Source organism: Lycium barbarum, chromosome 11, assembly GCF_019175385.1.
Source record: "Lycium barbarum isolate Lr01 chromosome 11, ASM1917538v2, whole genome shotgun sequence".
NCBI classification, from domain to species: domain Eukaryota; kingdom Viridiplantae; phylum Streptophyta; class Magnoliopsida; order Solanales; family Solanaceae; genus Lycium; species Lycium barbarum.
Genome location: NC_083347.1, coordinates 60,121,103 through 60,193,191, shown reverse-complemented (window position 1 = coordinate 60,193,191; position 72,089 = coordinate 60,121,103). Strand labels below are relative to the sequence as shown.

The 72,089-nt window shown below is 38.5% G+C and overlaps 2 protein-coding genes across 3 annotated transcripts; one reads left to right on the top strand and one right to left on the bottom strand.

The window, feature by feature from the left end:
* The first annotated feature begins 29,997 nt into the window (after positions 1–29,997).
* LOC132617175 (uncharacterized) lies at positions 29,998–35,495 on the top strand. 2 transcript variants are annotated; one of them, XR_009573652.1, is made up of 2 exons: positions 29,998–31,842; positions 34,272–35,495. XR_009573652.1 is itself a non-coding variant. In XM_060332120.1 (1 exon), the coding sequence occupies exon 1, from the start codon at positions 30,395–30,397 to the stop codon at positions 31,721–31,723; it is 1,329 nt and encodes a 442-aa protein (XP_060188103.1). In that variant the 5' UTR covers positions 29,998–30,394; the 3' UTR covers positions 31,724–31,902. The 2 variants fall into 2 exon arrangements, 1 of the variants encoding a protein (XP_060188103.1); XM_060332120.1 differs by lacking the exon at positions 34,272–35,495 and having other exon boundaries at positions 29,998–31,902.
* A 21,839-nt stretch (positions 35,496–57,334) lies between these two features.
* On the bottom strand, positions 57,335–58,322 carry LOC132619852 (uncharacterized). Its single transcript, XM_060334622.1, has 2 exons — positions 57,606–58,322; positions 57,335–57,517 (listed from the first exon to the last, which is right to left on the bottom strand). Exons 1-2 carry the CDS (start codon positions 58,320–58,322, stop codon positions 57,335–57,337), a joined length of 900 nt encoding a protein of 299 aa, XP_060190605.1.
* Between the last annotated feature and the right edge of the window lie 13,767 nt (positions 58,323–72,089).

Genomic DNA, 72,089 nt, shown 5'->3' with positions numbered 1-72,089 from the left:
TTTATATAGATATACTTTTGTCCTTGGCCATAAATTATTTAGTCAGTCCATAATTTTAAAAAATTAGAATTGTTTTGCAAAATCATCATGTAAACATTTTATTTGAAATAATAGGTTTATTTTAATTTCCAAAAATAGTTAAAAAGGCCATAATTGAAATAATTATGCTAGGCTAATTACTTAAGGCCATTTTAGGCCCATTAGCAAATTTGACGTACTTTTTAAAATTATTTTAATAAAATAATTACGGCCTAATTTCCCGTAATAAAAATTTCCTCCAATTTTAATTTTCTTTCCAATTATTTGATTTTACCCAATGTATACACAAAGTATACACATATAAATGAAATATATGTATACACTTGGTGTATACATGAAGTTAAGGCTCCATTTAAATTAAATTCGGATTTGGACCGAGTCCAGCCCAAGCCAGGCTGAGACCCGGCCCAATCCCTTTTAATTAACAACAGGTATACCCCCACGCCCCATTTTTATTTTTTCATTTTTTCTTCCCACCCACCCACTTCTCTCTCTCTCTCTCTCTCTCTCTCTCTCTCTCTCTCTCTCTCTCTCTCTCTCTCTCTCTCTCTCTCTCTCTCTCTCTCTCTCTCTCTCTCTCTTTCCTTTCTTATGAAACCCTAGTAGCCGCCTAGGTTTTCCCCACCTCTCTCATGCCAAAAATGGAATTTTTACAGTCGTGTGCTGACATGCAAAGCATTTGTACGCTCTTTGTTGTGAAATATCAAAGATTTACTTGGTTCCACAATTTCTTTTGCCTAAATGTGGTAACAAATCCTTACTTTACTCTGTTTTTTCAGATTTTTAGTCAAATCATCAGTATCTTTGCTTTAAAGTTTATTTTTACTTGCATTATTACAATTGGTCTACGCTCGTTGGGTCAGATCGACCCAAGAAGGGTCAAATCTGACCGTGTGTTGGCTTGCCTTAAGATCTGGGTCGTCGATTTGTTGTCTATAGGATTTGATTGTAAAAAAGAATGTTTTGTCCCACATCGTTGTTGTTTGGTTTCAGTTGAACTTTGGGGTTCTATTATAGAACCCCAACCCTCATACAAGAACACATTTGGAAGGTGAGAAAAATAGCAAAAAATATAGAGAAACTTGACAGTAAAAAGAAGTTGAAAACTCAGATTTTTCGAAAAAACTTCTTTGTAAAAAAGAATTTTAAAACCTAGACTGAATAGTTGGGGTTTGTTAGTTAAAATATTTGATCCTTACTTCATTTATTTTTGTGTGTGTGTGTGTGTGGCTGGGTTGCTGAGGTTTGGAAGCACAGAGGCTCCCAAATCTGTTCTTTTCTTGGTTGCGCACATAAAAGGTAAACCTTAACTCATTTCATTTTGTTATTTAGTATCCTGCCTAGTTTAAGTGTGTTTGTAAGTTAGCTATGTTTATATGTCTGATGGTGCTTATTTGCTAAGTATGCCTTATTGGGTTCTATGCTTCACATGTGCTTTATTTAATGCAAACACAATAAGAATTAGTGTAAAGGTTTATGGTGAAATTCATTTAGGAAGTAGGCTGCTTGAATCACTTATTGGTTTTGTTTGTTCATGTGGGCTTAAGGGTCTATGTTCACCATAAAGAGGTGTGTGTGAAGTATTTTTAAAAATCCTTTTCCTTTCTCTTTCTTTCTTGAATGCTTTGTTTGTTTATTGATTATGATCCTAAGTAGATTCAACATAGGAAGTTCAACTTATTTTTAAAAAAGAGATGAGATAGTCTATGTGTTGATATAGATGAATGTGGGTGATTTGCTTGTAGTGTGTGCTTGTGATTACAGTTAAGTCCATACTTTGTTAATTAGTCATGAACTGCCCCTATTGTGAAATGAAGTCTTTTGGCAAAGTCTTAACTGGGCTATTTGAACTTGACAAGTTGGTTTAAACTTAACTGCTAATGTGTTTCTTTTTTTTTTTTAAGTAAATAAGTAAATAAGCACTTAGGTAGAATTTAAACCTGTTTGCTAAACCTCTGAACATATATAGTAGGTTACCTTATTTCTTTTTTCCTTTTTTCTTAAATGATCTTGCTCACTTAGAATAGAGTAAGACAAGATAAGCCAATGGCTGGTTTGTTTGTCAATTAATACTAAAACAAAGGAGTGTCAGGTTCATGTTTTAAGCTTGTAGATTGGTAGGTAGGTCATGGCAGCATATGTGGTTGTGTTATCATCTAATGTAGGCTAGACTATGTGTAATCACCTGTGATTTGTGGCAAATGTGTGCTAATTGTCCATGACTGATAGCAAATCCTAGAGCCATTATGATTAATGTATTTGAGTGTGAAGTCTGTTTCCCTTTTTGGTTTGCTCAAGGCTGGTTTTCTTGACTGAATTTGTTGCCTATACAAATGGTGTTCATAACTTGCCATGTTGGTTTACGTCACAAGTTCTTCACCTGGGAATAATCTACTCCTAAATGTGCTGAGTTTGATAAAAAGGGGAAAAGTGAAAATGGAAAGAAGTAATTAATTGTAGGAACTATAGGATTAAGTCCTCATTTAAAGACTAATTAGAGTTAATCTAGTTTACAACTAGCTAATAGGACTGACTGTCAACCTGTAGCTTAGTCATGATCATGTTGAAACTGAAAAAGTTATTGGAGGTCTGTTCTCTTATTTGTGATTTCTTCCTGTCGGTCTTGCCCTATTAGTTATTTTATTTAAAAGGTGAAGTAAATTTATTTTGGAAATGGACTGATAGGTTATACTCTTGCATCTTTGTTTCTTTTCATCCATGTATGGGTCTTAATTTGGTAAGTGATTATAAGTGTTCCAATTTTATGATTTTAAGTGTTAAAAGAAGAGTGAAAGGAAATAGTTTGGTTCTTATTTGTCCAAGTCCTAAACAGTTTGGGAACTAAGGCTTTTGCCTTGAAACATGAATTTTTCTTTGCTTTCCTGTGTGTCACGCCCCAAAACCCACCCTAGACGTGACCGGCATCCGACGTCATGAACAATATCGGAAGAACCTAAAAGATGCAATAATAACATTTGAACCCGCCAGGTTCAAGAATCACCTCTAACAGTTTATAAGATAATTTCAAATGAATCATGAGATGTGAATTAAATTAGCGGAAGTCTTTATTATAAAACTAAATCAAACGTATCACATTCCCAAGAGTTAAACAACTCGACAACTACCCACAATAATGTATACTATGGAGCTTCTAAGATAAGGGAATAATAGTTTGACTCATCGGGACGCAGCTCGGAAAACTAATAATGAATAAACAAATAAATAGGGTGACCCACGAATGAACGTGTGGGCTCACCAAATCAGCAGCAACAGCAAGTCCTTCCTAAGCGCCTGAAGTATCAAGAACCTGCTCTTCTCTGTTACCTAACATACCATCAAAAACAACAATGGTATGCCTGAGTACTTCGTACTCAGTGAGTGCCTCAAGGACAACAAGTAATACGAAAATAGAGTACAATAATACGTAAAGAAGTCAATTCTGAAAACCGTATGAAATTAGTGTAAAACAGTTATTCAACTGGTGTATCTCAATAAGCATTATCAAAACCGATTAGGAAGCCTCTTATCAAGTTACAACTTTCAAATATGCCTTTCAAATTGATCATGATTATCAACAACAGTTTCATGAAAGAATAAGAATATCACACATGCTAATATAGGCCCAAGAATCAATCACATCAAAGGGATGACCGTAGAGGTTCCCTAAACACAGCGCACCACACTGGAATATGTAATTCTCGGTGGCTATCCTTCCTCCTGAATAGCTAGCCATAAACCGCACTCTGGGTAGCGAACCCGGCAGTGGCCACTCTTCCTCCCGAATAGCTAGGAAATTACCACACTAGGATCCATAGTGACTAGCCTTCCTCCCGAGTAGCTAGGCATAAATACATCGGAATATGAAATCCTCGGTGACCACTTATCCTCCCGAATGGCTAGGCATAAACACATCAACAGAGTTCATAGCATAAAAGCCGAATAATAATTCATCTCAAGGTAGTCACATCACCATTTACCATTAAGGTTCATTATGCCATATCGTAAAGATAAATCATTTCAAAGAATGTCTTGAAAACGTTTCACTTCTTTAAACAAGTTTCAATTTCCACAATTCGTGATAACATACTTTTATGAATCAACAACTTTTCAAGTAACCAGTTAAATCATCCATCAAGAGAATTCCAATATCATTACCAATCATTATCCTTTGTTATTTATCATCTCTTATAGAGGAAAACGTTTATAATCTCATAAACATATATAGTGTATAATACAATCTAGGTTTAATGTGGATTTGTCCCCTCATGCACATCAACCACAATCAAAGCATGAAATAGAGTTCAAAAGCCTGCAAAGTTCACCTTTTTATTCAATAAATAACTTTAAAAGAGACATACAAATCACAACCAAAGAGTTCATAAAAACCGATCGAAAAAGTATGTTCATGTTATATCCCGTATTTTATACGTTCGGATATTTCAAGGTAGTTGTGGAAAGTTAAGGGAATGACCATCTTCCAAAATTATTTTAATGTACAAGTTGGTTATGAATATTATTTATGAATATTATTGTATGGAAATATTGAGAAAGGTTAAGGGTAAAAAGGGAAATTCGCAAAATGGTTCATGGTAATATTGTAGAAAGGCTAAGGGCAAAATGGGAATTTCACATGGTGTTCAAGAAAGTTCTTGAAGGACCAAAGTGTTCAAGAAAATTCATGAAGGGGCCATTTGGCCGTGGGAGTGTGTGTGTGTATGTGGGCCCCACTCTTTTTATGGCCATATGATGAATATATATGGACCAAAGTGTACATGGTAAGACAATTAAGTCATCTTTTATTTTTTAAGAAAATTTCAAGAAAAAGGGATAAAATTCTAGAAAAAAAATGGAGGAGAGGGCATGTGCCCCTCACATGCTCATAAGAGCTATATATATATATATATATATGAGAGAGGGCCATCTTATTCATTAAATTTAACTAATGAAGTTGAAGAAAGAAAGAGAAGAAGAAAAGGAGAAAGGGGTTCGGCCATGGTGGAGAATTTGAAGCCATGGGAATTGATCAAGAAAAATTATTTTCTTCTAGTGTTCTAAGCAATTGGAAGGTCCTCTTTAACATGAAGGAGTTGTTGGAGCAATTAAATCATTTATTTGTGCAATATATGCCCCTAGCCGAGTGAAGAGATAAGTGGGAAAAGGTATGTGTTTAATCCTCTTTTACATATGTTATGGGTGGTTCATGCATGTTGTTGTGTGTAGAAATGAATGAAATTCATGAAATATGTATATGTATGGTGTTGGCCGTGTATATGTCATGTTGTGTAGAAAGAATTGATTAATTTTATGCAGTGTGGTTGTTGTTGTAATGTATAGAAATAGATGAAAAATTCATGAAAATATGTATGTTGTTATTGTGGCCGAATAGGGGTTGGTTTGGAAAGTTATGGTGAATTGATTCTATGTGATATATTAGTTGTTGTTGTTGTGGAATCCATAAGGAAATGAAGGTCTAATGACTTGGAAATGAAGTTGTAATCGTTATAGGATTGTTGAAAAAAAATTAATGCGACACTAGCTTGGATTCTTACATTGTATGAATGATGTGGTTAATGCATGGTTGTTGATATGGTTTATGAATCTAGAATGAGAAAAATGTGTGGTTAATACTTTTGTTGAAGTTGGAGGATTCGGGTAGCATTGGATCATTATGAATATTGTAGTATTGTTAGAACAATTGTTGGTATTGTTGTTGATAATGTGGCCGAGTTCCATTCTCGGGTTTGTTGTTAAATTGGCCGAGTTAGATTCTCGAGGATGGTGTATTTACAGGGGAGATGCTGCCGAAATTTCGGCAGACCATAAGTGAATTTATTTGAAAGACTGAGATAGGAGTCTGTGGTGATGAATCTAATGATTTCGTCAATCTTCTTGAATGTAGACTAGCGGTAGCAAACTTGGACAATTAAGCGTAGCTAATAGGACGCGGAACAGGTATGTTAAGGCTCGACCCTTTCTTTCAAGGCATGATCCCGATGTTATGAGTTCATAATTGTTTCCATATCTTACTTGTTTTTCAAAAGTTAGATGTTTATGGTTCCAAGGCATAATTCTCTTTTCCGATAACCCATCAATGTTTTCCAAAAATGTTCGAATTTCTCCAAAACAAAGGTTTGTGGTATTGTAAGCTTTTATGACAAAAACAATGGATATGTTTTACGACGATATTGATGATATTAAGGATGAGAATATTTTTAAGAAGACCATGACAAGAATGATTTTCCAAAAATGGCTTCTGAAATGATCGTAGAAAGTTCTGTACTTTAAACGCTCATAACTTTCTTATACTAAATCGGATTGACCCGAAACTTGTTTTTGAGTCTTCAGAGTCGGTTTACGTATGCTGTTATTCATTGCTCGTCTCATCTTATAATAATTGTTCCTTCAAGGTGAGACAAACGACCATGGTTATTCCATAATATAATCGGAGGTTACCGACCTTACGTCACTCCGATAGAGTTGTAGCTTTCACTTGGGCTCTCATGCATGCTTTATAATCATATATGTATTTTTTTACATAACACCGTGCCTACATGGCCGGGCAGTATAACACCGTGTCGTCCAATGGGCGTCCGGGCAGACACACCACTATAGTGGGCCGTTTATACCCCGGACGCGGGCTTACACACCGATCCTATATGGACGGGCAGTTTACACACCGTTCCTACTTGGACGGGCAGCATTACACCGTACCTATATGGTCGGGCAGTTTACTTACAGATATTTATATGTTTTTTTTAAAAGAAAGCTAGCATGCATGGCATCCGTCCTAAGGGGCACTCAGATGTACAAATTACTCTTTTATCTCATGAATGCTCAGGCAGCGTCACACCGTACCTATATGGTCGGGCAGTTTACTTGTAAATACCTACATGTTGTTTCAAAAAGGTAAAGTTAGCTTGTAAGATATCCGCCTTAAGAGGCAAACAGTGGTACAGAATATTTCCTTACTCTATGTTGTACTTTACCTCTCTTACTATGATCTTATGGTATTATTCATGCCTTACATACTCAGTACATTGCTCGTACTGACCCCTTTTCATGAATCAATCATGGATTGTAATCCCATAGGATAACCTAAACTAGTCTAAACCCTTTCAATAACATCAGAAAAGTCAAGGATCATACCTTATTGAAGGAGTATTAACATCTCCTAACGTCTCTTTCTTTTTCTCTTTCTTGGGTTTCAAGAATCTAGGGTTTTTAGAAGATGAACTAGTGTTAATTTCATGTTAGATTGATGAAGTAATGATGGAAATTGATCAGGAACTTACCTTATATGTTTTGGGAAAACCCTAGGGTTGTTTCCTCTTAAACATTCGGCCAATTAGAAGTGGGAATGAATATAACGAAGTTAGGCTTATATAAAATTCGGGAAAAATCGCTTCAAGCATAAAATGGCCTGGTGCGTCGCTTGGGGCGTCGCCCAGGGCGGTGCACACAGTGTATCCATTTCGACGGCATCAAAATTTTGAGTTTCCTAAAAATTTGGCCTGGGGCGCCGCTCGGGGAGCCGCTCAAGAGGCCGCGCACGCCTAATTTTCGCACTGCACAGATGATGCTCAATAAAATAGGCATAACTCCTAGCACAGATCTCTTTTGGAGCTGACCAACCTACCGTTGGAAAGGTATTTCAAATATCTACAAGTTTTATTGAGGAAGTTTTCCCAAATTCCTAACTTATTTTCACGAAACTGGCTTAGAAGTTAGACCTACTAAAATTTAGACGAGTTTGAGAACTCTTATGAACTTCACTATTTGGGTTGACTTCAAAATGACTGTTTATCACCCAAATTCATCTCAAATGGATCAATATAGCTAAAATATCATCTTATTACTAGTTTTACACTTTCACACCTAACCCGAATTTACGGGATGTTACACTGTGTGTAAGTGGTTAATGTAGTAATAATAACCCTTGTTTTCAAGCTGCCTAGGCTTAAAGATGGAAACAGATAGAAAGAAAAACCTTATGATGCTAATCTAAGTAAAAGAAAAGTATGAAGGAATACAAAAGAAGAAAACAGTGGCTGAGAACTTAAGAAAAACATTTGTCTTTGATCTGTAAACAGTCTAGTCTCTTTTGGTATACGATAAAGGGTAATAAAATATCAATAGTGTAGGGGTGAGGTTGAAAACCACCTGGCTAGGTAGGGAAGGTCTTTTAAAGACATCTTAGGAGAGGATTGAGAAAGGGTCAAGCATTGCTTGACCCATAGTATCTTTCCTCCTAAATAAAAGATTGTTATGGCATCCCTCTCAAGTCTATGAGGGTATAACCTCCTACCTCTGCACTTTTGGTGTTTTCTTGTCATTCTATTAAGTTCCATGAATCCTAAAAAATGAAACTTTTATGCATCTGTTAGTGGTTCATTATGACTGATAGCCTGCCTTTGTTGTATTTGTCCTAATGTATCTTAAGGAAATGGTTGGATTAGTTGGATGATGTATAATGATTTGGAAATTTTAATAAAACTAGGAAAAGGAAAAGTTGTTTTCAAAAGAGAATATTGATTGTTTGGAAAATAAGGTAAAAGAATTCTATGGAGATGACATGGTGATGTGTAACAGATCCTTTAACACTTGGTTAGGTTAGGATCAGGACTTAAACCTTTATGTGGAGTCTCTGTGTGTTGATGTGGGTCTAACCTGTGTGTGAAAGGTGGTCCGTTCTCCCCTGTATGTTAGGTCCTAATAATGCCTTTAAATATAGGGAGGTCAATGGTTTGCATTAATGCAAGATAGCCATGTAGGCTGAGGGGTATATTTGACCTTTTTTTTTCTTTGTGATACTTTGGACAATAAGTCATGCTTCCTTTCCATCTTCTTCTTTGAAATATGTTGTGAGTCCATTAATCTAAAGTCCCAGTAAAAGATAAAGTTGAACCTAATCTGGTTATGTTAAATGAATGTGTCCTCCTTTTGTGTAGCATTAGAAGTTAGTCAAGGATATGTGGTACTTGTCTACTCTTTTGGAAGAATGAAGATTAAGAGTAGGCCATGACTAAATTAGGTGCATCCCTTTAAAATTAATTTAGACCTTTCTGCAAATGAGATAGAATCAAGAGTAAAGGTTAGGAAAATTCCAAACTTTGAACTTAGCAAGGTGAAATTCCTGTGCATTTCTGGGACTTTGACCTTCCTACTTGCTTAAGTTATGTATAAAGATGTAACTATTGTACCTGAGACTTATATATCCTATATGGAATCATGATGACTTAAAAGTCTCTTGGCAGTTGTTTCTACAAATGGTCCTAGTTTGTGTTTTTTTTTTTATATTATCGCTTGTGTCTTGAATTGGGTTCTGTGAGAAGTAATATAGCATCAGGCCAATAAAGGGTTGTTCCATTTTAAAAGGGACTCTGATTTCACCTACTTGGTTTTGTTATACCATGCCTATTAAGATTACAGTTTGGTTCCTTCTGTTTAGTCTTTGTCTTCTCTAAAGGAATCATTTAGACTTTGGAACATAATGCCCTAAAAATGGCAAGAGTCTTCACTTGAATTGTCCAAAAGATGTCTAGGCTCATTTGAGGTTTATACTTAGATAGTTCTACACATATTTCATGCATACCAAACCTGTTGGGATTGTACTATACTTAGAGGATGGTTTTTTCTTTATCCTTGTGTGTCTCTATACTTTACCACATCTACTTAATCCAATATTGTCCAGAATTGCATTGTTTCCATATGACTATCACTGTTGTGATTATTTGTTTAAGTTCAGTCTAGGCCACACTGTGCCCATGCAGATTGCATTCATTTTTCATGCACAAGTCACTTTGTCTCTTCCATACTTGTTTCATCTATTCTTATTGGCTGATAGTATTCCATACACATGTATATTGGGCCTATTGTTACACCTCGGAAAATCTTTCGTTGGTACGCAAGTGAATGAACTAGTGAGGAGTATGAGTATACGATGTTTTCATGGGCGAGCTATGACATTCGATGATTCTAGGTGAGATTTCAAAGATGTTAGAGACGGGGGAAGAGGATTGTCAAGAGAAGGCAAAGTATTTTGATAAGCATCGGAAAGAAATTACGAGTAACGAGTTAGTAAGGGCTTAATGATGTCTTGGAGAAGAGTGATAACGTCCCTTGGATTAGTATTGAAGTTTTGAACAAGTGTTAAGAAGGTTCCATATGGATTGGAGATCAAACGAGACGACGAAACGAACTTCAGGATCACTGGGGATTATACGGCCAAACATACTGGCCGTATAATTTATACGGTCCGTATGTTTGGGACCGTATAATCAACCCAGATTGGCCAAACTCTCTGGACCAATTGTATGACCAAACATACGGCCCGTACAATTTATACGGACCGTATGTTGGTCCGTATGTTTGGTCGGGACAGATTTTGTCCAATAAATGTAAGGGACCAAGGTTATTTCATTTCATTTCTTCTTGACACCCCTTCTCTCTAAAACATCTCTCTACATATATTCCACAAGTTTGCAAGGGTTTTTAGTGATCAACAACACAAAATAAGTGAATCAAGTGTAAGCAAACCCATTAAAGATCATTCAAGTCAAGAAATCCAAATGGAGAAAAACTAGGGTTTTTGCTCAAGTGGAGTATTTCGACTAAGGCTTGTTCCTACAACATCTAAGGTAAGATTTATGGTATTTATATGTTGTTTAAGGTATTTGGAAGTTGAAATGCTTGGATTTTAAAAGAGTATAACAAAATGGGTCATGAAAGATGAATAGTGACGTTTTGAGAAATAGTTTGAATTGAATCATGATTGTTGTTGTGTTGTGACATGAATGGGTTATAAATGACGTTAAGATCATGAAATAGGCATTGCATGTGAATGGACGAAATCGTGTGTTATGGTCTTGAATATGGAAAATTGGAAGTGAATTGAGAATATGGATAATGTAGATGACTAAAGGCTATTGTTATGATATTGTAAATGTATTGTTGACGTTTGGGAGTTGAATTACGATATGGAGGATGTTTTATAAATAAAGGAGATGCTGTCCGATTTTCCCTAGCTTTAGCCATTTATGCTAGTTTTCAATTCTAATGATAGTATGACCTTGATGAAAGTATAAACGCAAGCGTGGAAGGGAACGTGCAAGTGTTATATAGTCGAACGAAATGGTATGTAAGGCTAACCCTTCTTTCATAAGGCATGGATCTTTGGCCAAACGTCTAAATCTCCTATAAGACTAGGATTCCCTTCAAACGATTTGATTCTCCGAGCTAGTAAGCTCCCGATGCTCGATGTGCTACGATTGTACCAAGTTCCTCGTATGACGAGTAAGCCTATAGGGTAGAGGTAACGATAATGACAATGATAGTAATGATGATGAGAATAAAATGATGCTAAAGATGCTTATGAGCTATTATATGTATGTGTGCCTATTATGACGCCGGGTAAGAATATATGTATATGAATATGTATAGAGTATGTATATGATTATGAAACGCGCGCACACTTCTGCAGAAGGTACGGGTAACCCTGATGCCTTGGTAGGGCCAGGTATGTATGACCTTGAGCCTTGGTTGGCCAAGTATGTATGAAACACCGAACCTTTATGGTCGGGCACGCTATAGCTATATATATATATGTGTGTGTGTGTGTATATGACATCAATATGAGTACGAATATGTTATAAAAATGAATGTGAAGTACGGATATGGATGTATGTACACAGATACGCAATAGAAATGGAATGTCCTTGTGGAAAGCAAGTAAGTGCTATGATGACGATATTATTATCTCCCATCTTATGCTATCTCATATGTTGACTCTTAAGCTTTCATATTGATATTGATCATGCTTTACATACTCTGTACATTCTTCGTACTGACGTCCTTTTGTTTGTGGACGCTGCGTCATGCCCGCAGGTGCACAGGGACACAGGCTCGATCCATAGCTATATTTTCAGGGACTACATAGCGGAGCTCCATTTCAGTCGGAGTTATAGCTTTTGGGTACTTATTCTTTTGTGTACATAATTATGGGCATAGCGGGGTCCTGTCCCACTCATGTGATATGTTATAACCTTCTTAGAGGCTCGTAGACATGTGTATGTGGTTAGATGTGTTTAGCCTTGTTGGCCTATTTTTTTGTATGTCATTTTGTTGGCCTTGTCGGCCCATGTACATTGATGTGGCATAGATGCCTATGATGATATGAGAAATGTTGTCGTCCAATTGGGACTAGTATGATTGATGGCTAGAATGCATGATTTGATTTATGGCTCACCTAGACGTTATGTGAAAGTATGTTAAACGGGTGCCCGGGTGGGGTAGAGCCGGGTGCTCGTCACGGCCCTAGTCGGGTCGTGACAAAAGTGGTATCAGAGTTGTTCAGTCCTAGGGTGTGTCTACGAACCGTGTCTAGTAGAGTTTTGGTTATGGGTGTGTTGCGCGCCACACTTATAAACAGGAAGCTGCGGACATTTTAAGAATAAATGACCTTCTTTCTTCATAAGAATCGTGCGATAGAGCTATGATGTAAGAAATTCTTGTTCCTTAATTGTGTGTTGTGTATTTCAGAGAATGCCTGTAAAGAGAAAGACTACAGCAGCCCAAAAGGGCAAGACGGTGGCAGAAAAGCGGGCTGAAAGAGCACCGCCACCGGTAGTAGAGGAAAGTGAGTCCCAGAGTGCGGCTCAATCTCAGTCGTCCCAGACAGTGCCTATTACTGAGGAGCGTGAGGGAGCCTCAGCCCCAGCTCCAGCACCTCCAACTCCTCCACCGGATGCTTATGGCCTAGATGTAAAACAGGCCATACATTTGCTTACACAGTTGGTTGCTGCTCAGACTCAGCGGCAAAGTACAGGGCAGGGTGACAGGGCTGTTAGTGCAAGGGCCCGTGACTTCATTACTTTAAACCCTCCAGAATTCTTTGGGTCAAAGCTGGAGGAGAACCCCCAGGACTTTATTGACGGTATGTTGAGGACGCTTCGATTGATACATGCTTCAGACACCGAGTCGGTGGAGTTAGCGTCATATAGATTGAGAGATGTCTCGATCCAGTGGTATACAGTCTGGATGACTTCGCGGGGAGCCAATGCACCTCCCCCGGTATGGCAAGAGTTTGTTGATGCTTTTCTCCGTCATTATATGCCTCCAGAAGTTCGGCGAGCTAGGACCGATAAATTCTTAAATTTGAGGCAGAGTAGCATGAGTGCTCTAGAGTACAGTCTCCACTTCAATTCCTTGGCCAGGTATGCGTCGGCCATGGTAGCGGATATGGGTGATCGGGTACACCAATTTGTGAAGGGCTTAGGACCACACTTGATGGATAGATGCTTGACTGCGTCCCTTCTGGACGGTATGGATATTGCACGCATTCAGGCACATGCTCAGAACTTAGAAGAAAGCCTACAGTAGCGGAGAAGTGAACGCGAGCAGGATAGGGGTCATAGCAAGAGGGCCAGATCTTCAGGCCCGATGAGTGAGTCCAGAGGGGGACACAGGCAGCAATTCCCTAGACATTCAGGCTATTCTATGACCAGTGCATCTCCACGTTTTTCAGGCCAGAGCCTTGATAGATATGCTCGTTCAGGGCCGAGTCCGAGTTATTCAGGACCTCAGTTCAGAGATGATTCAGGCCAGTCAAGGCCACCTGTACCACGATGTTCCCAGTGTGAGAAGTTGCATTGGGGTCGATGCCGATTGGGCTCAGATGGTTGCTATTCATGTGGTCGACCAGGCCATATCATCCGTGATTGCCCCTCAGTACATGGTAGAGGTAGGACCCAACCATCAGGGTCGGCAGCCGGATCTTCAGCATCTGCACGCCTTACGGGGCCAGGTTCACATGCGCCAGTCGGCCATGGTAGAGGCAGAGGGAGAGCTCCCACTTCTAGCGGTCCTCAGCACTGTATTTATGCTTTGGCTGGACGCCAAGATCTTGAGTCTTCTCCTGACGTGGTCACAGGTATATTATCGGTATTCTCTCATGATGTATATGCTTCGATTGATCCGGGCTCTACATTGTCATATGTTACTCCCTATATAGCGGGTCGATTTAAAATCGAGACGGAGTCGATCAAACCTTTTGAGGTGTCTACACCCGTGGGTGAATCGGTAATAGCTAGCCGAGTATATAGAGATTGTGTAGTTGTGATATGTGACCGCCGTACTATAGTTGACTTGCATGAACTAAAGATGGTAGATTTTGATGTCATTATGGGTATGGATTGGTTGGCTTCTTGTTATGCCAATGTTGATTGCCGGATGAAAATGATTCGTTTCCAGTTTCCGGGAGAACCAGTTTTAGAATGGAAAGGAAATACGGCATCACCAAAAGGTAGGTTTATTTCCTATCTAAAGGCAATGAAAATGATCACAAAAGGTGTATTTAGCATCTAGTACGAGTTCAAGATGTAGAAGCTGAGTCGCCGACTGTACAGTCAGTTCCAGTGGTGAATGAATTCCAGGATGTGTTCCCGGAAGAGCTTCCAGGCCTTCCTCCCGAGCGGGAGATTGATTTTGCTATTGAGGTGTTGCCAGACACTAAGCCTATATCTATTCCTCCCTATAGAATATCTCCCGCAGAATTGAAAGAGTTGAAGGAGCAATTGAAAGATTTGCTTGATAAAGGCTTCATTAGGCCTAGTTCATCCCCGTGGGGAGCACCCATATTGTTTGTCCGAAAAAAAGATGGCTCATTGAGAATGTGCATTGATTATCAATAATTGAATAAAGTGACGATTAAGAACAAATACCCTCTTCCGAGGATTGATGATTTATTTGATCAGTTGCAAGGTGCCAAATGGTTTTCAAAGATCGATTTGAGGTTCGGGTATCACCAAGTGAGAGTTAGGGAGAAAGATATCCCTAAGACAGCCTTCAGAAAGAGATACGGCCATTTTGAGTTCCGAGTAATGTCATTTGGGCTAACCAATGCGCCGATAGTGTTCATGGACTTGATGAACGATGTGTTCAGGCCCTTTCTGGATTTGTTCGTGATTGTATTCATCGACGATATCTTGGTGTATTCTAGATCTGAGGCAGAACATGTGGATCATTTGCGTGTTGTCCTTGGAGTTCTTCGAACTCGAGATTTGTTTGCAAAGTTTTCCAAATGCAAGTTCTGGTTGAACTCAGTGGCATTCCTAGGGCATATTGTTGCAGCCGATGGTATTCGAGTGGATAGCCAAAAGATTGAGGCTATGAAGACTTGGCCATGGCCCACAACTCCTACGGAGGTACGTAGCTTTCTGGGCTTAGCAGGTTATTACAGGAGATTCGTTGAGGGTTTTTCTTCTATTTCTGCACCACTTACAAGATTGACCCAGAAATCGGCAAAGTTTCAGTGGACAGATGCTTGCGAACGTAGTTTACAAGAGTTGAAAGATAGGTTGACTTCTGCACCAGTCTTGACACTTCCAGAGGGATTGGAAGGATATGTTGTTTATTGTGATGCTTCAGGTGTTGGGCTAGGCTGTGTATTGATACAGCACGGTAAAGTGGTTGCATATGCTTCAAGGCAACTGCGGAAACATGAGCAAAATTATCCGACCCACGATCTAGAATTGGCCGCAGTGGTTCATGCTTTAAAGATATGGAGACATTATTTATATGGTGTCCATGTGGATATTTATACCGATCATAAGAGCCTTCAGTATATTTTCAGGCAGAAAGAGTTGAATTTGCGGCAACGACGATGGCTAGAGTTGCTAAAAGATTATGATGTTGATATCTTGTATCACCCCGGAAAGGCGAATGTTGTAGCTGATGCTCTTAGCCGCAGATCTATGGGAAGTTTATGTGATGTACGACCGGAGAAGAGAGAAATGACTCGTGAGCTTCAGCAATTAGCTAGACTAGGAGTCCGAGTAGTGGACTCAGGTAACAACGGAACAACTATTCAGAATTCAACAGTTTCGTCGCTAGTCGCGGAGGTGAAAGAGAGGCAATACGAAGATCCCATGCTAATGCAGTACAGAGATACACTCCCCCAGAAAGAGGAGTCATCATTTGATATTTGAGGAGACGGAGTCCTTCGATGTCGAGGCAGATTATGTGTTCCCGATGTGGCAGGGCTACGCCACCAAATATTGAGAGAAACTCATTGTTCCCGTTATTCTGTCCACCCCGGAGCGACGAAAATGTATCATGATCTCAAGTCTGTATATTGGTGGAATGGGATGAAGAAAGATGTAGCGGAATTTGTGGCTCAATGTCCTAATTGCCAACAAGTGAAAATCGAGCACCAAAAGCCGGGCGGATTGTTGCAAGCTATAGAAATCCCAACTTGGAAGTGGGAAGTGATTAACATGGATTTCATTACAGGCTTACCCCGTCCTCGACGTAAGTATGATTCCATATGGGTGATTGTTGATAGACTCACAAACTAAGCTCACTTCTTGCCAGTCATGACGATGTATGTGGCTGAAGATTATGCAAAATTGTATGTTAAAGAGATAGTGAGACTCCATGGTGTTCCAGTATCGATTATCTCAGACAGAGGAACTTAGTTTACAGCTAAATTTTGGGAGTCTTTCCAAGCGAGTTTAGGGACCCAAGTGAGCCTTAGCACGACATTTCATCCACAGACTGATGGACAAGCCGAACGTACTATTCAGACTCTTGAAGAAATGTTACGGGCATGTATGATAGATTTTGGAGGTAGTTGGGATGATTATTTGCCACTCATTGAATTTGCTTACAATAATAGTTATCATTCTAGCATTCAAATGGCACCGTATGAGGCTTTATATGGGCGAAAATGTAGATCCCCAATTGGGTAGTTTGAAATAGGAGAGGCTCAGTTGATAGGGCCAGACTTGGTCCAGCAAGCCATAGAGAAAGTCAAGCTCATACAAGATCGGTTGTTAGCGGTTCAAAGTCGTCAGAAGTCCTATGCAGATAATCGTCGAAGAGACTTAGAGTTCCAAGTTAAGGATTGGGTATTCTTGAAAGTGTCGCCAATGAAGGGCATTATGAGATTTGGGAAAAAGGGGAAGCTTGGTCCCCGGTATATTGGGCCTTATGAGATTGTGCGCAAGATAGGCAAGGTGGCCTATGAGTTAGATCTACCTCCCGATTTGGAGTCAGTTCATCCAGTTTTTCATGTCTCGATGCTCCGGAAATGTATTGGAGATCCTACCAGGATCGTCCCAGTAAATGATGTGCAAGTGACAGAGAAATTGACCTATGAAGAAGTACCCATTTCCATACTAGATAGGCAAGTACGGAGGCTTAGAAACAAAGAGGTGGCCTCAGTTAAGGTTCTATGGAGAAGCAGTAAATGAGAGGAAATGACGTGGGAAGCGGAAGAAAGCATGCGATCCAGATACCCGCAGTTATTTCAGCCCTTGGAAGAGATCCAAGATGACATCAAGATCATAAGGTATGTATGTTTTGCTTTTATGCTTTTGGGTCGTGTGTGGCCAAATTCTATTGCTATTATGTTGTTGCCCTGTGAGGCATTGTTATTGTGGGTTGTTGTGACAGGATGGTAGTGCCATATTACAGAGGAAACTCTGGCGAAATTTTTATAGAATCCCCGAAGACTTTAACATTCGAGGACGAATGTTCTTAAGGGGGGGAGAATGTTACACCTCGGAAAATCTTCCGTTGGTACGCAAGTGAATGAACTAGTGAGTAGTATGAGTATACGATGTTTTCATGGGTGAGCGATGACATTCAATGATTCTAGGTGTGAGTTCAAAGATGTTAGAGACGGGGGAAGAGGATTGCCAAGAGAAGGCAAAGTATTTTGATAAGCATCGGAAAGAAATTACGAGAAACAAGTTAGTAAGGGCTTAATGATGTCTTGAAGAAGAGTGATAACGTCCCTTGGATTGTTATTGAAGTGTTGAACAAGTGTTAAGAAGGTTCCATAAGGATTGGAGATCAAACGAGACGACGAAACGAACTTCGGGATCACTGGGGATTATACGGCCAAACATAGTGGCCGTATAATTTATACGGTCCGTATGTTTGGGACCATATAATCAACCCAGATTGGCCAAACTCTCTGGACCAATTGTACGACCAAACATACGGCCCGTACAATTTATACGGACCGTATGTTGGTCCGTATGTTTGGTCGGGACAGATTTTGTCCAATAAATGTAAGGGACCAAGGTTATTTCATTTCATTTCTTCTTGACACCCCTTCTCTCTAAAACATCTCTCTACATATATTCCACAAGTTTTCAAGGGTTTTTAGTGATCAACAACACAAAATAGGTGAATCAAGTGTAAGCAAACCCATTAAAGATCATTCAAGTCAAGAAATCCAAATGGAGAAAAACTAGGGTTTTTGCTCAAGTGGAGTATTTCGACTAAGGCTTGTTCCTACAACATCTAAGGTCAGACATATGGTATTTATATGTTGTTTAAGGTATTTGGAAGTTGAAATGCTTGGATTTTAGAAGAGTATAGCAAAATGGGTCATGAAAGATGAATAGTGACGTTTTGAGAAATAGTTTGAATTGAATCATGATTGTTGTTGTGTTGTGACATGAATGGGTTATAAATGACGTTAAGATCATGAAATAGGCATTGTATGTGAATGGACGAAATCGTGTGTTATGGTCTTGAATATGGAAAATTGGAAGTGAATTGAGAATATGGATAATCTAGATGACTAAAGGCTATTGTTATGATATTGTAAATATATTGTTGACGTTTGGGAGTTGAATTACGATATGGAGGAATGTTGTATAAATAAAGGAGATGCTATCCGATTTTCCCTAGCTTTAGCCATTTATGCTAGTTGTCAATTCTAACGATAGTATGACCTTGATGAAGGTATAAACGCAAGCGTGGAAGGGAACGTGCAAGTGTTATATAGTCGAACGAAAAGGTATGTAAGGCTAACCCTTCTTTCATAAGGCATGGCTCTTTGGCCAAACGTCTAAATATCCTATAAGACTAGGATTCCCTTCAAACGATTTGATTCTCCGAGCTAGTAAGCTCCCGATGCTCGATGTGCTACGATTGTACCAAGTTCCTCGTATGACGAGTAAGCCTATAGGGGAGAGGTAACGATAATGACAATGATAGTAATGATGATGAGAATAAAATGATGCTAAAGATGCTTATGAGATATTATATGTATGTGTGCCTATGAAGGGCTATAATAAGACCCCGAGCTTATGACGCTGAGTAAGAATATATGTATATGAATATGTATAGAGTATGTATATGATTATGAAACGCGCGCGCACTTCTGCAGAAGGTACGAATAACCCTGATGCCTTGGTAGGGCCAAGTATGTATGACCTTGAGCCTTGGTTGGCCAAGTATGTATGAAACACCGAACCTTTATGGTCGGGCACACAATAGCTATATATATATATATATATATATATATATATATATGTGTGTGTGTGTGTGTGTGTGTGTATATATGACATCAATATGAGAACGAATATGTTATAAAAATGAATGTGAAGGTAAATAAATACGGATATGGATGTATGTACACGAATACGCAATAGAAATGGAATGTCCTTGTGGAAAGCAAGTAAGTGCTATGACGACGATATTATTATCTCCCATGTTATGCTATCTCATATGTTGACTCTTAAGCTTTCATATTGATATTGATCATGCTTTACATACTCAGTACATTCTTCGTACTGACGTCCTTTTGTTTGTGGACGCTGCGTCATGCCCGCAGTTGCACAGGGAGACAGGCTCGATCCATAGCTATATTTTCAGGGACTACATAGCGGAGCTCCATTTCATTCGGAGCTATAGCTTTTGGGTACTTATTCTTTTGTGTACATAATTATGGGCATAGCGGGGTCCTGTCCCGCTCATGTGATATGTTATAACCTTCTTAGAGGCTCGTAGACATGTGTATGTGATTAGATGTGTTTGGCCTTGTCGGCCTAGTTTTTTGTATATCATTTTGTTGGCCTTATCGGCCCATGTACATTTATGTGGCATAGATGCCTATGATGATATAAGAAATGTTGTCGTCCAATTGGGACTAGTATGATTGATGGCTAGAATGCATGATTTGATTTATAGCTCACCTAGACGTTATGTGAAAGTATGTTAAAGGGGTGCCCGGGTGGGGTAGCGCTGGGTGCTCGTCGCGGCCCTAGTCGGGTCGTGACACCTATCCTATTTATTCTGAGCCTTGTGTGTGTATGTGGATCTGTGTCTTCCATGGTTGTTGGTTGAGAGACAATTTTAGGTAAAAAGAGGTCTAGTTTGAACCCTTCCCTGGTGACCAGCCATGCCGGAGGTTCAAGAAACCTCTTGGAACTTGTGCGGCATCAGGAATAAGAGAGGGGTGATGACTTGGCCTTCCACCACCAAGTTTGGGATTTGAGTTAGAGGACATGGAACACACATATGCCCCTCACATAAGCTTGTGAATAAATATGATATGTTGCTTATATATGTGTATATTTATGTATAGAATGGGACTTGTAAACGGTAGTGTGTTGTGTATATTATGTGTATATATCATGTATATGATAGGAACAGTAAAATATAAACTAACCGGGGTTTTTGTTCCCCCCCCCCCCCCCCCCCACCCTCCCTCTCCATTGCATGGCCACTTATGCCGAAGTCCAGCCACCCTACTGGGCTAAAAGCCCTTTAGCCCAATAGGGAAAATTCTTTCAAGTGTCTTTGAGTCTAAAAGAAGAAAGGGGAGTTAATATATTGAAGGCCAGTCATGGGTAAAAATGACATGAAGGCCCAACCATGGGTGAAAATGGTTGGGGTTTGGTACACCCCATTTCACTTTACTTCATTACATTTTTCGATTTTTGCTTATTTGTATTGTATTCGTTACTTGTAAAACCCACAAACATTATTGGAACCATTGTATTGAATTAGGCTTCTTAGGTGAACGGTACATATGCCGTTTAGATTGACTTTAGCACCCGAACCTTTTTTTGAAAAAATCTGAAAATAATGCGTACTGATTTTGAGATAAAAAATGGAAGACAAACTACCTTTTTCTTAATAAGCGGGGAGCCAAAGAGGTTTGTTTTTAAAGACGGTATAACGTGTGGTATAAAATTAAGCAGATTAGATGAAAATTTTCTTTTATCTTTCAAAACTGTCAAAACATGTTTCTTTTCTGATCATGAGTTAATAAAAACGCAATGTTTTTGGGGCCAATACCCAACCGAGTCTTTTTCTCAAAACTGAATGCTTTCAAAAAATATTTTTTGGGCCAAAACACCTTTCAGTTTGGTCTTCAAAATTAGGATTAGTATAAAGTCACCGTTTGGGCTAGGAAATTTTGTTTGATTTTCTACATAAAATTTGAGGCTAATAAAGGGAGACTAAAAACCATAGGATAAGTGGCCAGACGAGGTATATTTGGGCCAAGGCACACGCAGGTTGTTTCTTTAAAAACGTTTCTTTGGGTCAAGACCCATTTAATTTTTAAGGCAAACAAACACATGATCAAAGGTTTTTCTAGGCTAACGTTTTAAAGAACTTCGGTAAAGTGTCCTAAGGCCTAAAAAACGTAATGGATTTTAAAGTCAAAGTTTATCTTTTAAAACTAAATTTGGGGATTTTTTTTTTTGGTCATAAAAAATAGCAAAGTATATTTTGTAAAAGGAACATATACAAGAATCTTTAGGCCACAAACATAATTCCTTTTCCCTTTTAAAACCAACTGCGCAAAATATAAAGAGTTCTTTCTTAAAACAGTCAAAACAGTCCAATTTACGCCTAATTTATAAAAACTTAGGTAAGGGTATTCTAAAAAAATATTAAGCGGATTAACCCGGTCCATGTGTGAGTAAAGCATGAATAGAATTTAAATCAATAAACAAATAAATAAACTTTCCATTTTTGCTAAAGAAAACTACTATCCTTATATATAAAAGGAACTAATTATACCCGGATATCATAAATCCGAACCTAAATACCCTATATATAAAAGGGATATATTCAATTCTTTTTTTCAAATAATGATATGCCACATGACAGCTTTTTGCGGGAAATAAACACTAAGTAAATAGTTCATGCAAATACACACACATTGCAATTCGAAGGTTTACAGTATAGTACGGATCCTTAATACTAGGGTGCCTAACACCTTCCCTAGGGGATCACCAGAACCCTTACCTAGAACTTTGGATAAAGAAGGTTTTTTCACGGTATATGAATAAACCCTTCAAAACTGATTTTCCTAGTTTCCTAAAAATTAGGTGGCAACTCTTTTAAAACAAAGTCCGAAAGAGCACCAACGATTTCAAAGTAGCTTTTTCCGAGAGTTAACCCCACCCGCGAAAAATGCGAACAGTTACAAGGTTTCCGTCCGTAGCATATGTGTACAGGTTCGAGGTATTTGGCCAGTGCATTGCATTGCGTATGCATTCACTCTTACATCCATTCTTCATTGTTGATTTGTACTTGGTATTGATATTGAGATGATTTCTTTGTTGATTGGTTTCGTGAGCGTGCTTGTTTGCTTACATGTCTACTTGTTGATTCTTTCTTCATATATGTGAAATTATAGTCGGCCTATGATACCTACCAGTACATAGTGTTTGTACTGATACTACCCTGCTATACTCTTTTCTAAGTGTAGAGTTTGCTTTAGGATCCACTCAGCACCTCGTCAGTGATTTCCTGAGGCTTCTAGGATGATTTTCCAGGGTGAGCCATGTTCCAGATCCGCAACACTTAAAACTCTTCTTTATGATATCTGTCCCTTGTTCAGATACAGTGTTTCAGACTCTTTTGTTTTGTCATTTCTAGACATAAGTATTTATAGTGGCTCTTGTACTGTACTTAGACCAGATTTTGGGGCATTTATATTATTATTCCGCACTTAGTAGTTATTTATATATTGAGGCCGCTTAGAGATTTCTGTTTCTTTTTGGTATGCTTAAATTGAATGTTGAGTAAGGGAAGGTTCGCCCACTAGGGGGGTTAGTGTGGGTGCCCGCTTAACCCACGAGTTGGGTCGTGACAAGTTGGTATTAGAGCCCTAGGTTACTGGTATTATAAGTACAAGAGCATTGTCTAGTAGAGTCTTGCATATTGGTACGATGAGCTCCATACTTATCTTCGAGAGGCTATAGAACATTTAGAAAATTTCCAATTCCTTTATTCTTTCATGCTGCTATATTCAAATTTGAATCCAGGATGTTCTAATTGGTATCTGACTTCACTTCTATTCTCTCACAGATGGTGATGACCCGTGTTACTATTGCAAAGGCTGAGGTGCTCGAACCCGCGGCTGGGCCAGAGCATGATGACGAGACAGAGAGAGAGGTCGTGGCTGTGGCAGAGTCTGTGGTGCAGCAACAGCCAGGGGCAGGGCCCCCACGATTGGTTAAAGATGAGCAAGATCCTTATCTCCAGAGCCAGAGCAATAGCCTGAGCATAAGCTCGCAGATAAAAGAGAGCTGGGACCATCCCAGACTCAACCCGAGGTGATCTCTACTTCGATGCTTTAGGACACCATGGTCCGTATTCTGCACTGTCTTGATAGGGTGCACGCGGTGGGTGGCCTTCCAGCCACTCCAAGAATATCTAAGACTAGGGTGGGAGAGTAGACACCTGAGAAGGGCCAGACTTAGAGGATGCAGCCTGCTGCTGCTATGGCTCCCCGTATCGATAAGATCCCAGCACCTGCATATGCTTCTAGGTCTGTTACATGTCCAGCTATGACTGTTGCGGATTAGGAGTCATTTGCCAGATTCATAAAGATGGAGCCGCCGAAGTTCTTTGGTACTCCAACCGAGGATGCCTATAAGTTTATTGTCGACAGTCATGAGAGGTTGTACAAGATGGGTCTTGTTGATTTGCATGGGGTTAATTACATGTCCTATCAGTTGCATGGGGACGCGAAGATGTGGTGGACGTCTTTCGTCGAGTGTCGGCCAGCAGAGTTGCCTCCATTGTCTTGGGCCCAGCTTCATCAGGCGTTCTTGGAAAAGTACGTCCCCCGTACTCTAAGGGATATGATGAGAGACGATTTCAACAACTTGTAGTAAAGGGGTTTGTCTGTTGCTGAGTACGAGGCCTGATTCCTTTCCTTGGCTTGCTATGCTGTTCAGTTGATTCTTATCGAGGTCGAGAGGGTACGAAGGTTTGTTAGGGGACTGGTGTTACCTTAACATTTGGCTTGTCTTAAGCTTGTTGCCATAGGGTCTTCATTCCAGTCAGTGGCGGATCATGCTATGAGTGTGGAGTCTGCTAGGCTCCAAGCACTCGGTGGGGGTAGTGACAAGAGGGCCATCAGGTTGGCAATTTCAATAATTATGCTTCTAGAGGTGGGGCCAGTTAGGCAGGACTCACCAGCATTATCCTGGCCACCCTATCTAGTCAGTGCTCTAGGCTTCAACCAGTGGCCCTTCGAGATAGAGTGGTTAAAGTGCTGGGAAGACTTTTAGGTGTTCTTGTTCTCGACCTGTAGACCGTGGTGGTTATCTCGGTTCTTCGACTTCTGTGTCACAGCTCCAGGAGTTTAGATGCCATGAGTGTGGCGACTTGGGCCATTTTGTTAGAGAATGTCCCAGGCCTAGACAGAGTGGGGCCCATCAGGGTTCCAAATTTCAGACTCCAGCGCCTTCAGTCAGTAGGGGTGGAAATTCGAGTAGGGCCGGTGCTTCAATAGGCCACGGTGGTTCTTAGTCTGCTAGAGGTGGATATCTGCCCGGCAAAGGCGATTCTCAAGCTTCTAGGGGCTTAGTCAGGCTAGAGTGGCCGAGGTGATACGCAGTCCGGTGGCAGATGAGTCTATTGTTATGCCTTCCCTAGTACCCAGAGGCGATGCGGTCATCACAAGTACCATTTCTGTTTGTCACAGTACAGCTTCGGTTTTATTTGATCTGGGTTCTACCTTCTCATATGTGTCTACCTACTTTTCTACTAGATTGGATATGACTAGTGATATTCTTGATGTGCCCATACATATGTCTACTCCTATTGGAGATTCTGTAGTAGTAAATCGAGTCTATTGGGCCTGTGTAATTACTTTTGTGGGCTATGATACGTAGGTAGACTTGGTGATCCTTAGTATAGTAGACTTTGATAGTATCTTGGGCATGAACTGGTTATTTCCGTACCATGGGATCTTGAACTGTCATGCCAAGACAGTCACGTTAGCTATGCTCGGTATTCCGCATTTGGAGTGAAAGGGTACTCCCAGCGCTGCCCCTAAGAAGATTATCTCATACCTCTGAGCGAAGAAGTTAGTGGATAGAGGGTGCTTGGCCTATTTGGTTCATATTCGAGATACGAGCATAGATACTCTTTCCTTGGAGTCTGTTCCTATAGTTAGCGAGTTCACGTAGGTCTTTCCCGCAGACTTGCCTGGTATGCCACCTGACCGTGATATCGATTTTTGTATTGATTTGGAGCTAGGCATTTGGCCTATTTCTATTCCATTTTACCTTATGGATCTACCTGAGTTGAGAGAGTTAAAGGAACAGTTGTAGGATCTGTTGATCAAGGGGTTCATTTGTCCTAGTGTTTCCCCTTGCGGTACTCCCTTGCTATTCGTGAAGAAGAAAGATGGTTCTATGTGGATGTGTATCGACTATCGGCAATTGAATAAGGTTACTATTTGGAACAAGTATCTGATACCCGCATAGATGACTAATCAGCTTCAGGGTGCGTCGATCTTCTCTAAGATCGACTTGAGGTCAGGGTATTATCAGTTAAAGATCCGAGCGGAGGATATTCCGAAGACAGCCTTCAGGACCCGTTATGGTCATTATGAGTTTTTGGTTATGTCTTTCAAGCTTACCAATGCCCCCGCAGCATTTATGGATTTGATGAATGGGATTTTTAAGCCGTATTTGGGTTTGTGAGTGATTGTGTTCATTCATGACATTTTGGTTTATTCTTGAAGTAAGGAAGAGCATGAGAAACACTTAAGGATCGTGCTTGGTCTATTGAAGGAAAAGAAGTTGTATGCCAAGTTTTCTAAGTGTGATTTTTGGCTTAGTTTTGTGGCATTCCTAGGCCATGTTGTGTCTAAGGACGGGATTATGGTTGATCCCAAGAAGATTGAGGCTATTAGAGATTAGGCGAGGCTTACTTCAGTTGCTGAGAATCGTAGTTTCGTGGGCCTTGCGAGTTATTACCGTCGGTTTGTCAGCGGATTTTCTTCAATTGCTTCGTATTTGACTTAGTTGAATAAGAAGAATGTTCCTTTCTAGTGGTCCGACGAGTGTGAAGAGAGCTTCTAAAAGCTTAAGGCTTTGTTGACTTCAGCCCTGATTCTGGCATTACCCGAGAAGGGTAAGGACTTCACCGTATATTGTGATGTTTCTCGTATCGGTTTGGGGTATGTGTTGATGAAAGAGGGCAAGGTAATCGCGTATGCTTCGAGGCAATTGGAGGTTCATGAGAAGAACTACCCCACTCATGATTTGGAGTTGGCGACAGTAGTCTTCGCATTGAAGATTTGGAAGCATTATTTGTATGGGGTTCATTGTGAGATGTTTACTGATCACCGCAATCTTCGTCATGTGTTCCATCAGAGAGATCTCAATTCGAGGTAGCATAGATGGATGGAGTTGCTCAAGGATTATGATATCACCATTCTTTACCATCGGGGCAAGGCAAATGTGGTAGCTGATGCATTGAGCTGAAAGACGGTGAGTATGGGTAGCTTAGCTCGTTTGGTTGTTGAGGAGCGTCCTTTAGCCATAGAGGTTTAGACTTTGGCTAATAGTTTTATGAGATTGGATATTTCGGAACCTGGAAAAGTTCTGTCTTATGTTGAGGCGAGGTCGTCTCTTTTGGATTGAAGCAGATTAAGGCACAAAAGTTCGATGATGTGAAGTTGTGTAAGATTCGAGATAAGGTGTTGAGTAGTGAGGCCAAGGAGGCCATGCTTGATAGTGAGGGTGTTTTAAGGATTCAGGAGCGCATTTGTGCTCCTCGTATGGATGGATTAATTTGTTTAATATTGGAGGAGGCTTATAGTTCCAGATATTCTATTCATCTGGGTGCTACTAAGATGTATCGTGATTTCAGACAGAACTATTGGTGGGGTAGGATAAAGAGTGACATCGCGGATTTTGTTTCTCAGTGTTTGAATTGCCAGCAAGTTAAGTATGAGCACCAGAAACCAGGTGATGTGTTTCAGAGGATTCCCATTCCCAAGTGGAAGTGGGAGAGAATCACTATGGATTTGTGGTTGGTCTTCCAAAGACCTTGTGCAACTTTGATTCGATTTGGGTTATTGTAAATGGGTTGACTAAGTTTGCGCACTTCATTCCGATTCAGATGACTTACAATGCAGAGAAGTTAGTGCAGATTTACATTAGAGATCGTCTGATTGCACGGGGTGTCCATTTCCATCATCTTAGATAGAGGAAATCAGTTTATTTCCCATTGCTGGAGGACTTTGCAGAAGGAGTTGGGTACTCAGTTGGATCTTAGCACCGCGTTTCATCCACAAACCAATCGTCAGTCTGAGAGGACTATTCAGGTGCTTGAGGACATGTTGAGAGTTTGTGTTATCGACTATGCTGGTCATTGGGACTAGTTCTTACCGTTGGCAGAGTTTGCGTACAACAACAGTTATCACTTGAGTATCGACATGGCACCGTTCGAGGCTTTGTATGGTAGGAGATGTCGATCTTTGATTAGGTGGTTTGATGTTTTTGAGGTGAGGCCTTGGGGTACGAATTTGTTGAGAGAGTCCATGGACAAGGTGAAGCTGATTCAGGAAAAGCTTCTAGCAGCTCAGAGTAGGCAAAAGGAGTATGCGGACCGGAAGGTTCATGATTTAGAGTTTATGGTTGACGAGCATGTTCTGTTGAAGGTTTCACCCATAAAGGGTGTGATGCGATTTGGGAAGAAGGGAAAGTTGAGCCCGAGGTTTATTGGTCCCTTCGAGATTCTCCGTTGTGTTAGCGATGTGGCTTATGAGTTAGCTTTGCCACCAGGCTTGTCAGGTGTTCATCCGGTATTTCATGTTTCCATGCTGAAGAAGTACCATTCAGACGGTTCTTATATCATGCAGTGGGATTCAGTATTGTTCGACCAAAATTTGTCCTTTGAGGAAGAGCCAATAGCGATTTTGGATAAGCAGGTGAGGAAGTTGAGGTCTAAGGAGATTGCTTCAGTGAAGGTACAATGGAAGCACTGACTAGTTGAGGAAGCCACTTGGGAGACCGAGGCAGATATGCGTGAGAGATATCCCCAGATTTTCACCGACTCATGTACCTTTGCTTCGTTCCCTTCCTTCTCCGTTCGAGGATGAATGATTGTTTGATTGGTCTGATGTAATGACCTGTTTGGTCATTATGTGTGTTTTGCCTCTTTTACCCCCATTGAACCTTTCCCCTAGCCCCGTTAGGGTGCTTTTGACCAGTGGGGATGGGCGACACGGTTCCCGAGAACATCAGGCTAATTTTGAGCTCCAGGATTTGAGCTGATTTTCATGGGAAACGTTTTCATGAATCGCCATGGAGACGAGCCGACTGACATAGTTCAGGAGCTTTGGAGCAAATTAGGTATTTTAATTTCTCTTTCCTTTTTTCGCTTTTTTGCTTATTTTATTTATTGTTGGACTCCTTTACTTTCTTGAATTTATAAAATAGTCCTCTGGGGCTTAAATTTGCTAAAAAAAATATACGACTTTAACTATTAACGAAGGAAAAAATCTAAACTTAAGTGCAAATCTGACCCTTTACCTGTAAAGCATTTTTTGGTTCATGAGATAAGGTGGGATATCAAATGTAAGTTTGAGATTAAATTTATATTTTGTTTGGTCGTATGTATAAATCTATATCTCATCTTATCTGATCAAACTTGGTGTTATTTTATCTCACCTCTTAGGTGCGATAAATTAGTCCAAAGATTATAATTTGAGAACTATAATCCCGAAATAACTTATAACCTGTTTGGCCAAATTCTAAAATCAGCTTATTTCGAAAAGTGCTTTTCAAAAAAGTACTTTTGTCAAGAAGGAGTTTGTGTTTGGCCAATTTATTTAAAAAATACTTTTGAGCAACAATTAATTTTTTGCCAAGCTTTTAAAAAGTGTTTCTAAGTATATTTTTCTCAAAAATATTTTATAAAAAAGTACTTTTGAGCAAATTTTTTTTTTCTTTTTAGCTTCTAAAAAATAACTTATGTTTCTCCTACTAGATCACCTTTGTGTTATGCCCTAATCGCCCATGTGTACAGAGGTCATCATAGGGTCATATACCTCTATTCATTTTGTAAAGACCTTTTTAACTAATTTTCACCAAAAGAGTTTGGGCAAACACCTCTTCTTCTTCTTCTTTTCTTTTTTTTTTAAAAAAAAAAAAAAACACTTTTGGCCTCCCAAAAAGCTGGGCCAAACATGGTATTAGTCCGTTAACGAAACAACCCATAAAAAGATAGAAGTTCTATTTAATCTTCCGTAATTTCGTTAAATTCTCTGAGACTTGCTACATACATGTGCTATATTTTAGGGCTGGGCATAAATACCGAAAGTCGAAAAATCGGACCGAATCGAATTAATTCGGTTTTTCGGGTTTCGGTTCAGTTTCGGTTTCGATTTTCAGAAATTTCGGTGTTCTGTTCGGTGTTAGGGGTTTAGTGTTCGGTTTTTCGATTTAAACCGAAATTTTATATATTAGCCAAAAAAAATTAAATAGTCCAGGCAGTTTTATGTTGTTGGTGCTACCTGCTAGTTTTGGCTACTGGTTTGGTGCTACCAAACATAAAAATGGCTACTGGTTTATGTAATTTTGAGCATGCTCGAGCCCAATTTCCTGGCTGGATTATCGCTTCTAATATTATCATTAGTGCTTAGGAATATTACATGTGATACGACAACAGAACAACTGTCATTTACATAGCTCTGAGCATCATGTCATACATTATTTTATGCACCTATGCAACTTCAGTAAGCAAAGGATTTACAAAAATGCATACAATGAATGTAGATTTGCCAGTGAAAGTAGCACCAGAAATTTGATAATGACCGATTAGCCTCCAGAGGGCCAATAACACCAAAGACACATTGTTTCTACAACTTCCTGATTTTGAAAGTCGCTTGTATTTTTGGTGCAAGGAGAAAGTACCATGTTATACTGATAGTTGGTCTATCTTGGTGGAAGATAATGCGTGATTCAAGCAGAGTCACGTGCATATAAAAAAAATTGAATCGAAAAAATCGAAATCGAATCGAATCAAGCTTTAAAAAATCGAAACGTTAAGAACCGAACCGAACTAGTTAGGTTCGGTGTTCGATGTCCCCTTCGAAACACCAAAACTAAAATAGCCGAACTGATCGTCCACCCCCGTAATATTCTATCTCATTCAAAACACCCAAGCACAAACTATTTTTGGATATTCCTTTATTGATTATGATGCGATTGAAGTATCCTCAAGCATCTACCAATAAACCCTCCTTCTGCACTCTCTCTCCCTAGTGATCTCTAGACTAGAAAGAATGTTGATGAACACTGTCTTCAACTCCATTGAAACCCTTCATCTCAAAACTTCTTCTTTTTGTCCAATTTCACTTTCCACCAAACACCCTAATCTTCTCCTCCCCCTCACATTACCCAATTCCCGAATCACCCCCTGTAGACCAATTAAATGGCAGATAAGTGGCTGTGCAGCTGGTCAAGAAATCGACATGGAAAGAAGCAAAGAAGGATTATACAAAGCAAAGCCCAAAAAAGTTGTAATCTTATGGGACTTAGACAACAAACCACCACGTGGTCCACCTTATGAGGCAGCCATGTCACTTAAAAAGTTAGCACAATGTTTTGGTGAAGTTGTTGATATGTCTGCATATGCAAATCGACATGCTTTCATCCATCTTCCTCAATGGGTTCTTGAACAAAGGCGTGAAAGACGTCATCTTGATGTTCTTGAACGTAAAGGGGTTGTAAACCCATCTGAAACTTACATATGTTCTGTTTGTGGAAGAAAATGTAAGACCCATTTGGATTTGAAGAAGCATTTTAAGCAGTTACATGAAAGGGAAAGGGAAAAAAAGCTAAGTCGTATGAGGTCATTAAAAGGCAAGAAAAGACAGAAGTTTAAAGAGAGATTTGTTGATGGTAATTATAAGTATATTGAAGCTGCTAAGAGTTTGATAACACCAAAAGTTGGTTATGGTTTAGCATCTGAGTTGAGGAGAGCTGGGGTTTATGTAAAGACCGTTGCGGATAAGCCACAGGCAGCAGATTGGGCATTGAAAAAGCAAATGCAGCATTCAATGAGTAGAGGTATTGATTGGTTATTCTTGATTTCTGATGATTCTGATTTTTGTGATATGTTGAGGAGAGCAAAAGAAGCTAATTTGGGTACAGTAGTAGTTGGGGATTGGGATAGGGCATTAGGGAGGCATGCTGATTTATGGGTTCCATGGACGGGGGTAGAGAACGGGGAGATAACGGAGAAGGATTTAGTGTTAAAGATTGAGAGGAGAAAGGAGTCTTGGGGTAGGAGTAATGGTCGGTTTTCTGTAAGTGAGTTCAATGGTGGGACGAGTGGGGAGGGTACTAGTTTGATGGATGATATTGTTGAGAATTTGGAGTCTCCTGGCACGAGGATTTCAGCATTCTCTGAAGGGGAGGAGGATGAAGAAGTTGACGAACTGGAATGGCTTCGAGCGAGATTGGATCGACAAGGTGATGACGAATATAATACAGAGGACAGCGACGAAGAGGAGGGGGACTACTTATTGGATAGTGAGGACGAAGATACAGGCGAGATGGTAATATATGATGATGAAAGCAATAAGAGAAATAACAGTTTGAATTTATAGTAATTAATTGAGATACGGCTATGCTCTGTGAAAATGAGGTAAAATGAAAGGTGGCTAAAGCTATTTGACATATTGGCCGAGTGTGTCTCTAGCAGTTCAGCTATCTTAGAGTATGTGAGGTAACACAAATGTAATCTGACTTTTGGTTATGAAAATATTGCTTTGAAAGTTTACAGCTCTATTCTCTTTCACTAAACTTCTACAAAGTCATAATGTGCTTCTCAGCTAGGGGATCATTGTTAAAAATTTGATTTTTTTTTTTTATTAAGCACCGGGTGTCCGGGTCTCTTTGAGCCCCGACTAATCCCGGGGGTGCATAGGCCCTCGGCAAGGAGTTTCCCGCAAGTGCACCACGGGTAATTCAGGGTTTTACCCCAGTCCGATGGCCCTCAGAAATTGTTTGCACCCAATGGGTTTCGAACTCGAGACCTTGAAAGGGAGCAAACCCCAAGGCTCAAGCCAATTACCACCAGGCCAACCCCTGAGGGTTAAAAATTTGAATATGATACACGACTAATTCCATTTTTGGGCTTCCCTTCGAATTTCTTTAAGAGGTCTGGGTTATTTCTGATATTTCCATCTGAGCTATTACTATTTTATCTTTATGATATGTCTGTTGAAAGATTCTATTCTCATCATCTGCTCTACTGCATAAAGTGGTTTGATTTTGCTTCTAAATCATGCTGATATGATTTTCTTAGACAGTGCAGTTGGTGGATCTAGATAACCCAAAAGTAGATAATGAGATACAATAAAGAAAAGATGGAATGCAAGTTGCCCCTTGGATCTGAACAGGATATCTATTTACTACAGTCGAGAATCAGATGGCATGGAACACTTGTAGATGACTGGCCTGTTTTTTCCATGAAATCCAATCACTTAGGTTCCTTTGGCTATCTAACTTACCAATGGGGCACAAATTATGGGGTTTTTGTCATATCCACTTGCTCTCACATTCTTAGCAAGGAGGTATATTAGCCCCTATGCTGCAAGGGGGTAGTCCAGTGTTCTAAGAATTGTAGTGACAACTTTGTGAACAAAGGTAGTATGAATCCCAACAAGAGTGACACTAGGTGATTTTTTCACAACTGGGATGTTGTGTGATAAAAGAATGCTTACCAAAGTGAAAAGTAAGTTCTGTAGAATACTTATAAGACCGGCAATTTTATATGGTAGTGAACATCGGGCCGCTTAAGTGCAACATATTCAAAGGATTAGTGTCCTAGAGATGCAAATACTAAGATGAGAACAATATTAGATAGGATGAAAAATGATCATATTCGCAAGAAGGTGCAAGAAGTAGATGTTGAGGAAAAATGTGAGAAAGTCACTTGAGATGGTCTGATCATGCCCTACATCGACCTTAAGATGCACGGGTATGTAGGTGTGGTACCGTGATGAGTGAAGGTGCTAAGTGGCCATGAAGTAGATCTAAAATCACGTAAAAGGAAGTTTTTTCGAACGGCTGAGGTTGCAGACAATAGACCCTTGTGGTTTGGTCCTTCCCTGACCCCGTGCATAGGGGGAGCTTAGTACACCGGGCTGCCTTTTATGCAGACTTATCTAAAGATAGGGAACAGTGGAAGACAAAGATCTATATAGGTGATATCATATGTTTTAGTCATGTTGGTACCTCTATTTAGGTCCGATGCTTTTCTAGGAGCAGTTTAGCCTTATCGTAGATTTATATGCCAGTAAATTATAGAGAACTTATAATATTATTTTCTTACTATTATTTACATACAACTTTTTTTCTTTTACTTTTACTTTTATTTGGTATGATTATGACATGATATGAGTTTAAATGGAGAAACATGGTCTGATGATTAATACAGCCCATCCCAACTTTTTTTAGACTACGGAGTTGTTGTTCCTATGTTTTGGTGGGCAGAGTTATGAGTGTCTGTATTGGTGAGAGATGGTAGGCATTGAGTAGATTAGTTGAGGTTCGTGCAAGTTGGTTCGAACACCAACATTAGCACAGATAAATAGAAACTAAATAAATAAATGATTGTGTGGCATGCTAAGTACGGTTGATCATCTTGGACTGGTGCATTGTGCATATGTAGTTGGCAGTTCAGATTCATGAGATTAAGTTTGTATGTTGTCGACCTGGTTATGACACTAAATTATGGTTCTACAGCTAAACTGTAAGTCTGTAACTGTATATATATGTTTTGCTGAAAGAGGACAAAATGTGGTTCTGCATCGATTCAATCATTTTTTCGTGAACCCAGTATAGCCACATGAAGAGATATAGCACGACCTTTCAGTTACATTTATTAAAGTACAAAGAAAAAGCAACATGAAATCGCATGAGCTGGTTGATTTATGTATCAACATCAGATAAGAAGGAAGATTAATTTGAACCATCTGTTCATCTTTATCTTCCAAGTATGTGAAAATCCAGGAGTTCGTTTCATAAAGCGACAAAGTATTTATCATACTAAAAGGGAGATTTCAATACTAATCCATTGCATTAGTAACTTTGTGCAGGCTACCTGAGAATGTTTCCCTTCTCATTCTCCTTGGACAATTCTGCTTTCAGGTGTTTTTCTTGAGATGGATTCCGGAGATCAGAAGCTTCAAAAGAACTGTTTCTGGTTTTTATCCCCTCCCCCGCCCCACAATATCTGTCAATTCCCTTGCTTATTTAAGATATTTTGTTCATGATTTAGCTATTGAAGTCCAATGGAATTGGTTTTTGCCTTTTTGGTCAAATTGTCAAAGTAAAGTACGCAGCTTTGCTAGCAAGCGCATTTTGGTTTCCAATTTTATTACTCTGCCCTTCTCGATCTGACATGAAATAGATTATAAATTGGAATTGATACAATCAGCCGATGGATTTATTTTAGCTTGTACTTGTGTACTCACTAATCGGGACTATGCTTGGAAAAGGAAGTCTTGTCTGGACTCCTATTGCATCCATTCTTTCCATCTTGTGTTTCTGTTAGCTATGCAGTCCATGGAGAAATGGCATTTCACATTTTCTTTCTCCATGTTAATGTCGATTTTCCTTTGAATTAATTGTTACCATTCTAAAAAAAAAAAAAAAAAAAAAAAAAAAAAAAATCCTGTGAATAAATCTGCTTCATGTGATAATGCAAGAGATTAGTAAATAAAATACAGGAGATCATTGAGGGTCATTTTTATCTATACAAAATTTAACAGGTCCTATGGAGATCCTTTCTCCGAAGTATAGGAAGAAATTAACCACAGCCATGTGTTCTCACTAAGATAAGGAAGCTGCTACTTCTATTTGCTGGTATGTCTGTGTATAGTAGTTTTTTTTATTTTTTTTATTTTTTTTAATTTTTTAATGGTGTATTATGATTCAAATTTCATCCCTGGCCTTGTACTTGATTTTGGCTGTATTAGTCTAACGCTCTACTCAGTTTGCATAACATCTTCTACAAAGAAAACCTAGGTATTTTATAGTGTGAAAGATTGCTTAGATTTTCAAAGCATTCTTTATTACTGAGATCAATCACGAAGGTGTTTGGACACTAGAAATGATATTGTTTTTCCTGGGCTGAATGTGGAAGGTTTGTCAGACACTAGAAATGATATAGTCCAGAAATAATATTGTTTTGCACGCTAGAAATAATATTGTTTTGGATGCTTGTGTTGTCGCACTTGGTGCTAATATCTTGATCCTTCACGTTTCTTTCCATTGTTTGATTACTATTTGGACCCTCGGCATTGCATGCTTGTTTAAATATAAAATGGTAGATAGATGCTTTCTTGTGGTCTATTGCAACTCAGTCTACTCAAATTGGTTAGGTTTGAAACCCTGAATGAGGTAAGTCGGGTGGCTTTGTTGCGATATTTACAACGTGGCTAGCGATATGTCTTCACATACATTCATCCACGGGTATGGCCTACTTATTGGACAGTGAGGTCGAAGATACAGGCGAGATGGTATAAAGTGATGATGAAAGCAATAAGAGAAGCATCAGTTTGGCATTGGGTTGTCGAAATATTTCTAGTAATTGATTGAGATAAGGCCTATGCTCTGTGAAAATGAGGTAGAATGAAAGATGGCTAAAGCAATTTGACATATTGGCCGAGTGTGTCTCTGGCAGTTCAGCCATCTTAGAGTATGTGAGGTAACACAGGTGTAATTTGACTTTTGGTTATGAAAGCATTGCTTTGAAAGTTTACGGTGGCTGTATTCTCTTTCACAAAATTTCTACAAGGTCATAATGTGCTTCTCAGCTTAGGGGAACATTGTCACATATTTGAATATAATACATGACTAATTCCATTTTTGGGCTTCCTTTCAAATATTTGGAGCTCTGGATTATTTCTCATGTTTCCATCTAAGTTATTACTTTTTTATTTTAATTTTTATTTTTTTATTTTTTTATCTTTATGATATGTGTGTTGCGTGTACATGCCTAATATTGGCTGTTGGGAGTCACTCTTTCAAAGCTGTTTTTACCTGCTGTTTCTTTGAGACAGTCAAGTGTCAGTCCACGGGGGTTCTTCTAGACATTAGATGTAGAAGTTTCTGCTGCATTCAATTTTTGCTCTGCTGTATGGTGAATAAGTATGCCAGATAAACGAGTGAATGTGGAAATCGTTTTAACTAATTGAATTCTTTGCTTTTCCCATTTCTAGTAAAAGTAACTGTTGCTGACAATGCCAATATATATCCTCAATTTTGAGTGAAAAATTTGCTTCCAATGGTAACTTCAATTGGTACTAGTTGATAGAAGTAATAGAAAAGAAAGAATTGTTAATAAGTTGTCACGTTCCATTGTATTTGAAAGGAGCAGTAAATGGAGATGCTTCTCCTAGCATATGCCGAAGAACAACCTAATGGAGTATAACACCAGTTTTTATTCGTAGAAATGAGAGATTACATAGTTGAGATTCGCTTCTTAATCTAATACTCTTTCCGAAGGAGTATTAAGTGCGCATTCACTTAACAATATGCATCAATTTGCACTGGAGGGCTAATGTTTTCTTTCTTGGAACTAAAGAATAAACATTAAATATCTTGACAAGTTGCAAGATACTTTATTTTTATATAACTATATGATGACATTATTTTATAAAATGAGGTTTGTGGAGTGTAAGTTATGTAAAATGGTTTAGAGAAGGAATGTTTGGTAAATCTGAAAGTAAATTAGACATGTTGATGTGGAAGTCCTATTGGAGAAAGTATCTCTTGCAATTTGTAAATGACATTTAGGCTGCCATTGGCACAGTTATAAGATCAAACCTGCAGTCATGCTTTGAAGCCAAGAGAAGATGGAAAGTTTAGCTGCCTTTTCTTTTCTAAGTTGCAAATGGAATTGGACAGATTTTTGCTAGTTTTGAAGGGAATTCATGTCAAATATAAGAGTAAAGTTGTAGAAAAGGCAGATTCTGTAGCTGAACTGCTAAATTTAGTATGACTTTTGACAATATAAGGTGCAGGTAATTTGGAATCTAACAGAAACTACAAGTGAGACTGGAGATATTTGAAAAAGATGATTGCAAGTGGCATGTAGGTGGAACAGATGGAAATACTAGATGGGTCATGTTGAACCTACCTTGTGCCATAACAGCAACATTAACTCCGGGGGGGGGGGGGGGGGGGGGGGGGATTTCTAGGAATATTTCAAGATTACACGAACTCTAGGATAATTACTTGCCCTCAGAATCTGTTGTTAGCTTGTCAATATAATAATGAGAAACAGCTAATAAATCAGACACCTTGTTTCCGTCTCTTTGAAAGAAACTAATCTTTTGAGCATTTTTAACATCTAATGTAGGAGATGACAAAACAAGGATATGCTAAAGGTACTTGATTATCTACTGAAGTGCTGCTTTATATAAAAACCAATGATTGATCATATCAGCAGTTTGCATAAACAGTTCCAAGGTAGTTGCATATGCATCAAGGCTTTTGATTTAATGCAGTTTTCCTAAAACTTCTTTATATCATGCCAAAAATTTCCTCTTTCATTATCTATAGTCTCCTGAGCCATTTCCAGTATGATCTCTTTCTTCTGTTCAAAAATAAAAGAGTCTTCTACTCTCATCCTTTGCTACTAATTAAAGTGATTTGATTGTGCTTTGAAATCATGCTGATATGATTCTCTTAGACAGTGCAGTAGCTGGAAAGGGGCAGTCTAGTGTTCGAAGGATTGGAGTGACAAATAAGGTATGAATCCCAACAGAGTGACACTAGGTGGATTTTCACATCTACTTGGTGTTATGTGATAGAACAATGCTTACCAAAATGAAAAGTTTAAGTTCTACGGAATAATTATAAGACCAGTAATGTTATATGGTAGTGAATGTTGAGTCGCTAAGTGCAACATATCACAAGATGAGTGTCCCTGAGATGCGAATACTAAGATGAATGCAAGATTAGATAAGATAAAAAATGACCACATTTGTTGGAAGGTGCGAGAAGCGCACGCATTCAAGATAAAATGAGAGAAAGTCGCTTGAGATGACCTGGCCATCGACCTCCAGATTCACCGGCACGTAGGTGTAGAACCATGATGAGTGAAGCTGATTTTGGTGATTGGCAGCGGTGATGGTTGAGGCTGAGGATGATGGTTGTAGGTGGTGGATGGTGGTAGTTAATAATGGTGGACAGCCATGGTGGTTACTGGTGAAATGCCATCTTTGAAAAAGTTGTTGAATGGACTACATCTTAATGATATTTAGACTTTGTTATAGATCTTTTTCCGTTCAGACCCATTAAGTGGTTGTAAAATTTAAAGGCGAAAAAGACAAACAAACTAATGATTGAGATCCGAATGATTAATATTCAAACATTTATTAAGTGCAAACAAATGATGACAAAATGTTGTTTTGCATCGATTCATGCTTTCATGCTAATTATGATTGATCATCTTGGACTAGTGCATTTTGGCATATATAGTTGACAATTCAGATTTATGAAATTAAGTTGCTCTGCGGTAGGCTTGGTTATGACACTTAGGGTCGTTTGGTATGCAGACTAAATTATCTCGGGATTATAGTCCTGGGACTAATTTATCCATCTGGAAGGTGGGATGAAATAATCCCAAGTTTGATGGGATAAGGTGGGATATCCTAGGATTAAGTTTGGGCTTCATTTAATACTCTGTTAGGTATGATAAATTTATACCTTCTACCTAACAGATTATAAAAGTTAATCTCATACTTAATCCTGGGATATCCCACCTTATTCCGCTTACCAACGGCCCTTTAATGTATGATTTAACAGCTAAACTGTTAACTGTATATATATTGCTGTGAGAGAGGACAAAATGTGGTTCTGCTTTGATTCAACCCTTTTTTCCTTGAACCCAATATAGTCACATCAAGAGATATAGCGCGACTTTTCAGTTACATTTATTAAAAAGTGCAAAGAAAAAGCAACATGAACTGGTTGATTATATGTCTACTAACAGATGAAAAGGAAGATTATTTGAACCATCTGTTCATCTTGATCTTCCAATGATATGAAAATCCTGGAGTTAGTTGCATAATACGACAAAGTATTTTATCATACAAAAAGGGAGATTTCAATACAAATCCATTGCATTAATGACTGTGTGCCGGCTACCTAAGGTTCCCCTTTTCATTCTCCTTGGACAATTCTGCTTTCAGGTGTTCTTGAGATGGAACAGAAGCTTCACAAGAACTGTTTCTGGTTTTTATGTTCGTTCAGCCCCCCTCAATTCCCTTGCTTATTTAAGATATTATATTCATGCTTTAGCTATTGAAGTCCAATGGAATTGGTTTTTGGTCAAATTGTCTAAGCACGCGGCTTTGCTAGTAAGCGCCTTTTGGTTTCCAATTAGGGAAAAGGATCAAAAATATCCCTCTACTTTGGATAAAGAGCTAAAAATATCCTCCGAACTTATTTTGGGTCAAAAATACCCCTCCCGTGATTAAACTTTTCAAACATACCCCTCTTTTAACAGAAGTAGGGCCTTTTAATTATAGGTGACAAATGAGTTTTAAAATTGAGTTGGGGTAACTCTAGTTTTTTTAATTGAGTAAAGGTGATAAACTTTGGATTAGTGATTAGAGAATTTTGACTCACCCCAAAGTTATATTTTTAACACTTTAACCCCAAGCTTTTTTTTTACACTTTGCCCCCAAGTTTTATTTTTAACACTTTGACCCAACCCATATAAACCCTACAGAGCCAAAATAACACGCCAAATTTTCTGTTTGTCTGCGCCGTTTCCACCATTTTTGGCTCTTCTTTTTTGCTTCGTTTCTTCTTCTTCTTGCTGCTTCTTCTTATGCTCGTTTCTTCTTCTTCTTCTTCTTCTTCTTCTTCTTCTTCTTCTTCTTCTTCTTCTTGACTGGATTTTGCTCAAGAAAGAAACAAACAAGACCACCTGATTTTGCAATTTTTTGACTGGATTTCATTCGTGTAGCACCGGGAATTACTTCATAACTCATTCCATTGTTTTGCTTTCTTCTTCTTCTTCGTCGTCCGCCATTGTTGTTCAAGAAAGAAAAAACTGTGACCACCCGATTTTGCAACTTTTTGACTGGATTTTATTGGTGTAGCAATGACAATTACTTCATAAGTGTTTTCCGCTCATTTGGTAAGTACAACAACGTTGTTTTATTTCAATTTTTCACTTGGGTATACATCTACTGATTTTCCAATAACTTACAGTAGTTGTTGTAGTTGTTGCAACATATAATGTGGTTGTTGCAAGTTCTACAACAGATTATGAAGTTTTTGTAATTGTTAAATAAATAACCTGCAACAACTGAGTGAGTTGTTGCAACAGGTATTACACTTGTTGCAACAACTCAATGATCTGTTGGAATCAGCTTCAGTTTTTGTCTGAAACAGAACCCAAAAAACTGAAGCCGCTTCCAACAGATTATTGACTTGCTGCAACAAGTTGTATAGTTGTTGCAACAGGTGTTCCACTTGTTGCAACAACTCAACTATCTGTTGGAGTCAGCTTCAATTTTTGTCTGAAACGTAACCTAAAAAACTGAAGCTACTTCCAACAGATTATTGACTTGCTGCAACAAGTTGTATAGTTGTTGCAACAGGTGTTCCACTTGTTGCAACAACTCAACTATCTGTTGGAGTCAGCTTCAATTTTTGCCTGAAACGTAACCTAAAAAACTGAAGCTACTTCCAACAGATTATTGACTTGCTGCAACAAGTTGTATAGTTGTTGCAACAGGTGTTCCACTTGTTGCAACAACTCAACTATCTGTTGGAGTCAGCTTCAGTTTTTGTCTAAAACAGAACCCAAAAAACTGAAGCTACTTCCAACAGATTATTGACTTGCTGCAACAAGTTGTATAGTTGTTGCAACAGGTGTTCCACTTGTTGCAACAACTCAACTATCTGTTGGAGTCAGCTTCAATTTTTGTCTGAAACAGAACCCAAAAAACTGAAGCTGACTCCAACAGATTAGTGACTTGTTGCAACAATTTTATTACTTGTTGCAACAAGTAGTCCACTTGTTCCAACAAGTCAATAATCTGTTGGAACAACTGCTGCAGCTGTTTCATTTTGTTATAGTACTCTCATGACCAATTTTTTGTTAAAAAAAATATCTTCAGGTACCTCGAACACCACTAGTGGGGGACTCAATAACAATAGGGGTTGATTGCCATGGTGAATGGATCGAGAAGAACAATCGATATATTTGGCGATGGAAGGGTAGTGACACATTAGAGACGATAGCGATGACTGTCCAAAGAGATGTTATGTTCGATGATTTTGTGAACCTAATCATCACCTATTGCGAATTAACTTGTGAACCAAAAGATCTTGCCATCACTTACATGCATAGCTTTTTTGAAAATCAGAGGGTCTTGCCATTTAAGATAACTGATCAGATTCGTTTGCGTGCTTATTTGAATGATGTAGCTACACCCATTTTAAGGGTATACGTTGTTGGAATCCCGGTAGAGAACCACAATTTATCTCAAGACCAACAAGATGTGTTAAATGATGAATTAGATGGGGTGGATGTGCATATCCCAGATAATGGAAGTGGGGCTGACCCGATTCCTATACCCAAAGTTGCGAGCAATACATTGGGCACTACACAATCAATACAATCTAGCCATGTTCAAGATGATGAAACAGGTTTTTATAAAGGAATGTCATTCAAGAACAAGGAAGAACTAGCCACTTGGTTGAAACTTGCTTGCTTGAAGAAAGATTTTAGAATCAAGAAGGTGATTAATTCGCGTACTGTGTATTGCTTCAGATGTGTACATCCGGAGTGCAAGTGGTGGCTTAGGGCTGTGAAGCTTTTAAGTTCTGACAGATTTTGTATCAGAACTTACATAAATCATCACACATGTGGTTCTGAGCACATTACGAGCCATAATCCACACGCTACTGCGAAAGTCATTGGTGAATACTTCAACGATAAGTTTTCTTATGGTAAAGGCCCATCTACAAAAGATATGAGTCAATCAATCCGTACAGATTTGGGTTGTAAGGTAAGTTATTGGAAGGTCTGGAAGGGCATGGAGATTGCAAAGGCTTTGACAAGGGGGACACATGAGCACGGGTATGCGGTGCTTGATGCGTACCGTTATATGCTTCGTTCTGCAAATCCAGGAAGTAAGACGGCATTGAAGGTTGATGAAAATGGGAAGTTCAAGTACTTTTTTGTAGCCTATAAGGCTTGGATGCTTGGTTTTGCGCAAATGAAAAAAGTCATAGCTGTCGATGGGACATTCTTGAGGAGCAAGTACGAAGGAGTGTTGTTGTCAGCAGTTGCACAAGATGCGGAGAATCATATTTTTCCAGTGGCATTTTGTGTGGTGGACAAGGAGTGTGATGCTTCGTACAAATATTTTTTTGAACAAATGAGAAGCTATATAGAGGATACCCCTGAGTTGTGCATAATTTCTGATAGACATCCAAGTATCAAAAAGGCGGTTTCAATTGTCTTCCCTACATGTCATTATGGTTTTTGCATGAGGCACCTAGGGGAAAATCTGAGAACCACCTTTCACAATGGGGCGGTCGTATCTCAATTTTATAAAGCAGCAAAAGCGTACAATATTGATGTCTTCAATGACCATTTCAATCAAATCAGAGATTTGGTTCCTGGGGCCGCCGAACATCTTGAACGTGCTGGATTCCACAGATGGAGCAGGACATTCTGCCCCGGAAATAGGTATTTTCACATTTCTGTTTCCAACAAGTAACGTATCTGCTGCAACTAATAGGTAACTTGTTGCGGCAGATATTGTACTTGTTGTGATTTTTGACACAGCTGAGCCTCAGCCTCATGTTCCAACACTAATATGTTTATTTTGTCAGGTATGATTTTATGACGACAAACGTTGCTGAGTCGGTAAACTCAATGTTCAATGTTGAAAGAGAATTTTCAATTACTGCTCTATTTGATTCCATAAACAGGAGGTTTACTGAGAAATTTCATGAGAGGCGTATGGAGTTCATCGACTCACCAACCATCTTTGTTCTCTTAATAGAAAAACAAATATCAAAATTTGTCAACTTGGGTAATAAGTTATTGGCCTATCAAATTGCTAACTACAAGTTCAGCGTCATCGGCCACGGTTCAGTTGCAACAGTCGATCTGCAAAGAAGATCTTGTACTTGTAGAGTTTTTGACCTGGACAAAATACCTTGCCCACATACTATGGCAGCGCTTCGAGTCCAATATGGTGAAGACTTTGGAAGGCGGATTTATGACTACTAATCTCCATATTACAGGGTGGAGAATTACATAATTGCATACTGTGAGGAAATGAATCCCGTGCCTTCTGAAGAATCTTGGGAAGTTCCTATGGAGATTTTAAAGAGAGAAATACCTCCTCCACATGTTGATCCGAGCAAACCGGGAAGAAGACGGACAAAGAGGAGGAGTGGAATCGGGGAATCACTTGCAATGAGGAAAAACAAATGCTCCATATGCAAAACAACTGGCCATAAAAAAACTACATGCCCAAACCGAATTGTTCCCTAGTTGTTAAATTTGCAATGTCTTGTAATAATAATTACTATTTTTTGTGTTTGTGAAATTGGACTTTATAACATTTTTATGTTGTTTCTGTTAGTAAAATTGGTTTAAATGATATGTTGATCTTGCTCAAATCACCAATGTATGTTCTGTGGTTTTGCAATTTCTGAACAGTTTTCACCAAGTAAAAATTCTGTTGCAACAGCTGTGTAACTTGTTGGGATTTTGCCAACCAGATTATGTACTTGTTGCAGCAACTAACTTAACTTGGTTTTCCAACAAGTGACATGACTTGTTACAGTAAGTTCCTATAGTGTTTTGAGTTTTTCGAACAAATGGAATGAGTTGTTGCAGAAAGTCCTTAACTTGTTTCATCCAACAAATAGAATGAGTTGTTTCATCCAACAAGTGATATGACTTGTTCAACAGTTATGTTACCTGCTGCAATAGATTATGTACTTGTTGCAACAGTTTAAACAATTGCTGCAACAGATTATGTACTTGTTGCAACAGGTTATGCAACTGCTGCAACAGATTATGCAATTGTTGCAGCAGATTATGTAATTGCTGCAACAGATTATGCAATTGTTGCAGCAGATTATGTAATTGCTGCAACAGATCATGAAATTGCTGCAACAACTAGGATATAAGTCACATATGTTTAGTTATTAACAGAGAGAACCAATGATATTTAGTGTTAAACAAAGGGATTCAATGATATTTAGTGATCAATATATTTATCTACTAACATCCTTAATGAATTAGACAGCAATTTCATTGATTTGATGGGAAATTCTAAGTGTATACTTCCCAAATCGAGCGATCGTTGGTGTAATTTGATGAGAACTACTTGATTCACCCATATTTAGGTGTAAACAACGAAAACCAATGATATTTATTGTTTATTAAATGTTCCTAACCAATTTGATGGTATTCTGAGTCAGGACATATGATCAACTAAGCGTATACTTCCCAAATCGAGCGATCGTTGGTGTAATTTGATGAGAATTACTTGGTTCACCCGTATTTAGGTGTAAACAACGAAAACCAATGATATTTATTGTTTACTAAATGTTCCTAACCAATTTGATGGTATCCTGAGTCAGGACATATGATCAACTAAGCGTATACTTCCCAAATCGAGCGATCGTTAGTGTAATTTGATGAGAACTACTTGATTTACCCATATTTAGGTGTAAACAACGAAAATCCAATGATATTTATTGTTTACTAAATGTTCCTAACCAATTTGATGGTATTCTGAGTTAGGACATATGATCAACTAAGCGTATACTTCCCAAATCGAGCGATCGTTGGTGTAATTTGATGAGAACTAATTGATTCACCCATATTTAGGTGTAAACATCGAAAATCCAATGATATTTATTGTTTATTAAATGTTCCTAACCAATTTGATGGTATTCTGAGTCAGGACATATGATCAACTAAGCGTATACTTCCCAAATCGAGCGATCGTTGGTGTAATTTGATTAGAACTACTTGATTCACCCATATTTAGGTGTAAACAACGAAAACCAATGGTACTTATTGTTTACTAAATGTGAAGCTTTTGAACAGGTTACTCATCCGTTACAACAGATAATGCACTTGTTGCAACATATTCGTAACTTGTTGCAACATATTCGTAACTTGTTGCAACAACTAACCAATCTGTTGCAACAGATAACAAACTTGTTGCAACAGATGGGTTAGTTGTTGCAATTTCATCAACAATTGAAAGATTTGTTGCAACAACTGACTCATCTGTTGCAACAGATCACAAACTTGTTGCAACAGATTATCAACTTGTTGCAACTTCTAAAACAGCAGTTAGATTTATCGCAACAACTAACCCATATGTTGCAACAACTGAACCATCTGTTGCAACAAATTTACATCTTGTTGCAACAACTGACGCATCTGTTGCAACAGATGACAAACTTGTTGCAACAGATTATCAACTTGTTGCAACTTCTTCAACATCAGTTAGATTTGTCGCAACAACTGACCCATATGTTGCAACAACTGAACCATCTGTTGCAACAAATTTACATCTTGTTACAACAACTGACGCATCTGTTGCAACAGATCACAAACTTGTTGCAACAGATTATCAACTTGTTGCAACTTCTAAAACAGCAGTTAGATTTATCGCAACAACTAACCCATATGTTGCAACAACTGAACCATCTGTTGCAACAAATTTACATCTTGTTGCAACAACTGACGCATCTGTTGCAACAGATGACAAACTTGTTGCAACAGATTATCAACTTGTTGCAACTTCTTCAACATCAGTTAGATTTGTCGCAACAACTGACCCATATGTTGCAACAACTGAACCATCTGTTGCAACAAATTTACATCTTGTTACAACAACTGACGCATCTGTTGCAACAGATCACAAACTTGTTGCAACAGATTATCAACTTATAGCAACTTCTTCAACATCAGTTAGATTTGTCGCAACAACTGACCCATATGTTGCAACAACTGAACCATCTGTTGCAACAAATTACAAACTTATTGCAACAACTTACTCATCCGTTGCAACATATTAAAAACTTATTGCAACAGATGGGTCAGTCGTTGTAGCTTCTTCAACAGCTGTTAGATTTTGTGACTTGTTTAAAACTACTGAACATAATGTATTGAACACAACTTAAATAATGAACGCCTAATATATACTTAACAAAATGTCTTAGAAAAGTACTGAACACCTAATATATACTTAAATTACATAATGTCATAAAACAAACTCCTAATATATACTTAAATTGTTCAACAGGCCACATTTTGGCTCCAAAAAACGCAAAATCAATGAACTGTTTATCAACCCATCTTAGGGCTCCAACACCTTTTCAATGACACCTAATGCCCATCTCCATTGCATCCTCCCTACAGAGTTGTCGCTGATTAGACTTTCGGGTTTTGTCACAGTTGTGCCGGTAAGCAAAGCCTCCATAAAAGCAATTGACCACGAACCACATGCCTTACCAGTGACATTGCGGGGGAGATTCTGTAGCCTATTGAATTCCCACGATTCATTGAGTAACCTTGCAGGCAAGTGTGCGAACATTCCACTCTGTTGCAATAACTTGGGCCACAATTCCATTACCGTCTCCATGAAACAAAAGAAATAAGATTCTTCATAGGAAGGAACGTTGCAGTCATACACATTTACCACTCCCTCTTCAATCATGAACTCGAGAGTGACAAAATGTGTGGCATTAATATTCATCACTGTTAAAACCCTCTTTGCACCAGCCCACGAGCAGCCTCCCGGGTAGGGTCTGACACCCCTACAATAATCGACCATATCATCATCCCACTTGAATTCAGTAAGTCTAACCTTCAGAGACACGACATTTGGAACTGTACTCTCTTTTGTCAATTCTGCGTACCTTTTGGACATGTTGTTGTAAAAGTTGAGGTCCAAGATTATGTCAGTGGAATCATAGTACTCGGGGAAATTGATTTGCCTCATACGCATTAGAAGCAGGACTTCATCTACATACTAAAGTAAAAGTAGTAAAACAGTTAGTTACTTGGTGCAACAGATTATCTACTTGTTGCAAGAGCTAGTTAACTTGGTGCAGCAGATTCAACAAAATAAAGGAACTGTTGCAACAGCTAGTTAACTTGTTGCAACAGATTATCTACTTCTTGCAAGAGCTAGTTAACTTGGTGCAGCAGATTCAACAAAATAAAGGAACTGTTGCAACAGCTAGTTAACTTGTTGCAACAGATTATCTACTTGTTGCAACAGCTAGTTAACTTGGTGCAGCAGATTCAACAAAATAAACGAACTGTTGCAACAGCTAGTTAACTTGTTGCAACAGATTATCTACTTGTTGCAACAACATACTGAATTAGATAGATATATACAAGTGTTGAAACTTACCCAATCCTCCCACCATATTTCCATGCTTGTCAGAGCCTTGAAGTCTGCTGCTCCAAATTCATGCATTGAGTACATGGTTCTCCCACTCTTTTTGGACTTGATTGCAGTCTCAACCTTTTTCTTTCTTTGGGCATGTACAGGATTGAAAATGTCCACCTTTTTTTTAGCAATTTTGGCTAACATCAAGAAGAGGAGTCTCAATTGACTTACTAGGAGTAGCAACAGATCTTTTTGATCTAACTGATGCAAGTGCCTTGGCAATTGCTTTTCCCCTCCTCCGAGCATGAACAGGAGTATAAGGTGAGGAAAGATTCTTTGATGGTTTGATACCCCTCTTGGATATCAACCTCTGCATAGAAGTGTTTGTGGCTTCTTGGGCCTGCACCAATTCCTCCACCTTTCTAATCAGATTATCCATTTTATCCTTGCAAGTGGTGCACTCACAAGCACATGAGGGCACCTTAGAAGTACCGGCACCAACATCAACAAATCTTCTACCACTCAATCCACCACTACTAAAATTACCACCAAATCCGGAAAAATTACTCAATCCAGGAACTGGGGTAAATCCACCAATATTAGCATCAACATCTCTTAATTTTTCCCCAGCAATACTTGCTGGGACATCATCACCACCACCACCACCAATAACATCAACAGGCTGAACACCACCACCAACAGCATCAGCACCACCAACAGCATCAACAGCAATATCACCACCAGCACCAACAACAACATGACCACCAGCAACATCACCACCACCACCAGCTACAACATCATCAACCCTAGTGATGGCTGTCACTCCAGCCAATTCCCCTTTGAACCCATCAATCAGTCTGTCTGGCACAAATTCTATGGGCACAAAAGTGACAAGGCATGCCATCTCCAACTCTCTTATTGTTGGGACAAGCCATGGGTTCACAACCTACAACAAAAAAGTAGATATATCATAATGGTGCTAAATCATAAAAAGCAAAACCTATTTAAAACAAGTTAACAGGTTGTTGCAAAAGGTTACACATCTGTTGGGCAATGTCCAACAGATAGGTAACTTGTTGCCGCAGGTATCTCATCTGTTGGAAAATTTCCAACAGATGGGTAACTTGTTGCATCAGGTTTCTCATCTGTTGGATATTGTACAACAGATTAGTAATTTATTGCAACATATTATTGTACTTGTTGTAAAAACTTACTGTAACAGATTCAGAAGTTATCAAATTAGTAAATAAAGTGATATGTTGCAACAGCTGTGGTACTTGTTGGAAATTGTCCAACAGATGGGTAACTTGTTTCAGCAGGTTACTCATCTGTTGTAAAAAACTAGTTGCATGTTATAACAGATTCATCAGTTGGGTAACTTGTTGCAACAGGTTAATTATCTGTTGTCCAACAGATGCATAACTTGTTGCAACAGATGAATGTGTTGTTGCAGCAGATTATAAAAATTGTTGCAACACCTAGTCTGTCACACCCCAATATCCCTAGGGTGTGATGGGCACCCGACCCTTGCCTAGGATCGAGCGAACCCTCAGACTCTTGCTGCACATAAAATCACATCAAACTTTTTAAGTCAAACAAGGTAAAATACATAGTAAATTTTTTGAAATATTCTTTCTCGTAGCTTCCAAGCCGAACAAATCTATGATCATACAAAATTCAATACATGACACAAACCGACACATCGGCTGACGGAGCCGCTTACAAATTGACAACCAATACCCACGACGCTATCTACAAAGTCTCTAACGTAGTCCAGAAAGCGTAACATACAAACCCTGACTCGGCAGCACTCCGGGAACAAATGGAGCTTGCCATCTGCACTGGAACCTCTTCTATACTACCTTCAACTCACCTGGGAGTACCTGCGCGGCATGAAACGCAGCCCCCGATGAAGAGGGGGGTCAGTACGAAAGATGTACTGAGTATGCAAAGCATGAAGTACAGAAATTGAAGTCATAACCGAAGTAAAATGCACAGAAGGTGAGCACAATAGCCAGAATACCAAAGTGTTGCATCTGACGTACAAATATACATAAGAGGTTCCTGAAGACAAATACGGCAATCAAAATGCCAAAATACTTTGCTTTATTTTGAAAAACATTTCCGTCTCATACATACAGAAAACCAAACAAACAATTACCGCAGCCAAAAGTCCAGCGGTCACTATCACACATACCGCGGCCAAGTATCCAGCGGTTGACGTCACAAATGCGGCATACCGCGGTCAAGAATCCAGCGGTCAACATCACAAATGCGGCATACCGCGGTCAAGAATCCAGCGGTCAATGTCGCACACACCGCGGTCAAGAATCCAGCGGTCAACATCACAAATGCGGAATGCCGCGGTCAAGAATCCAGCGGTCAATGTCGCACACACCACGGTTAAGAATCGAGCGGTCAACATCACACAGTGCGCACAATAATAAAACCGATCCGGGACTGGGCGAAAGAAGTAATAACAGAATGCACGAGCGGAATCGTAAATAACCACATGCATACAAATCTCTTACCACAACCCAATAGGATAATCACAACGAAGTGTTAGTTCAAAACCAGAACAACAGTCAACTCAGACATTCTTCCAAGTATCACTCGGGAACATATTAAACCAAACTTCAGAAATCATAAGTATACGAATCGCCGTTTCAGACTTCAACAGATAAATACATAATCACAACGAACTAGGAACAATAGTCAAAAGTGTTTCCTTAATTATTATACGGAATGAACCAAATAGAACAACACAAGTAGGTCTCGGGGATTGTGGGCCCACCTCGGGTCAAGTCGAGGCGGCAGACGTAAATTATGAACATTAGACTCTATGGAGTCATCCAAGAAAGTTTCAAAGCAATGCGAATACGCTTGTGGAAGTTATGGATGTTTAGACACTTTTCTAACAAAACATAAGAATTATAGTTCAATTACATTGAACGAATAGTACTCAAAATCAAACTCGGGTTTCGATGAACAGAATTGTTCCCGAGGCTCAAGTCTAGACCTAGTATACCTAGGACATGCCAAAAGAAGGAAAGGGTGAGCTTTACATACCTGTGCCGACCCTTGCGCCGCTCCAAACTCAAGCTCCAAATTCGCCAAAATCTACAATTTGGTCACATATACCAAATATTGGTTAGAGCTTTTAGGAATTCCATCTTGAATAATCATTTGTCTACAGAAATTTCGGCAGCACCTCCCCTGTAAATATATCATCCCGAGAATATGGCTCGGCCCAAACCAACATCAACAAACCCGAGAATTCAACTCGGCCAACAATACTAACAGTTATTCCAGCAACACTTCTATATTCAATTCAATTCTATCCAATCCAATTCAATCCAATTCAATTCACATAATGTTCCAACAACTTAATCTACATACTACTTTATCCGAACCCTTCAACTTCAATCACAGCCATACATTTCATTGTCATTCATATACGTTAACTTCAACAACACCCTTCGTTTTACACCACATAATCCATAACAACAACCAAAGTGTCAAATAACATCAATTTACCATAACTTACCAAATTCTATACCATTCGGCCACAACAACACTACATAGATTTTCATGAATTTCCATTCTTTTCTATACATTACAACAACAACCAATACACCACATAAATTTAATTCATTCTTCCTTACACAACACCTCATACATACGGCCAACACCATGCATATACAACTACAACCTCAACATGCATGACTTCATACTTTTCATTCATTTTTTTACACATTACAACAACAAACATACTCCATTAATTCAATCTTTCCTCACAACATCACACATACCATGCAAGGCCACGACCCCACACATACATATTTCATGAATTCCATCCTTTTCTACCTACCACAACATAAACAAAGCTTTCATAACATACAAAAGGGGATTAAATCTTACCTTTCTTCCTCAACCTCTTCACTTGACTAGAATGCGAAAACGACGAAACAGATGACTTATCTTCCGAAACAATTATGCCATGTTGTAGAGGACCTTCCATTTAGTAGGAAAACTAGGAGAAAATAATTTTCCTTGGTCAATTTCCCATGGCTCAATTTTGAGAGCCATGGCCGAAACCCTCATGCTCCCACTCTCTTCATTTTTTATTTTTTTTTGTTCTTGTTTTCTTGAATTAAAATGATGACTTCCTATATATACATGTCTTCCACCAATTTTCCTTATTTATAATTTGGCACCTCAAAATAAGAATATAGCCACATGATCCCTCCTCTAGAGAATTCTTCCTTTTTCCTCTAGAATTTTCTTGATATTAAAAGAAGACTAATGTCTTCTTAAGCAAGCTTTGGTCCATAATTTTTATAATTTACAATTAGCCCCCATTAATTAAAATAAGGGCATATAGTGCACGGCCAACATGGCCCCTTCATGGATTTTTCTTGAACTTTGTAAAATCACCATTTTGCCCCTATTCTTTCCGCAATATTTCCATAAGCCATTTTGCGAATTTCCTTTTTCGCCCTCAACCTCTCTCAATATTTCCGTACTAATAATAATCATAAATAATATTTGTGACAACTCGTACATTAAAATGATTTTTGAAAATGGTCTCGTCCTTAACTTCCCACGACGACTTTGAAATTTCCAAACGTACCAGATACGGGCTATAACATCCTCCCCCCCTTTAGAACATTCATCCTCGAATGTTCAACTGACCTTATGGGGTTTTGTAGCACTTCGGGAGGGGTCCCTTTATAGTTGCCTTTTTTTTTCCATGCCCATTCCATATCCTCTTATCCTACTTTCCTCATTATTAAATTCCTAGATCCTTATATGAGTCCTCGTTTCATGTCATGGTTAGTCATTCTTTTCCTTATGCCCATTCTTTATCACTTTCTTCTTTATTCTTGTAAACTTAGCTCGTAAGTATTTCCTTAAGGTGCCTTTCATTCCTTTCTCTTATGTTGGCCTCACCATACATTATTGTCAATCCATTTCTATTTTTCCTTTCCATGTATTCTATTGATATTCCGATATGTTCGAGCTCCGACCTATTTCCTTCTTGGATTTGAGGCTTAGTATAATGTTTTCTCCCCCCTTTATAAGGGGTTTCTGATACGTCACAATCTTCGAGTACTCTCACCTTGAATTGTTCTTCATCCCTCGTCTCTCTTTCTAACTCTATGCATAACGTATCGAAGCTTCTCAGTTCAAGTTTTTCACTTTTTCTTCTTACTTATCATCGTTTTGTCCACCTTTTCATTTCCCTTCATCCCTGCTTGTTGAAATTCATACTCGAATCTCACACACTCTTCTTTTGTTCCATATTACCGTACTCTATGCTCGCCCCATGTCTGCATTTGAATCTCTATCCATTAGTCTTGTACCTTGCCGGGAATTTCCTCTCAGGGGTTCCATCCCCCAAGGTTTTCTTGTCTCTCACCTTTTTCTGATATCTTGATCTCCTTACTCCTCATTACTCACTCACTTCTTTTTCAAATATCATACTGTTAAGAATTTTCTGTCCTTAACCTATAGCGGCTTATCTCATAACACTTGTACCATTTGTTTCTCACTACCACTCAGGTTTCGGTATCCTTTAATCGATTGAGGCCTCCTTTACCATTACGCAGGTTGTTGGGAAAACACGTGTCCATGGATACCCTCACAAATGAGCCATCATACATATCCATATACATATACATAATTATTACCAACTAACCCACAAAATACTTCCAAACATTATTCAAGCCTGTCCTAATTCCTGAACTGCGACGCACTCTTTGTCTCTTCATCGAGCTAGTCCGCCTCGTTCTACGCGTCCTCTTATGGTCTCCAACCATCCCCATATACTCTAGTTACCCTTAGACTAGTCTGGTTTTTCATTTGTCTTTTATGTCAGAATATGTGGAATTTCCTTGTAAACTTCCCAGAGGGTCACCCATCCTAGGATTGCTCCCACCTGAGCACGCTTAACCTTGAAACTTTGCTGGAATCCGGTGCCTTAATGCAGATATTTTTGCGTCCACTTCCACACACGACCTTTATTACATAATTTGAGGCTAGTCGAAGTCTTACAAATCCCGGGACACCCTCATGACACGTCTTTTCTTCCACAATTACCATTTTACCCTTTTCGGCCCTCAGTGTTCACCTTTTACCTTGGGGTGTAACTACCTTCCGTCGTAGGTTCCCAGATTCCTGATGGTAACAGATACACCTTCGTTGCAATTACTTCATAAATGTCCAGATATCAGTCCGTTCGAATAACGTTTTCATAACGATTTGTAGCAAAATCACTTGTCAATTTTCTGAATCCCCCATCAGACCTCGTTTCTCTTATACCATCCCCCTGTACGCAGCAAATATCAATAACGACTCACGGAACATACGGCTATTTACCACATTCTTGCCATCCGGAACTGCCAATTTCAAGTGACAGAACAAATACATTCGGCCTTGCCCTTGTGACCTTTTCATATCGTCACTTACTTTTTTCCATCGTACGTAAGGCTTACAGAAAGAGTTTCATCTTTCCTTATGACTTGGCTCTATCGCACGATTTATGACAGAAAGAAGGTCAACAATCTCTAGATGCCCCGTAGTCTCCTGTTTATAAATGTGGCGTGCTTCACACCATAAACAGGACTCTACTGGACACGACTTCGCAGACAACCCCTAGAACAGACCTGCTCTGATACCACTTTGTCACACCCCAATATCCCTAGGGTGTGATGGGCACCCGACCCTTGCCTAGGATCGAGCGAACCCTCAGACTCTTGCTGCACATAAAATCACATCAAACTTTTTAAGTCAAACAAGGTAAAATACATAGTAAATTTTTTGAAATATTCTTTCTCGTAGCTTCCAAGCCGAACAAATCTATGATCATACAAAATTCAGTACATGACACAAACCGACACATCGGCTGACGGAGCCGCTTACAAATTGACAACCAATACCCACGACGCTTTCTGCAAAGTCTCTAACGTAGTCCAGAAAGCGTAACATACAAACCCTGACTGGGCAGCACTCCGGGAACAAATGGAGTTTGCCATCTGCACTGGAACCTCTTCTATACTACCTTCAACTCACCTGGGAGTACCTGCGCGGCATGAAACGCAGCCCCCGAAGAAGAGGGGGGTCAGTACGAAAGATGTACTGAGTATGCAAAGCATGAAGTACAGAAATTGAAGTCATAACCGAAGTAAAATGCACAGAAGGTGAGCACAATAGCCAGAATACCAAAGTGTTGCATCTGACGTACAAATATAAATAAGAGGTTCCGGAAGACAAATACGGCAATCAAAATGCCAAAATACTTTGCTTTATTTTGAAAAACATTTCCGTCTCATACATACAGAAAACCAAACACACAATTACCGCGGCCAAAAGTCCAGCGGTCACTATCACACATACCGCGGCCAAGTATCCAGCGGTTGACGTCACAAATGCGGCATACCGCGGTCAAGAATCCAGCGGTCAATGTCGCACATACCGCGGTCAAGAATCCAGCGGTCAACATCACAAATGCGGCATACCGCGGTCAAGAATCCAGCGGTCAATGTCGCACACACCGCGGTCAAGAATCCAGCGGTCAACATCACAAATGCGGCATGCCGCGGTCAAGAATCCAGCGGTCAATGTCGCACACACCGCGGTTAAGAATCCAGCGGTCAACATCACACAGTGCGCACAATAATAAAACCGGCCCGGGACTGGGCGAAAGAAGTAATAACAGAATGCACGAGCGGAATCGTAAATAACCACAACCCAATGGGATAATCACAACGAAGTGTTAGTTCAAAACCAGAACAACAGTCAACTCAGACTTTCTTCCAAGTATCACTCGGGAACATATTAAACCGAACTTCAGAAATCATAAGTATACGAATCGCCGTTTCAGACTTCAACAGATAAATACATAATCACAACGAACTAGGAACAATAGTCAAAAGTCTTTCCTTAATTATTATACGGAATGAACCAAATAGAACAACACAAGTAGGTCTCGGGGATTGTGGGCCCACCTCGGGTCAAGTCGAGGCGTCGGACGTAAATTATGAACATTAGACTCTATGGAGTCATCCAAGAAAGTTTCAAAGCAATGCGAATGCGCTTGTGGAAGTTATGGATGTTTAGACACCTTTCCAACAAAACATAAGAATTATAGTTCAATTACATTGAACGAATAGTACTCAAAATCAAACTCGGGTTTCGATGAACAGAATTGTTCCCGAGGCTCAAGTCTAGACCTAGTATACCTAGGACATGCCAAAAGAAGGAAAGGGTGAGATTTACATACCTGTGCCGACCCTTGCGCCGCTCCAAACTCAAGCTCCAAATTCGCCAAAATCTACAATTTGGTCACATATACCAAATATTGGTTAGAGCTTTTAGGAATTCCATCTTGAATAATCATTTGTCTACAGAAATTTCGGCAGCACCTCCCCTGTAAATATATCATCCCGAGAATATGGCTCGGCCCAAACCAACATCAACAAACCCGAGAATTCAACTCGGCCAACAATGCTAACAGTTATTCCAGCAACACTTCTATATTCAATTCAATTCTATCCAATCCAATTCAATTCAATTCAATTCAATTCACATAATGTTCCAACAACTTAATCTACATACTACTTTATCCGAACCCTTCAACTTCAATCACAACCATACATTTCATTGTCATTCATATACGTTAACTTCAACAACACCCTTCGGTTTACACCACATAATCCATAACAACAACCAAAGTGTCAAATAACATCAATTTACCATAACTTACCAAATTCTATACCATTCGGCCACAACAACACTACATAGATTTTCATGAATTTCCATTCTTTTCTATACATTACAACAACAACCAATACATCACATAAATTTAATTCATTCTTCCTTACACAACACCTCATACATACGGCCAACACCATGCATATACAACTACAACCTCAACATGCATGACTTCATACTTTTCATTCATTTTTTTACACATTACAACAACAAACATACTCCATTAATTCAATCTTTCCTCACAACATCACACATACCATGCAAGGCCACCACCCCACACATACATATTTCATGAATTCCATCCTTTTCTACCTAACACAACATAAACAAAGCTTTCATAACATACAAAAGGGGATTAAATCTTACCTTTCTTCCTCAACCTCTTCACTCGACTAGAATGCGAAAACGACGAAACGAATGACTTATCTTCCGAAACAATTATGCCATGTTGTAGAGGACCTTCCATTTAGTAGGAAAACTCGGAGAAAATAATTTTCCTTGGTCAATTTCCCATGGCTCAATTTTGAGAGCCATGGCTGAAACCCTCATGCTCCCACTCTCTTCATTTTTTTTTTGTTCTTGTTTTCTTGAATTAAAATGATGACTTCCTATATATACATGTCTTCCACCAATTTTCCTTATTTATAATTTGGCCCCTCAAAATAAGAATATAGCCACATGATCCCTCCTCTAGAGAATTCTTCCTTTTTCCTTATAATTTACAATTAGCCCCCATTAATTAAAATAAGGGCATATAGTGCACGGCCAACATGGCCCCTTCATGGATATTTCTTGAACTTTGTAAAATCACCATTTTGCCCCTATTCTTTCCGCAATATTTCCATAAGCCATTTTTCGAATTTCCTTTTTCGCCGTCAACCTCTCTCAATATTTCCGTACTAATAATAATCATAAATAATATTTGTGACAACTCGTACATTAAAATGATTTTTGAAAATGGTCTCGTCCTTAACTTCCCACGACGACTTTGAAATTTTCAAACGTACCAGATACGGGCTATAACATAGTCATCTGTTGTGTTCTAATGCTTACAGCTTCCTTAGGGGGGTTGAAAAGATCAACACTCAATTTTGTGTTGTTCCTGGCAGTGAGCCATCTAAGAATTCTTGGATAGGTAACTTCTTTGGAGTATTCCTTGACTTGATGCCTGAGGTGAGGAATGACTTCAAATGCCCAAGCCTAGAAAAAAAAGATGCCATCAAAAATCAAAATAGTGATTGAAGTAAAAAAATAAATAAAAAAAGGTAAAACATTAAAGAAAATTTACCATGAAAGCCCAAGGGAAGCCATATAGGTTTTGTGTCTTCCCCGTTGGCTTCAAATCCTTCATCAAATATTCAACAGTCAAGCTAAAGCTTTGAAAACCCCAGGCATAGCTGTTGATGGCATCATAGTCCTCAGCAAGTTTAATCAATCCAAGCGGTATGTTGTAGTTTACGTCTCTTGCCCAAAGAACACTATACACAAACCAAACTAAGCACAGTGCCTCCTTGTGCTTTTTTGAGAAAGTTTTGGACTCCAAGTCTTGCAATAATTTCTTTTGAGTGTAGCTCTTTCCCACTAAGTTTACCAAAGAGACATTATTCTTAGCTTTGGACCCCTTTGCTTTCTTGTCTGCCTTGGGCGTCCGGGCTGGCTTGGTTAATACAACAGTAGGAAGAGGCTCATAAGGATAACATCTCAATCCGGTAACTATGGCAAACTCCTTCATGCCAAAGCAAACCGGCATGCCACAGTAATTGATCCAAATCTCATCCTTTCTATCACAAATAATCTTACGCTTCAAAAGCTCAGAAACCATTGTCATTTGAAATCGGGCACTGGTATCTTCAGGAAAATCTAAATAGAGCCCAAAGCAGCTAGCCCTAAAGAAATTCTCCAACCCCTGCTGCCGGAGAATGCTCCTGAAGGTGTCAAAGCCCTTGCCCATGGTTGATCTAACCACAAAATCACCAGACAAATCCTTATTTCCATTCAGCGGCATCGTCACGCCGTACTTTTCAATGCTGAAACTCTTGACAACCTCCTCAATCGAAGGTCTATTGGGATCTATGGCAATACTAGAAGACTCAGCAAGATTGGCATCCACATTATGTTTTCTTTTTCTTCTTAACTCAGCCAAGATCTGATCTGTTGATTATTCTTCTTCTTCTTCTTCTTCTTCTTCTTCTTCTTCTTCTTCTTCTTTTTCTTCTTCATTACCATTTTTAGTTTCTGCTTCTTCTTCACCTCCTTCATCCCCTTCAGCTCCTTCATCCCCTTCATCTCCTTCTTCTTTATCTCCTTCTTCTTCACTTACTTCTTTTTCATCTCCTTCTTCTTCATCTCCTTCAGCATTTTCTTCATCTCCTTCAGCAGATTTTTCATCATCTTTTTCACTTTCTTCTCTAGTTTCTTCACTTTGTTCATTTTTATCACTTTATTCTTCATGCCCAACAAAGGTTTCGTGGGTTTCCTCTCTTTCTGAAGCCCCACTTTCACTAACTCTTTCCTCATTTGTTGATTGACAAATAACAGTCACAAGTTTATCTAATGGTGTTTGCACCTTAGCTCTTTTACTAGTTTCTCCCTCAGTTGGTTTCTCTCCTTTTCTTTTAACTGGAGCCATTTTATCTACACACAGGAGATAGAAAAAAAGTTTTAATTGGTTAGTGCAACATTCAAAGTAAAAAGGGAAAAGGAATATGTTGCTACAAGTAATCAGTTGTTGCAACAGATTAATAATATGTTGCAACAAAATACAAAGTTGTTGCAACAACTTATTACTTGTTGCAGCAGAATCTTAATCTGTTGGAAATAGAAAAACAGTTGCAACAGCTTAGCAACTGTTTTGATTTTTTACAACAGCTTGTTAATAAGCTACAACAACTGCTTCAGTTGCTGCAAAAACCTCAACAATTGTTTTGATTTTATCCAGCAGCTGTTGGATAAAATCAAAACTTTTCCTAAACCATAGCATGACAGCAACAATAACAGCAAAAACATCTATATTTCACTACAAACACACAACCATCACAAATCTCACTCACAACTTAAACAAAATACACCAAATAGGATTTTTTTAAACCATGCAACCTCAGCAGATGTTTGCAACTGTCAAACAAGTGTTGAATTTGCTGCAACAGCAACAACAACAGCAAAAACATCTAAATTTAACTACAAAACATCTATATTTCACTACAAACACACAACCATCACAAATCTCACTCACAACTTAAACAAAATACACCAAAACCATGCAACCTCAGCAGATGTTTGCAACTGTCAAACAAGTGCTGAATTTGCTGCAACAGGTAACCTTAGTTGTTGGAAAACATCAACAAAATTGCAAGCCTTTTTTTCGAAATAACAAGGAGAAAAAGAACAAAAACAGCACCAAAAACCATAATTTCACAACCACAACCACTATTTACAAACTCACAAACCCCAACAAGTGCAACAAATACATGAAACTACAACAAAACAAACAACATTCAAGAAAAACCCATGCTCTTCTTCATCTTCTCTAACCAAAATCATCATTTTCACACTCTGATTTCAAAACCCTAACTTTTGAACCAAGTGAAAAAAAAAAGTTTACCTGAGAATGAATAGACAAGCGACAGCAATGGAGAGAGAGAAAAATGAGCAGCAGCAGCAGCAATGGAAAGAGAGGAACGAGCAACAACAATGGTGGTCACTGGTCGCCGATTTTGAACAGCAACAACGGAGAGAGAGAGAGAGAGAGAGATGAGATGAACTAAAGAACTGCTCTTTTTTTTTTGAAATAAAATGAAGTAGTTGGGGTCGTGGGGGAAGTGGGTTGGAAGTAGTTTTTGTATAATGTGTGTGGGTTGGAAGAAGTTTTTGTATAATGTGTATGGGCTTTTGTATATTTTGTAAAAGATTATAAGTTTTAAAAATTATAATTCGGTCCCAATTTAAGTTAATCACATTTTTAAGACAAGTTTGACCTTGGCTGGTCAAACTTGTCACCATTTCTAATTACAAGACTTTTTTGTCACCACAAGTTAAATGTTCCAAATATCCAAACCTCCCAAATACCCATTTTTTTGACCTGACCCAATTTTAACCCAACCCAATAAAATATTAACCCCTAATCAACCAAACAATACCCAAACGTTAAACACCCCTTCATCGACATTGGAGACGGTTTGTGTTCCTTTTGCTGGCCTTGCAATCTTTTTATGGCCTTTAGCTGTTGTTGGATCTGTGATAACATTCTTCTTTTCGAGTTTTGGTCTTGTGCTTTACAGCGGGTTGTGGTCCATCAGGTCTATTTCCTCTCCTTCCTCCATTTTACTATATAATCATATAACCCGCCTTTGAAGCTTGAGACGCACGTCGTCTGAATCTTACTGAAGTGACACGAGTTTTGCTAGGAAGACTCGTTTCGAATGAGGCTTGCATACATCCTAGCAGCCGTTTCCATATTTGATGAATACACAAACGACCTGCTTGACATGAGGGAAGGGTCATGCTTCTCAAGGTATTGCCTATATAGTATAGTCGGTCACTTCTCTCTCTCTCTCTCTCTCTCTCTCTAATGTCGATGAAGGGGTGTTTAACGTTTGGGTATTGTTTGGTTGATTAGGGGTTAATATTTTATTGCGTCGGGTCAGGTATTTGGGGATTTTGGATATTTCTGTTAAAAGAGGGGTATGTTTGAAAAGTTTAATAACGGAAGGGGTATTTTTGACCAAAAATAAGTTCGGAGGATAGTTTTAGCCCCTTTTCCATAGTAGAGGGATATTTTCCCTTTTCCCTTCCAATTATATTACTCTGCTCTTCTCAATCTTGACATAAAATAGATTGTATATTGGAATTGATACAATCAATTGATGGATATATTTATCTTGTACTTATCAACTAATACTAACTACTGGGGACTATACTCGAAAAAGAAGTCTAGTCTGGACTCCCTATTGCATCCATTCTTTCCATCTCGTGTTTCTGTAAGCTATGCAGTTCATTGAGAAATGGTATTTTTCATTTTCTTCTCTCTAGTTAATGTAGATATTCCTATGAATGAATTTTCTTCATGTCATTGTAGGAGGGGGGAGGGGGAGATCAATTTTATGGTCATTTGCAAATGTTATTCTAGTTATGTAATCTTTCTTCACAGGAGTTCGATAAAAACAATGCAAGAGATCAGTAAATAAAATATAAGTAGGGTAATTTTCTTCGATTCAAATCGTACCAGGTCATAGGAGATCATTTATTCTAGGTATAGGAAGTGTGAAAATTAGCCATAGTCCTGTGGTCTCTCTAAGATACGGAAGCTGCTACTTCTATTTGCTGTTCTGTGTATAGTACTTGATATGTTTTTGTTGTTATGGTTCTCCTGTGGTGTAGCTATGATTCAAATTTCATCCCTTGCCTTGTACTTGATTTTGGTAGTAGTGGTCAATGCTCTACTAAGTTTGCATAGCATCTTCTATAAAGAGAGCCTAGGGTATTTTATAGCGTGACAGATTGCTTACATTTTCAAAGCATTGTTTTCACTGAGAACCTATCAAGAAGGTGTTTGGACACTAGAAATGATATAATTTTTCTTGTGAACGGTTTGTCAGAAACATTTTGTACTAATGTTGGACAGGTTCTGATAATGAACTTTTTGGATGCTTGGGTTTTCGCACTTGGTGCCTATATCTTGATCTTTCACTTTTTCTTTTCCCATTGTTTGATTGGACTTTCAGCATTGTATGTTCTGTTTAAATAGGAAATGGTAGACAGATGCTTTCTTGTGGTTCATTGCAACTCAGTCTACTCAAATAGGTTAGGTGTGAATCCCTGAATGTGGTCATTAGTTGGGTAGCTTTGTTGGGATATTTACAGGGTGGCTAGCGATTATATCTATACAGATTCATCCACAGGTGTGGTCTAACGGTCAATGAAGTGGGTGAAAATAATTAAAGATTGGGTTTTAAGTCTCAGTAAAGACAAAATGTCATGTGATTGTCTTGGTAGGCAAATTCAACAGGTACGTGGGTTGATGGAATGTAACAGGATACTCTGTGAATAGTCGCGTGCAAACTAGCTCTGACACCACTAATAAAATAGTAATATACAAACACAAATACTAGCAGAGCTTTTGTATATACTTCTACCATGTATGCAATAATTCAGAACTAAAAAACTAGAAAGGTTGGCGATTATATTGATTTTTACCTCATGATTCCAATGTAGTCAAAACTCTCTATCACTGTGTTGTTTGTTTGGATATGTTTTTACTGCTATAGAGAAATGTTGTTATAGAGAACATAAAGTATAAACATAATATGAAAAATTTGTTCCAAAGAAAACTTGGTTGTTATAGTGAAATATTGTTATATAGGATAACAGTTATACAAATATTTGAGTGTTTAAACTGAATGAGCAATGTGGTCTTTCACTATTACTTACATTAGAGCTCGTAATATTTACTGGCAAAGCAATTTGTGGGAACTGTCTCGAAGTCTCATTCCATATTTTGCATTTAGTGTCTCATAGAAGTAAAAGATACAAATAAGAAACAAATACAAAACAAGCAGTTAAGAATCAATCTTTATGTCCCGAAAAAGAATTCTGGTTTAGAGCAGTATGGTCATTGGTCAATGTACTTATTTTTTCTTTTGTAATCAAAAACTTATTTTTGTGGAAACATAATCTCTCTCTCTCTCTCTCTCTCTCTCTCTCTCTCTATATATATATATATATATATATATATATATATATATATATATATATATATATATATATATATATATATAAACAAGGTGAAGTTTCACTTTATTTTTCCTCATGTTTCACTTTATTTTATTTTTAAAAACTCAAAAGTCTTAACAATTTTAATTTGTTTCCTCTTCCCTCAAATTAATGTGAATAATATGTATCAAATTTATTAACAAAAGCTAAATATATTCACTCTTCCCCTTTTCACATTTATGTATTTTTTACTCAATTTTACTATTACACCTCGGAAACATTTCCGTTCATGTACAGTGAATAGACTAGCGAAGGGCACGAAGTATACGATGTTTTGATAAGTAAGAAATAACATTTGATGATTCTAAATGAGATTTCAAAGATATTTGAGGTAGGAGACGAAAGTTGTTACGGAAAACAAGGTATATGTTGTGTGTCGGGAATGATTTATGAGTATCGAATTAATAATGGCTTAATGATGTTTTGGAGAAGAGTTATAATGTCTCTTAGATTTTTAACGAGGTGTTAAACAAGTGTTAAGAAGGTTGTATAAGGATTGGAGATCAAACGAAACGACGAGGACAACTTCGGAAAAGCTGTGAGTTACACGACCATCTTACACGGACCGTAGAACTTTATACGGACCGCCCAAGGGTCCGTATATCCCAACAGGAAGAATTTTTTCCATGGTGGTGAACCACAGACACTTATACGGACCGTATAAATGGTCCGTATAATGCCCGACGGGCTGAATAAGTTGCAAGTATAAATACACGTTCCCACTTTTATTTTCTCATTCTTTCCACTTCTCCATCTCTCTCAAGACTTCTAGAGGGTTCTAAATATTTCATCAACACAAATTCAAGAAAAATCAAAGGTTCATATCATAAATCCAAGAGAATCAAGTGTAAGAAACTCATTAGGGTTTATCCAAGACAAGAAATCTCTTTGGAAGTGGAACTAGGGTTTTGCTCAAGAGAAGTATTTCCACCCAAGGCTTATTCCTACACCATCTAAGGTAAGGTTTATGGTATTTCCATATTGTTTAAGGTATTGAAAAGTTGAAATACTTTGCTTGTAGAAGGATATAGAAAATGGGTCATGAATGTAAGAATAGTGTCATTTTTGAGTAGTAGTTTGGAGTGAATCATGAATATTGATATGTTGTGATTGTAATTGCATTATGAATGATGTTAAGAGCATGAGAGAAACATCACATGAGAATGAATGTAATGTTGTATTATGATCATGATTATGGATGACCTTGAGAGGAAATTGTGGGGATTGGATAATGATGAATTTGACAAAAGTTATTGATGATGATATTATGAATGTTATTATTGACGTTTGGGAGTTGATATATGATATGGAGAAAGTAGTAGAAACAAAGGAAATGCTGCCCAATTTTCTCTGGCTTTAGTAAGCACGTTCTTATAATCGATTAGCTAATGTTAATGCGAATTCTCTTGAAGGTAGAGACGTGAGCATTAAAGGAGAGCAATCAAGTGATGGAATTTTTAAACGAAAGAGGTATGTAAGGCTAGTACCTTCTTTCTAAGGCATGACTCCTATGACATGAATCCTCCAATCTTTCCATGATTTTCCTACATATCGGAAATTATGAGTCTACAATTATAAAGAGCTTCATACAAGATAAAGAAAAGAGATACGTTACGAGCATGACAATACTGATGATGAATCTAAGTCTAGAAGTCCTCAATCTCATGATATGACATTCCTACGAAGCTAATGATCCTTCTATGATTCCAATGATAATATTTTCCCTATTTCTCCATGAATTTCCTACATTCCGGAAAACTAAGAGTCTATGTTCATGAATAGCCATATGAGTAAAGATAAGAGATATTATGAACATGATGATGATGAGCTTAAGCCAAAATATTCTAGAGTTCATGAATATGATGTTTCTACAAAGCTAATGATGTTAACTACGATCCATTGATGTTGTTCATTGTATACACTCACCTTATATGCTAATTCCTTCAAGGTGAGGCAGAATGCTTATGAATGCTCCATAATGGAATCGGGGGTTCACGACCTTATGTCACCCCGATAAAGTATAGCTGTCTTTGAGTTCTATGCATGCATTATGATGAGTATATAATAATGATATTACACCGCGCCTATATGGCCGGGCAGACACCGCTAAGGCGGGCAACGTATAGACCATGTCTAGATGGCATGGGCAGACACCACTAGTGGGCGGCATGTGATGGTACCCCGGAGGTGGGAGGCCTGGACGCGGGCTAATGATTATCACACCGTACCTATATGGTCGGGCAGTTTATACATATATGCATACATGATAACTACGACGATGCTAATAGTGATAATGATAATGATGACGACGATAATAGTGATAACGATAATGATGACGATGTTAATAGTGATAATGATAATGATGACGATGATAATAGTGATGACGCTAAAGATGTTTATGGGCTTTTATGTATATGTGCTTTTATGTATATGTGCCTATGTATGGCTACTATGAAACCCCGAGCTTATATGGACGGGTAGAATATATATATATATATATATATATATATATATATATATATATATATATATATATATATATATATATATATATATATATATATATATATATATATATAATGCGCGCGCACCACTACAGTTGGGTACAGATAACACTGAGCCTTGGTAGGGCCAGGTATGGATAACACTGAGCCTTGGTAGGGCCAGGTATGGATACCACTGAGCCTTGGTAGGGCCAGGTACAGACAACACTGAGCCTTGGTAGGGCCAGGTATGCATAACACCAAGCTTTATTATAGCTGGGTACGTAAGACACCGAACCTATATGGTCGGGTATGATACTACTATGCATTCAAATGTATGAAAAGCCCGGAGGACATGTATGTGATACTGTCGAGCCACTACGTGGACGAATACAGATAAGGTTTAATGTGTATGAGTAGATATGGTACTATGATATATAGATGATACGATGATGTATGCGCTATGATGATATATGTACTATGATTATATATGATATAGGCATGAAAGCTATCCACCCTTAAATGTTATGCAGGTTATATTTTCATCTTATGTCTTATGATTTCTCTATTATGTTCATTTCATTCATGCCTTACATACTCAGTACAATATTCGTACTGACGTCCGTTTTCTATGGACGCTGTGTTTATGCCCACAGGTAGACAGGGAGGCAACCCAGATTTATAGAAGCTGATAAGCAGACTTTTGAGAGCACTCCATTATTTCGGAGGTGCCATTGGTTTACTGTTTTGTGTACATATATGTTTTGGGCACAACGGGGTCCTATCCCATCCATATGTCTAGTACTCTAGTAGAGGCTCGTAGATACGTATGTGTGGGTAGCATGGTCTCACGATATCCTTATTGTATTTATATTATTTTGATAGCCTAAAGGCTTATGTATATAAAGGTAATTATGTTTCAAAATGAAAAATGATTTTCCTACGATTATGAGCATAAGAAATACGATTGTACGCAGGATGAGTAATAGAACGAGTGGTGCTCGGTGGTTAGCCCTGGGTACCAGTCATGGCCCTAGCCGGGTCGTGACATTTACTAATACTTTTCTTCGAGTTTAACTCCCCTTTAATGCTTTTATATATGTTTTTGAACATGATGAAAAATTTCAAAAAATTTCGAGGGCATCAAAGTAGGCTTTAGTCATTATTAAGTGGAAGGTTATTTTTACAGTATGCCTTTTTCTTTTTTCTTTTTGTTATTGTTATTCGGATGGTAATTTTTTTTTTTCATATTAAGAGGGGTTGTCCTCCCTACCTTCCAAGGTAGGGGTAAGGTCTGCGTACACTTTACTCTCCCCAAACCTCACATTGTGGGATTTCACTGGGTATGTTGTTGTTGTTGTGTTAACAGGGGCTGTTAGTTTTTGTAATTTTGATTTCTTTATTAATCTATTTTAGGTTCTTGCTCTTACAGAAATGTTTGCAGCTAACAAACTTGAAATATGTTTTGTGTCCTTTTTTTCCTTTTCAGGTGCATGCATTCTTCTTGACGTTCTATTCAATATTGGCCTTTCGTGTATTTAAAAACAGAAAAGGGCCAAATATACCCATGTATTATGAGAAATAGTTTAAATATACTCCTTGTTATACCTTCGCTCCAAATGAGTTATACTATTGGGTCAAATATATCCCTCCTCCGTTAAGGTTGTCCAAGGTGGATATCCAATCCTATATGACACTAACATTTGATGACGTGGATGTCACGTGGCATGCCACCTCAGCACCCGCAACCAATTTTATGCGTCCCTTCGTTTGTTCTTCCACTAAAAAAAAAAAATTCCCCTTCACACCATTGCAACTAATTCTGTCCAAACAAAATATACAGCTTTACGGAAATCTCACTCTTAAATTCGAGAATCTAGGGTTAAATACAGCTTTTCATCCAGCTTTTTCATTTTCATTAACCTATTTAATGATCGAGTCCTGCATGACCATTCAAAATAAAGTCAGTCACCTTTTAGTTAGACAAGAGTACGATGACAGTAATATCTTCTCTATTATGAAGGAAATCATACTTGAAGGATTACAGATTCCGCTTTAGCTTCGGATATTGGATTTTCTTGCCGTTCAAACAAGAAAGTACCTAAAACATCCACAATTCGAACTGTCAACCTTCTAAATACTTTTAAATTAAATCCCTAATTAACATCCTAGTCGCTGTAATGTCGAAAGCAACATGAAGAATCATGAAAGAGATTAAGAACTCGACCATGTAATTTTGGCTCAAGCAACAAATGCTTCTCCTCATAGAGCGGAGAGGTAAATGGGTTGTGTTATATCCCACTTTTTGTACATTCGGATAATTCGAGATAATCGCGGGAAGTTAAGGATGAGGTTATATTTTAATTTTTGTTTGGCACACAAGTTGTTCATGAAAGTTTTTGAAGTGGAAATATTAAGAAAGGCTAGGGGTAAAACGGAAAATTCACAAGGTGGTTCATGAAAATATTAAGGTAAGTTTGGGGTTAAAAGTGAATATTTGGAAGTTGAGAAATCATGAACCAAAGGGGCCATATGGCCGTGTGGCACATGTGGGCCACCATCCATGGCTTGGCAAATTTTAATTGATCCAAGCCATGTGTGGGCCATGGTCCACATGGAGGCTTAATATATGAGCTTAAAAGATGACTAAGTCATCATATCCTTCATCTTCTCCCTTAGGAAAGTTGTAAAAACTTGGAGAAAAAGAGGAAGGAGTGTTCGGCCATAGCTTGCAAATTTGAAGTTCAAGAAGCTTGATCAAAAAAAATATTTCTTTCTAGAAAACCCACTAATTGAAGGGTCCTTGTTAACGTGGAGTTGTTGTTGGGGTCAACGAACCACTCGTTTTCATCATTTACAACCCTAGCTAAGTTGTGAAGTCAAGAAGAAAAGGTAAGGTTTAATCTTCTTTTTATATGTTATGAATGGTTTGTGTATGTTGTAGTATGTGAAAATGGATGAAAATCATGAAACTATGCATGTTGGGGTTTGGCCGTGTATGTGTGTGTGGTGTAGGAATGATGAGTTAATTTTTATGTAGTATTTTGGTTGTTGTTGTTATGTATTCTATGATGGGAATGAGAGTGTGATAATTCAAGTTGATGTTGAAATGGTTACGGGCTGATTTGGAGGCCAATGTGATTCCAATATCATTTCTTGTATTTGCGGGGATAACATTGCTAACGTGTGAATTGCTAAGTGTAGTTCATGAATTTGAAAGATAGAAATGTGTTGTTGTTGTTCTTATTACAATTGGAAGCTTCCGGGTAGACTGAAATAATGGTTAGATTATTTTGGGTATTGTACGGATTGTTTGAAGTACTCTTGAATATTGTTTGAATGGTTGCGGATTAATACTTGAATATGTAAGCAATTATGAATTGAACGTAAATGGAAAGTCGTCAAAGTTTGTAGAAGAAGTTGTTAACGTTGGAATGTGTTTTGAATGGATTGTCGATATTGTTGGAATAACTGTTGGCATTGTTGTTGCTAAGTTGGCCGAGTTAAATTCTCGGATTTGTTGTTGATGATATAGCCGAGTTGAATTCTCGGGGATGTTGCATTTACAGGGGAAATGCTGCCGAAATTTTTGTAGATTAAGTGTTGATTTAGAATTGGACTCTAAGTGTTTATGGCTAATCTTTGGTATATATGACTATTGTTGTAGATCATGCGAAGCGAAAGACTTAAGTTCGGATTAGCATAGAAAGCGGGCAAGGTATGTAAGGCTTAACCTTTTCTTCTTGGCATGATCCTTATGAAATAAGTATATGATGTATATGTATGGTTTCAGAAAGATTCTTATTCTTAGAGCCCCTAGGATGGCTAACGTTCTTGATCTCCTATAAGCTGTTCCGTATGGTTTTGATATGTATCCATGATGTCTGATGATGTGTATCTATGTTGTCTGAAGTTTGGCCAATATGTTTCCGAATAGCATTTGAGAAACAAATGATATGACTATAGTTTTGACCTTCCAAATGTTAACACATTCGATTGTTCCATCGAGCCTTGGATATGTTTTGATACGTGCATAAGACTCCAAAAGTTCTATTTGATTTGATCCATAGTGATATCCAAAAGATTTTTGACATGATTTTGGCCTTGATGTTCCAAAATGGCTTCCGAAATGCTTATAGAACGTTTTGTACTTCAAACGCTCGTAACTTTCTCATACTAAGTCGGATCGACCCGAAACTTGTTTCTGGGCCTTCAGGGGTCGGTAAGTACACTTATGCATGGAGTCTTGATTTACGTGCATATGGTTTCGCACTACTCTGTTCGTGCAAGCCTCAGTACGCCCTTCACTGAGCCCGGGCCAGGATATGTTATCGTGCGTATTCCTCTGCATTGTTCACCGAGTCCTTCGCTAGAGGGCCGGGTATGGTATATGTATATGATGATATGATTATGGCACCGAGTCCCATGATGGGCCGGGTACGATATATGTGCACATGATTTCATTTACCGAGTCCCTTAATGGGCCGGGTACGGTATGACTTCATTCACCGAGTCCCTCACTAGAGGGCCGAGTACGGTATGTATATGTATATGTATATGTATATGCATGCATGATAATATGAAAGCATGATAACATGATTCTATCCACCGATTCCCTTAATGGGCCGGGTACGGTATGTATATGATGTATGTTCGCGCGCATAATTTCATTCACCGAGTCCCATAACGGGCCAGGTACGGTATATGTATACATGTTTTCATGATGACATAATGACATGGTTTCATTCACCGAGTCCCAGAATGGGCCGGGTACGGTATGTGACATGAAAATGTTTGATTCTGTTCCGTACTACACAGGTACAGTAGTTTCTTGGTTATGATGCTTGACTCCTGGAATCTCTATTGCAGTTATGATCTTTTCAGTTGTATTTCATGCCTTACATACTCAGTACATATTCCGTACTGACCCCTCTTCTTTGGGGGCTGCGTTTCATGCCCGTAGGTACAGACGTCCGTGTGAGTGACCCGACGGTTTAGACTTCCTACTCTGCTGCCTTGGAGTGCTCCCTTGCTCCGGAGCCCACACTTTTGGTACAGATCTTTCTGTGTACATGTTTATGTATGTGTATCTTCAGGGGTACGGTGGGGCCCTGTCCCGTCATATGATTCTATTGTGTCTGTTAGAGGCCTGTAGACATATATGTGGGTTATGGGTCGCTATTGTTCGGTTACGTCTGTGGTTTGCATCTAAGTGTTCCTAATTGCTATGACAGCCTTAACGGCTTGTATGTATATATGCTTATGTATATGCTTCGGATGATATGTTCCACGACAACCTTAGCGGCTTCTGTATGATATGTATGTATATGCGACCGCTTCAGATTAATATCTGTATAAATTAATAGATGTTGGATATGAATAAGATATGGACATGTCGATTGGTAAGTAGGTGTGTATGGGTGTCCAGCTCGGGCACCAGTCACGGCCCACGGGGTTGGGTCGTGACAGGTTGGGGGCGCTGAGGTGGCATGTCACGTCATCAAATGTCAGTATCACGTATGATTGGATGTGCACCTTAGACGACTTTAACGGAAGAGGGGTATATTTGAACTAATAGAATATTGATAGGGTACATTTGGACCGAAAGTATAACGAGGTATATATTTAAACTTACAAGGGTATATTTGGTTCTTTTCCGATTTTTAAATCATGAAATTTTCAAGAAATTTGACATAATAAAAAATTATTCTTTAGTTATTAGTGAGAGTTGGACTATTTTTAAATGAGTCTTTATTTTCATTTTTTTGTTTGTTGGCATGTAATTTTATAATTTTTCTTAAATTTATTTACTTTGTGGTTTTGGAGCTTTAATTCTTTTAATTTTTTCATCGAGTTGATGCTTTCAGTGAGAGGCTTAAGGCTCACAAACACATGTTATGTTCTTATTATCATTTTCTTTTCCTTTTCCTCTATATTTCTTTCCTTCTTTTTAGTAGAATTACAATTTATATGCTTATTAGCATGTTAGTTCTACATTGCATTAATATTTAAAATTTTATTTCTTTGGTAGAAACAAATATTTTAAACTAAATGTAGGAATTAATGTCTATACCTTTTACTTTATTTATCGGCAATTATTTTTTGTATTTCATATATATATATATATATATTTAAATCTATGATCTTGATATTTGTAAAATAGTTATTTTCATGACTGCACGAAGCGCGGTCCAATGCACTAGTGTTATATAATTAAGAATTAATTGTGGGCAAATTTAATTGACACTATTAAGAAATAGTCAAAAATCGACCTAACAAAGAGTCGGAAAAAACCGACCTTGGGAGGTCGGTATTTGACTCAAATTTATTTTAACAAAACTGACCCTCGGAGGTCGATTTTTTTAAGAGTCAAATACCGGGAAAGTTTAAAATCAAGCACTAGAGGTCTGTTTGTCGATTTGTAGTGGCACCAAATTTTGCCTCATAATCCTGTTGAAATCAGTCCAAATCTAGCCTTAAACTTTCCATTGGCAATTGTCCCGTAAGAATTGTATACGGTA

Excerpts from the sequence above, each read along its gene's own strand:
- LOC132619852 (XM_060334622.1), bottom strand. The coding sequence starts at position 58,322 with ATGCCGCTGAATGGAAATAAGGATTTGTCTGGTGATTTTGTGGTTAGA. Across the intron at positions 57,518-57,605 it reads GCTTCCCTTGGGCTTTCATG|GCTTGGGCATTTGAAGTCAT; the intron begins GTAAATTTTCTT and ends TTTTTTTTCTAG.
- LOC132617175 (XM_060332120.1), top strand. The coding sequence starts at position 30,395 with ATGTTGATGAACACTGTCTTCAACTCCATTGAAACCCTTCATCTCAAA.